The sequence below is a fragment of the Clupea harengus genome, chromosome 15 (genome assembly GCF_900700415.2).
Source record: "Clupea harengus chromosome 15, Ch_v2.0.2, whole genome shotgun sequence".
Taxonomy (NCBI): Eukaryota; Metazoa; Chordata; class Actinopteri; order Clupeiformes; family Clupeidae; genus Clupea; species Clupea harengus.
In genome coordinates, this window is record NC_045166.1 from 24,548,579 (window position 1) to 24,620,667 (window position 72,089).

At 43.0% G+C, this 72,089-nt stretch overlaps 5 protein-coding genes and 1 pseudogene across 5 annotated transcripts; all 6 read left to right on the forward strand.

Annotated features, from left to right (window-relative positions):
- The first annotated feature begins 11,971 nt into the window (after positions 1 to 11,971).
- LOC105901114 (trace amine-associated receptor 1-like) lies at positions 11,972 to 13,003 on the forward strand. The gene has a single exon (XM_012828511.2). It carries the CDS (start codon positions 11,972 to 11,974, stop codon positions 13,001 to 13,003), a length of 1,032 nt encoding a protein of 343 aa, XP_012683965.2.
- Positions 13,004 to 18,045: 5,042 nt separating this feature from the next.
- LOC105901104 (trace amine-associated receptor 1-like) lies at positions 18,046 to 19,023 on the forward strand. The gene has a single exon (XM_012828500.2). The coding sequence runs from the start codon at positions 18,046 to 18,048 to the stop codon at positions 19,021 to 19,023; it is 978 nt and encodes a 325-aa protein (XP_012683954.2).
- Positions 19,024 to 22,934: 3,911 nt separating this feature from the next.
- On the forward strand, positions 22,935 to 24,243 carry LOC105901094 (trace amine-associated receptor 13c). Its single transcript, XM_012828491.3, has one exon. It carries the CDS (start codon positions 23,057 to 23,059, stop codon positions 24,068 to 24,070), a length of 1,014 nt encoding a protein of 337 aa, XP_012683945.2. The 5' UTR covers positions 22,935 to 23,056; the 3' UTR covers positions 24,071 to 24,243.
- A 900-nt stretch (positions 24,244 to 25,143) lies between these two features.
- stx7l (syntaxin 7-like) lies at positions 25,144 to 32,795 on the forward strand. Its single transcript, XM_012829372.3, has 10 exons — positions 25,144 to 25,249; positions 26,306 to 26,409; positions 26,538 to 26,607; positions 27,084 to 27,174; positions 29,513 to 29,650; positions 30,102 to 30,151; positions 30,992 to 31,088; positions 31,317 to 31,389; positions 31,891 to 31,973; positions 32,178 to 32,795. Exons 2-10 carry the CDS (start codon positions 26,325 to 26,327, stop codon positions 32,271 to 32,273), a joined length of 783 nt encoding a protein of 260 aa, XP_012684826.2. The 5' UTR covers positions 25,144 to 25,249; positions 26,306 to 26,324; the 3' UTR covers positions 32,274 to 32,795.
- Positions 32,796 to 32,919: 124 nt separating this feature from the next.
- On the forward strand, positions 32,920 to 35,766 carry LOC105901083 (trace amine-associated receptor 13c-like). Its single transcript, XM_031581715.2, has one exon. The coding sequence runs from the start codon at positions 33,559 to 33,561 to the stop codon at positions 34,549 to 34,551; it is 993 nt and encodes a 330-aa protein (XP_031437575.2). The 5' UTR covers positions 32,920 to 33,558; the 3' UTR covers positions 34,552 to 35,766.
- A 19,241-nt stretch (positions 35,767 to 55,007) lies between these two features.
- On the forward strand, positions 55,008 to 56,710 carry LOC116223696 (annotated as a pseudogene).
- Positions 56,711 to 72,089: the final 15,379 nt, after the last annotated feature.

The window sequence follows — 72,089 nt, forward strand, 5'->3', positions numbered from 1 at the left end:
TCAACTGGATATCACTCCGTCAACCCAAACATTTACAAGAATGCAGGATAATTTACGGTGGCCCTCAGTTGCCATAAAAATGCAAAAGGGCCCTCTCCAGAGCCAGTGTTGTGGTTTGTCCATTCTGGGCTACTGTAGAACCATGGTGGTGACACATGGCAGACTCCACGGAAGAGGACCCGCTCCCTAAGTAGATGCGAAGGGCTCATTCTCAGCTTACAGAAACACAACAATTCGTCATTACAGGTGTAGGTGAAACGGGGTTGTTATATCAGTTTCATTAAATCACTCATAACATTTTATAATCATTCATTTTAGTATTTAATATTTTATAATTAAATTACTAAAATAATGGGAGACTCTAATTGTGCTGTCATGGCAAAAAGTGACCGGGTGCCAAAAAGAGCCCGGGTGATGTAATATTGGCTTTCGAACGACTCTTGAGTGACAGTTGCCATACCAACGTTAGCATTACGTCACCCGGGCTCTTTTTGGAAGTCAGACAACCTCAATAACGCAATTTTCCCCAGAGCATCTCGCATTATACTTCGCTACCTGAGACCAGCTTGCCTGTATTTTACCTGCAATAAACCAAGCAAAACAACCATGTGCTTGATGTTTGACTGTGTTAGGAAAGTTGTTGACTCACAACTTTGTTATAGTGTCAAAGTAAGTACATTTCAACCGGTTTCGCCGCTAGCATCTCGTTAGCGATTACTCCGTTAGCTGGGGCACATTATTTTGCTTAGTGTTTAGCTAGCAAGCTAGTATGAACTCTCCCAAGTCTTTCTAAATAGGCCTATATCAACAAATAATGGTAGATCTTAAATTATTTAAGATTTTAGCAAATGAACTGGCTGGCTTGCTAAAAAGGTAGATGAACAAGCACCGTATATTATTTAAGATGTTAGCAAATGAACTGGCTGGCTTGCTAAAAAGGTAGATGAACAAGCACCGTATAGTATTTAAGATGTTAGCAAATTAACTTGCTGGCTTGCTTAAAAGGTAGATGAACAAGCACCATATATTATTTAAGATGTTATTAAATGAATTGGCTAGCTTGCTTAAAAGGTATATGAACAAGCACCGTACCGTATATTATTTAAGATGTGCGCAAATTAACTGGCTGGCCTGCTAAAAAGGTAGATGAACAAGCACCGTATATTATTTAAGATGTTAGCAAATTAACTGGCTGGCTTGCTAAAACGGTAGATAAACAAGCACCGTATATCAGTATATTTTCTCCTTGTTATAAAAACGAATTTCTACTCTAAACAATTTCAATTGAAATGCAAATGATGATGTAAACGGCTAAAATGGAACACTTTATTTACCGGGTACAAATTTGTTTAGCCACAATATATAGCGATTAAAAAAGTAGTATTGACTGCAAATGTTGATGTACAGGATACCGGCAGGTGTAGCTAAAACGGAATACTTAATAGTTTTAGGCACAATATTAAGTGACTAACAAGTAGCTGATGGCTTTCGAACGACTCTTGAGACTGACCAAAAAGTGCCCGGGTTACGTAGTGTCCGGGTTACGTAATGCAAGCGTTGGTATAGCAACTGTCACTCAAAAGTCGTTCGAAAGCCAATATTACATCACCCGGGCTCTTTTTGGCACCCGGTCACTTTTTGCCATGACAGTACCACCATGCTACAGTCTTAGTATGGTATCACATTACTAACGTATTACAATTTCATTACAAAGTCTATAACACAGCCAAGATGGCTTTCAGTGAAATATTGGAACAGTAACAGGCAAGACAATTGTTTATGTCTAAATAAACAATTTATTAAAAGTAACAAACAGTAATTATTGGCTAATACTAATCAAGTAAAATCACATAAAAAAATGAGTATAACTATGAACAAGGCATAAAGTGGAGTTGGGAAGTTGGGTAGTGAGAAGGGTGACCAGATTTGAGTTTGTGAAAAAGAGGACACTTCGTCGCGGGACCCCGCCCCCTCCCCCGCAACGAAGTTTTGACATCTTTTTCACATGCAGATGTCATGTACTATTGTAAACGATGCAACTAGTGGAGGCGGCAAGGTGCTCAGTGTTGCCAGATTGGAAATGGCATATCGTATCAAAGGCTCAAAATGATTTGGAGGATAATTATCATATCTGGCAACACTGGGAAGGCAGTCGACCAATGACAGTTCTCTCTAAAGTCAGAGCTCCAAGCTCGCGCAAGAAGGTGGAACGTTAGGGAGATACCCTTTCCAAAACTTGTAAGGACGTAATAACTCGTTTGTGAAAGACCCAGAGAAACACAAATATCCGACGAGGCAAAATCCCGGACGATTTTGGAATCCCTGCCGGACGCATTTTTTAGGTCTCGAAAAGAGAAAATGTCCGGGTAAAATAGGACGTCTGGTCACCCTAGTAGTGAGGTTGTGTGTGTAAGGCATACAGAGGAGGGTGCGTGGGAGCGTCCTCGTCTGTGTGTGTGTGTGTGTGTGTGTGTGTGTGTGTGTGAGCGAGTGCGTGTGTGTCCGTGCGTATGGGGGTGAGAGAGAGGCAATCGCACAGGCTAGAGATGGTATGTGCGTGAATGAAATAGTGCCCACGCGTCTGTGTTAGACGCCAACTAGAGATAGGGGATGGTCACCGGATGCGAGTGCGGGACAAAAGATGCCTCTTTTAGGCACCAGTTAAGTTGGGTGTTGTGCACAGGATGTATGAGTGTGGATACCAGACAGAGGATCTCTGGCTTGAGGGCTAGTCCAGGCTAGGCCTTTAACTCAATACAAGCTTATTCAAACAGCACTGAAATCGCGATGTGGACGTGTATACAGTATGTTCAGATGGTGATGGAAGGGAGTTAGAGAGATAGAGAGAATAAAACAAAGCAAGATAATCAACGGTCAAAGACTGTGAAGACTGTGAATTACAGATTGCGCATTTAAATCATAAATGAAATAAAATAACAATACTTTCTCACATTGATTAAACACACCTATAAGACTTATTTCTGCCCAGATGTCAGCCTTACTTGGATCGCCTTTGTTTAGCGATCAACAGTGTTTTTGCGGTCTTCCGATGAACAACGCGCTGTGTAGATTCGAGGAAGATTCCGTATCCTTCTCAGCTCGTCAGCTGAGAATCTCGGCGGCCTGGTGGTCGTCTGATGTGTCTCGAAGGATGCAAAGATGCAGATGCAGAGAATTGTGGGTAATGTAGTATATGGTGGGACTACACCTACACAGGTGATTGTACACTAATGAAAACATAATTATGAATACCATATTCCATTTCTGCTAATAGATCCCGCTAAATCCTACACACTGTACCTTTAAAGCAACATTATACAACAAGTAGCCACTTTTTGAGGTATGTTTTTTATTGGCAACTTGTTTTGGTATCGTCTCCAAATCCATTTCAAGGTATAGGATCATATGAAGGTCAGATAAACTGTGTTCTGCTTTATGATCAGGGCCGGCCCTTCCTACAGCGACATAGGACATAGGCGGCAGGCGACATAGGCGCCCAGCAAAACAAATTACGTTTTTTGCGCCCCCTTCTATATCTCCAACCAATATCTTGACATTAAACAAATAAATCTAACATAAGGGGAAAATGAGCCAAACATCGAAAGAGGAAGGGTAACGTACCTCCTTGGTGTTGTCAGAACATGCTAGCACATTGAGGGGTATGGTTTGAGTGTGTGTGTCCAAGCAACGGCGATGAAAGAAACTATGAAGAGGCAAAAGTCATCCGGGGCGCAATTCAAAAAGAAAAGAAAGGAAGAAGAAGAGAAACGTGCCAAGGAGAAAGGTAAATCCTTAAATCCTGTTCTTAGCCAAGAATGAATCCCAGATAAGAAAACTTTCATGAATGCCAGAATTGGGCACTTAGTGGAGTTAAGAAGAAAAGATGTACCTTATCATTGAAAGCTTTCCTATTCCCTGTCACATAGTTATTTAAGGATTTTACAGAGGCGGGTATATAAAAAATAATATGTCCATTTATTATACATTATTCATAAATTACACTAGGGACGCACAGATAAAGCCAATAGCTAGTGCAACAACACTACAAATATCTTACTCATTGCATAGCACACCCATTAGGGAAGACAAACACAGCAACTTGTCAACAAGTGAGGAATACTGGTGAAAATCCAAGTATTGTATTGTAACGTGCCGGCATAGTCAACCCATAATGCCGTGCGGCGGGCGAAGAACTGTTCTCTATGTGATGCACTAGCGCTCAACGATGTTCCCTAACAGTGTTCCTTACCGTTCTAATTACACGTCGTTGTTCTGTGTTGGGACAGAGTTTATGCAGGTGTGTGACGGTAGCACAGTCTGTTCGTAATAACTTGTACAAGGGCATAAAGCCCGTGCCATTTTGACATTGTGTTGTGTTTAGTGTTTAATAAAAAGCCATAACAAATATTCCACACTTCCGTGATTTGTTACATTGGTGTCAGAAGTGGGATTATGGCTACCCCTTCACTCACGGGAAAGCACCCTGATGAAGTTCAGAGGACCTTCATCCCAAGACGCCTCTTCAACGGCGAGTTGGTCCAGAGAACTAGCACTCAGGACCACTCGCTTGGGAGACCGGACGGAGCAAGCATGCCGCGCTTTCTAGGCGAAGAACAACGCCCCCGCCCCTAGAAGGACCACAAGCTGGAGAACCGGGAGCGTACAGCTGGCCGCTGCATCCGCTACGACCCACCCTCTCCAGGGACCCAGAGCAGCGACCCAAGATGGCAGAGGCACCCCGTCGGACCAACACCAAGCTGCCCTGCTATAATGGCGAGAACCCACTAGAGACATACCTAGTCCAAGTGTGGCTGGCGGCGAACTTGAACGGCTGGTCGGCGGAGGAAGCGGGAGTCCAGGTGGCGCTGGCACTGGAGGGGAAGGCCCTACAGGTATTGGTTGACCTGCCCCCCGAAGAACATGCAAGTTGGACCGCTATCGAAGCCGCCCTACAACGCAGATACAGACGGAGAGTGATGACGCTCGAGATCAACTCGCCTCCAGGCGCAGAGGTGACGTGGAAAGCCTGGGAGCGTTTGCGGCAGACCTCCGACTGTATGCACGGCGAGGTTACCCAACGTTCAACCAAAGCCAACAAGACGAGCTGGCGCTACAGGCGTTTGTGCGAGGTGTCCAGCCGGTGCGATTGAGGGAGCACATTCGCCTGAGCACTCCTCGTTCGCTGGTGTCGACCCTGGATGAGGCAGAGCGGGTTGAGCACATCTTATGTGCAACGGAAACCAGACACCGCATACGCCAGGTGGAGATGAGCGAGGATGAGAAAGAGTTGGAGCTGACACGACAAGCATCAGCTAACCCCCCTCAACGCAGCTGGCGAGGGCCACGAGGAACGAAGGCTGCTACAGGTGTGGAGAGCCTGGACACGTCTCCAGGAACTGCCCGGCTCCGGCGCCCCGTGCACATTTAAACTAGAGGAGGGTGACACGGCTGGAGGGATGTCACCTTCAATATTGACCACCTCCCTGGGGCGACTGGGTCAAACCAGAGGACTGTATGTGGACTGTGTGTTGGATGGAGCCCCGTGTCGCGCACTTATCGATACGGGCTCCACCATTTCACTAGTGCGACCTGGCATACTCCCCGGCACATTGACCGCGAGACCCCCAGGCTGGGAAGCGACGAAAATGCGCATCACCACCGTTACTGGTGAGCGTGCTGACCTGAACGGGAGGAAAGTGGTGCGTGTGAGGATTAACCAGGGGACAACCCACCACCAGTTCTGGTTGGTGAACATTCAGGACGAGTGTATCCTGGGTTTGGATTTGCTGGAGAAATGGGGGGCCATGGTGGATGTTTCCCAGGCACAGCTTCACCTGGGAGCGGACACTGTGTCTTTACAGGCAACGGAGAATTCTTGTCAGGCTCGGCAAGGATTCGCGACATCGCCAACATAAGCCGCGCTTCTAGTTCAGGAGCACAGAGCGAGTACTCCTGCACGGAGGCGCCGTCGAAGACGAAGACAGAAACAAACATCACCTCACGTCCAGCGTGTTCTCCCGGACACTCAAACCACACCCCCAGCGCCCCCGACCTCCAGCCCACATCACAGCCAGCCGCCACCGAGTCGAAGCACGCCACCCTCCGCCGAGACGAAACAAGCCCTACAGGAGATGTGTTTGCGCAGCTGTGAAGGGCTGGATGAACGTCAGTGCAGCCAGGTACGAGACCTACTCGACAGGTATGCCGACATTTTCGCTGCTAGGGATGAGGATTGTATCCGCACGAGTTTGGTGCAACATAAAATCAACACCGGAGATGCCAGCCCAATTCGACTTCGTCCCCGCCGACTGCCGTTCGCCAAGAGAGCGGTAGCAGAACAGAAGGTCAAGGAAATGGCAGAGGCGGGGGTGATTGAACCCAGCAACAGCCCATGGGCAGCACCGGCAGTCCTCGTCACAAAAAAAGACTCTTCATGGCGGTTCTTCGTGGACTACAGGCGCCTCTATCAGGTAATGAGAAAAGACTCATACCCCCTCCCCCGTATTGATGATGCGCTTGATAGCATCTCTGGCTCCAGCTGGTTTAGTTCGCTGGATTTACGTAGCGGGTACTGGCAAATAGAACTAGTCCCTGAAGCCCGACCAAAGACTGCATTAACTATCAGGCAGGGGTTGTGGCAATTCAAAGTGCTACCATTTGGACTGTGTAATGGACCCGCAACTTTTGAACGCTTCATGGAAAGAGTTCTGGCGGGCATGCCACGTAGTTGCTGCATAGTGTATCTGGACGACTTTTTATGTCATGCAACCAGCTTTTCAGGGGCTCTGGAGAGTTTGGGGAAAGTGTTCAATGCTATCCGCGGGGCTGGATTGAAATTGCACCCAAAGAAATGCAACCTGTTGACGAGACAGACTGGGTTTCTGGGCCATGTCGTGGGGGCAGCGGGAGTGGCCACTGACCCAGCTAAAGTGGACACGTTGAAAAGCTGGCCTGCTCCTCGTGATGTGGCAGAACTCAGGAGTTTTCTGGGTCTGGCATCTTATTATCAACGGTTTATCCACGATTTCGCTACGGTTGCCAGCCCAATGCACCAGCTGACACACAAGGGCCAGCCGTTTCTGTGGACACAGAGCTGCAATGACGCGTTCCACCAACTTCGGAAAGCACTGTCCGAGGCCCCAGTCCTGGCGTTTCCCAACCCCCAGCTACCGTTCGTTCTGGATACGGATGCCAGTGACGTTGGGATCGGCGCGGTCCTGTCCCAGGATGGAGAACAGGGGGAACAGGTAATAGCATACTTCAGCCGTTCACTCAGTCGGGCAGAGCGAAATTACTGTGTCACCCGACGCGAACTGTTAGCAGTGGTGCTGGGCACCCGCCACTTCCGTACTTATCTGTACGGCAAGCGGTTCCTACTCAGAACAGATCACGCCTCACTTACCTGGCTGCTGAGTTTCAAGGAGCCTTGTCCAGGCGCCCCTGTGTAGCAGAGCAGTGTCGCTACTGTCAGCGCACCGAGGCAAGGAGTCCAGCTGCCGCCATGCCAGAGCCTCACATGGTCTGTCGGCTCCAAGTTGGTCCATTCAGCAGCACACATCAGCCCAGCAGCGCACCTCAGCCCGGCCGGTCGACGGAGAGGCGGCAGAGAGCAGCACACATCAGCCCAGCAGCACACATCAGCCCAGCCCGGTCGTCGGAGAGGCGGCAGAGATCAGCCCACCCCAGCCCGTCAGCACACCTCAGCCCAGCAGCACACATCAGCCCAGCAGCGCACATCAGCCCAGCCCGGTCGACGGAGAGGCGGCAGAGATCAGCGCACCCCAGCCCGTCAGCACACCTCAGCCCAGCAGCACACATCAGCCCAGCAGCGCACATCAGCCCAGCCCGGTCGACGGAGAGGCGGCAGAGATCAGCGCACCGCAGCGCACCCCAGCCCGGCCGGGTCGACGGAGGGGATGTGGATGCCGCGACGCAGGTCTGCAGAGTCACGGCCAAAGGCTCAGCCGCGCAGGCTGCGTCACCGGGGGACAGCCAGAGGGACACGTTTGCAGCGGAGGAGCTGCAGGAAGCACAATCCAAAGACCCGGTCCTCGCCAGAGTGTTGTCATGGGTAAGTGCGGGGCAACGCCCACCATGGACTGACGTCTCTGCACTTTACCCTGAGACCAAGGCTTTGTACTCGCAGTGGCCTTGCTTTGCCTCACACAACGGGCTGTTGCACCGACGCTGGCGGGCTCCTGACAGGCGTCATGATGTCCTCCAGCTGGTGGTCCCAGTTTGCTTACGAGCCCGCGTGTTGGAGCTTGTGCACGGTGCAGTGGGGGCTGCCCACTTTGGCATATCAAAAACACTTCACCGCTTACGAGGTTGTTTTTACTGGCCTGGATGCCGACGGGATGTGCAGCTCTTTGTTCACTGCTGCGACGCCTGCACAGCCAAGAAAGGACCGACACAACGTTCCCATGCCCCGCTACAGCAGTATGCAGTGGGAGCACCCATGGAGTGGGTAGCAGTGGACGTGCTCGGTCCATTTCCTCTCACCGACCTCGGAAACCGTTATGTGATCGTGGCCATGGATTACTTCACAAAGTGGCCCGAGGCATACGCGGTACCTGATCAGACTGCCTCTACAACAGCAGGGAAATTAGTGACTGAGATGTTCAGCCGTTTCGGGGCACCGAAAGAGCTCCACAGTGACCAGGGGTCTGCAAACGGCTGGGTATCAAGAAGACCCGGACGACGCCGCTCCAACCACAGTTGTGTGAGAGGATGCGAGAAGTGCATGAAATGGCCAGGCAGGCAATGTGCGCTGCCGGAGTTCGACAGAAGCGGGCTTACAACACGCTGCTGTGGGCAAGAGTTCCACGCCGGTGACAAGGTGTGGGTATTCTGCCCTGAAAGGAAAAAAGGTATTTCACCTAAACTTTCTAATCAGTGGGTAGGACCGTGTACTGTACTGGAAAGGCTGTCTGATGTGGTGTACCGGGTTCGGGTGTTAGGGCGGCGGAAGGTTGTGACCCTCCATCGCGACCGGCTGGCCCCGTACCGGCCGTTGGCACCGGCTGGAGCTGAGATAGACTGTGAAACAGCGGGCCCCGTGCCAACACTGGTGCCAGCCCCATCGGCAGCTCCGAAGGCTGCGCTGGCTGCTGTGCCGACTGTCGCGCCCACAGGGCGCACACCTCGACAGCACAGATTGCCGGCACATTTGAAGGACTTTGTTGTAAGGACTTGGGTTGATGAGGACACCAACCAGTCTTAGTGGGGGCTGTGTAACGTGCCGGCATAGTCGCCCCATAATTCCGTGCGGCGGGCGAAGAACTGTTCTCTATGTGATGCACTAGCGCTCAACGATGTTCCCTAACAGTGTTCCTTACCGTTCTAATTACATGTCGTTGTTCTGTGTTGGGACAGAGTTTATACAGGTGTGTGACGGTAGCACAGTCTGTTCGTAATAACTTGTACCAGGGCATAAAGCCCGTGCCATTTTGACATTGTGTTGTGTTTAGTGTTTAATAAAAAGCCATAACAAATATTCCACACTTCCGTGATTTGTTACAGTATTGTCAACTTTAGCGAATGGATTGTATGTAATCTTGCTAGTTAGCTAACGCTAGCTAGCCAGTGACGTGTGACGTGTGAATTTAGGGGGGACGCCAGGAGTGAAGCTTGCCTAGGGCGCCAAATGTGCTAAGGCCGGCCCTGTTTATGATATGGTGTTCACTGACAAAGTATTTTGACAATTTCAGACAAAATTGTAAACGTGTGACATTAGAATCCAACTTCTCTAAGGTAAGGTAGGCCAGCTATGTATGCCTGTTAGAATCCCCCAACATTGTTATAGCTAGGTTTGTTGTTCTGGTTATGCTAGATTTAGCCTGCTACCAGTTCTGAGTTTAGTAGCATAGACAGAAACCTTGACCTATGTTGCCAAAATTTTTCAAAATTATGATATATGACAAAATGAGACACAAGAAAGACCAAACAGTTAAGAGCATCAGACCAGTCTTACAGTGCATGCTACATGCCCGCTATCATGTGTTGTGCACTGAAACAGAGATAGCAGGTGCTGTAATTGGGTGCGATGTCAATGGTCCGAAAGCCCAGTATTCCAAAAACTCGGTATTCCGAAAATATGCTAATTTGTCCAGATACCTTAAAGTTATGGTAGCCCTATACCCCGACAACACAAAACTCATTAGTCCGTCAGCCCGCTGTTCCGAAATTGTGAGCACAGCAACGTGAACCACTATAGCCCACATGCACATCCCAATGAATTGATTACACAATAATAAACATATAAATGCATTTATTTCACAACCATGAACTTTAATTCAGAATATTATTATACACACAAGGCATTTGTATCGCGATGATAAAAAAATACTTTTATGATAGCCAACTTTCAGAGCAAAAAACATGTATCATTCTAAATAGCCTAGGTTAATAATAATAATAATAATAATAATAATAATAATAATAGACCTGTCAGTGCTTGACAAGATCTGCGTAATGTACTGCGACAATCTGCCGGTGAATTCCTTCGCACAAGTGGTACCCTATATTTAAAAGTTAACAAATATTGCCTAGGAAAAGTTATATGCGTGAAAGCTGCTCAAACTAAATGCTGTGTTAAAATGCTGCCACTTAAAGTGGCATTATGTAGTAATTGTCCTTCAGGGTTAGGGTTGGATAAGCAGTTTTACCCTAAAATAACAGCTTAAAAAAAATTGGGGCGCTACAATGACTTTTAATATGAAGAATCGCCTCCGTGCCATTGCCATACCAGGGTCCGTAGGCATATTACTGCGTTCTGTAGGTTTGCCTGAAGCCGCCCGGTTTCTACTGTCTGCCGAACTAGTAAGTAGCTTATTTGCCGTTTTACTTTGTCTTGTGTTGAACTTGCTTGATGTTTGACTGTGTTAGGACAGTTGTTGACTAACTAGTTTGTCATAGTGTCAAAGTAAGCACATTTCAAGAGGTTCCGCTAGTTTTAGCTGCTAGCATCTCGTTAGCGATTAGGGGATGCCAGGGATGCAATGCCTGAACCCCCCCTCCGAAAAAAAAACACTGCGCATGCATAGGCCTACATTTTGGTATATCATTAAACAGTCATTAAACTCGTGAGCCTGCACTTCCAGCATCCCTGTATAGGCCTAAGTGTAAAACATGAAAAGTCCTCTCACGAACTGCAGCAAACACGCCAGTGAGCTGGCCTTGTGCATTCTTCACCTTGCACACGCACTTTTTGCCACCCCACCACAGACATGAATCCGGCACCACTGGTCGGAACAATGGCATTTCGGAACAGAGGGTTTAATTTTGTTGGAGTAAAGATATTTCGGACAATTTATCGGGAATATTGAGATTTCGGAATATCGGGCTTTCGGAACACTGGGCAGTCCCCCTGTAATTGCTCCTCACAGTCCTCCATTCCATGTTAGCTCTACAAAGACACTCCTGTGTTCGTACACAGCCCTGGCTCTGTAAATGGGAAACAAAGATAGAGGCTTGGAAAACATTGTCCCAACTCATTTTAAATTATTTTCATTTTTATTGTGAACTTTTATCATTTTATTGAATCAATGCATCTATTCTACCATGCTGTTAATTTTACTTTTATATCTTTTAATTTATATCTCTTTTCATTGAAGTGTCCCAATGGAGCTGGAGTTTGGGAGGGAGCAGGGCATAGTTCTGGGTGTTTCCTTGTCTAAGATGATTATAAATACCTGCACCATCCAGCCCCCGTTGCTTTTTCCGGCTGTTGCTTGACTGAGGTAAGGTGGGCCCGTGCACTCTTAGTGGTCTTTTAGTAATGTCCTCATTATGATATAGCTTGTGAGCACATAGACAAACTTTAAATAATCAATGTGACCATTTATTTGTTACAAATAGTGTGCTTAGGCACCATGGAAATAGCTTGATGCTGTAAATTGTCTAAGCTTATTCTGATAGCAGCTGCTTGTGTCATTTACTTTGTTCTTGTAGGTGAAAACAGTCTTGGCAGATGGACCTGAGGAGCACCAGCCATGCTGGTGTGGAAGAGATCATTCCACTTTGCCATGAATCACTAAATGGCTCTTGCCCCAAATTCTCCTATCCAGATGTTATTCGGGTTCCTTTATATGTTTTCTTTGGGACATCAGTGGTGATAACAGTGGTTGGTAACCTGCTTGTCATCATCACTGTGGCTCATTTCAAACAGCTCCACACACCCACAAACTACCTCATTCTGTCTCTAGCTGTGGCAGACCTGTTGCTGGGTGGCTTTGTGATGCCCCCTAGTGTGATGCGATCTATAGAATCATGTTGGTATTTTGGGGAGTGGTTCTGCAAAATTCACACCAGTACTGATGTAATGTGTTGTACTGCCTCAATTCTGAATCTGTCACTGATTTCTATCGATCGATACTATGCCATAGGACAACCTCTCCAGTATAACTCTAAGATCACTGGCTCTGCCATAGCAATTGTGATTTCTATAAGCTGGGGTATATCTGCAGTTGTTGGTTTTGGAATGGTGTTCCTAGAGCTCAACATTTGGGGCATTGAGGAGTTTTATTATAGCGTCAGCTGTATGGGTGGCTGTATTTTGTTACAAAGTGTTGCATCAAGCACGGTTTCATCTTTGATGTCCTTTTACATCCCTGGCGTGATCATGCTTGGCATCTACCTGAAAATCTATCTCATTGCACAGCAACAAGCAAGGTCAATTCACCACAAACACATGCAAGGTCGGAAACAAGCAGTTGTGAGTAAAATGGAGAGGAAGGCCACCAAAACGCTTGCAATCATCATGGGAGTATTCCTGTCTTTCTGGCTGCCGTTTTTTATTTGTAACATCATCGATCCTCTTATTGGTTACTCCATTCCCCCTTTTTGGTTTGACACGGTTGTGTGGATTGGTTATTTTAATTCAACATGTAATCCTCTTGTGTATGCGTTGTTTTACAGCTGGTTTAGGAAAGCATTCAGAATCATTGTACTCGGCAAAGTATTTCAGAGTGACTCATCAAAAACCAATTTGTTTACAGAGTGAAATGACTCACTTGTACTTTTTAATTATTTACATAAATAGGAGATACACATTACATTGTTGTTGAATATTATACATATGTTTCTAAAAGACTGTGGATACAATTACATTAAAATACTGTTTTTACTAAACATATTTGTGAAATGTACTGTAATGCAATAGGTCAGTTGTGGTTATTACAACAACTACAACAGCACCTCTCTAGACATAGGGTTTAGGGATAGCAAATGAACCCTTTTAAAAACCAAATAGAAAAAATAAACTGCATAAAACAAACCATTGAGAAGACATTCTAATGGCTTCATGAAATTAAATCAAATTTGTGACACATAAAATCATCGCAAATTTGCTGAAAAATACTACACCACGCTGAAAAGTCAGTCCACACTATGAGAGATAACATTTACTTCATGGGTCCTCATTTGGACGACAGGAAAACATTTTAATAGGCTAACTGGATGGCCACCATATGTAAACCCCTTCAGTGTATAAGATGTTTTAACAGCCCCAGGCCTCACCATTTATTGAAGACCAGAAATAGAATATAGAACAAGAACCGAAAAATACAGACCATGGTTGTGTTTATCCTTAGCACTTGATCAGTAACCCCAGGCCTGTTGATGCCTTAAGGTGATTCACAGAAAGCTGCAGATTTGGTTTCATATTGTGATAGCACACAAAAATAGGCTGCCGTTTTTTACAATTAATATATGTAATAATGCTAAAGTTGAACACATACCAACTCATAGATATGTACTATAATAATTGTCAGGTTTTAATGGCACACACGACACACTGTAACACACACGTGCATATATGGAGGCGACACAGGACACACACACACACACACACACACGCACACGCAGGCCTGAGGTCGCGGTGATTTTTTTCTCTGCTTTTCTCCCATCCTGGACCGTCCTTCCTCCAGGACCCCCCAGGAGCAGTGGGCAGCTTGTAAGCACCCGGGGACCAAGTGAAGTGAACTGTCCATCTTCGGTCAGGGATGGACATGTGTTCTGTTCTTTTGCATGTTTTTCTGTGCGGGTTCTTAGTGGAGGAAACCCCTTGTGAACACGGGGAGAACATGCAAACTCCACATAGAAAGGCCTAATATGAGTACTAATACTAGTAATAATAATAATAATAATAATAATATTTAGGAATAATATTACTAATATGAGTATTTATACAAATAGGAAATCTGCACTGGTGTGCAGTGATTTAAGAACAGTTACATAAAAGCCAGTAGGCCTGTTGTGGTTTACCATAATTCTATGCTGCTGTGCCTCCTCTTATAATAGAACTATTTTTCATTGCCCTTAATCGGTGTTTTGGTAAATAAATCAGAAGGGCTGTGTTCAGCTCCAGACCAACTAAGGTGTCCCATGAACACCCACTACAGCAACGTTTGTTTCCTGATTTCTCTCCTACAAATGTGCTGTGCATGTGTTCATCAATTCAAATGAACGCAGAGTCTAAGACAAAGTTATACTTTACTGTAGTCGTTTTGGCAACATGTAAAGTGAGGCAAGCACAGAAAGATAGTCACTGAGAGGGGGAGGTATTGAAATACGGTAACTGAGCTTTTGTGACCTGCTCATAATTCATAGTCTAATGACAGGAAACAATGTATAGCAACAATAGAGTAGAATTACTGAGGAATTGAACTACATTTTACAACTCTAAACAACAAATTCTGGTGGCGGCAGCAATGCTGTTAGCCCAATTTTCTTGGCCAGAAACTGTGATGGTATCATGGAATGAATGTGAGGAGGATCTGTTTGAGACCAAAAAAGTAAAAAGCAGTCTCACTGGCGATGTGTTTGAAAACAGACAACTGAAAGCAGCTCACTTAGAAGATACAACATTCATTCAGAAAAAGCCCTTTCCACAGGCCCAACACAAGCCTCAAATCAAGTCAGAACTAAAGTAATAAACAGTCCACTACAAAGATAGTAAAGTACATAGTCCACAATACAGATTCAACAGTGACCATGTCTGAGCACACAGCAGTTAGCCCCTGCATTCTTTACAGCCATCCCTCTCTGGCTCCCTTCAGATTGAGAGCTACAAGTGATTCAGCTGTGAATTAGCCCTACAAGTGCACCCTCTGGTGGTGGCTAGACCAAATAGGTAGAAATTTGTAACAGTGATATTCACCTATTTGAAGTAACTCTAGGAGATATAAATCAGTATAACTATACCACCGCAGATAAGGGGCTAATACCGCAGCAGGTTGTCAGAAAGTGAACACATGAAAGTGAAGTGATGGAGGCACATACACATCAGACTGCCCTGACTGCTGTCACTACTAGAATGGTGATTGCGTAACATCATGGCCTAAAAGCAGACGGGACATGTTTCAACATACAGGGTCACTGGTACAGTAACTGTCTAGAAAGTGTTGTCTGTGCTTCATGGAGAACAAAAATAATCGCAGAGATACAGAAATGTATAGTCAAATGTCAAAAGTGACCACTATAGTGGTATACCACCAAACATTACTATTGTAACCCTTGGTATGAGGGGAAATAATGAACTATTGTTAACCAAATTGCCACAAACTGACTCAATGAAGTTATTGATTGCTAATGTTGTCTTACAAACATTGCTCAACATGTTTTAACATTCCTATTCATTTCAGAAGCTGGCAAACGTTTCCTGACTCGAATGATTATTATGTAAGCAATTTTCTCAATTTGTATCCTTGACAAGCATTTCAATCTTTCACTTAATTTGGTCTTTAATTCTATTTCACACTAAACCTTCTAACTGTTCATCTCAGCTAGGCATTGAGGGCCTCATTTACTAACATTGCGACCGTAGCGCAATCAGCGCCTTTGCCAAACCGCATATAGCGCACGGTATTTTGCATCCTATTTATCAAACAAGAACCCTCGTTGCGTCATCTGCGCCTAACACCGCCCATTAGTGTTATTTAGCGCTCCGCTAAAATAGGGAAGAAAGAGCCTGCGTGTTCCACCATGGATGATGAGCTAAAATAGCTAGAATTAGAGCTTTTGGTTCACGAGGTTACAGCAAACTAACCCAGGTAAATATAGAAACTCATAAATATTTCTCTGTTTAGCCCTTCCGTCCACATTAAAAGTTGTGATCACTTTGAATTCAAGACTGTCTTTTATTGGTGAGCTGAGTTTGGGAAATTAAACTTTTCAGCGAACATTGAGTTTCTGGGTTGCTATGGTTACCCCTCAGGGTGCCTGTGCAGCTTCATATTAAAGCGTTTATGTTCTCACGTTCATATTCACACATATTAACATGAGTTAATCACACACAGGCAACTGCAAACTGTTAATATGGTTCTCTAAGCTAGAGATAGCTAGGATAGTTATTAGCCAGGTTAACTGCTCCATAGCATCCGTTAAATAGTCTGGTAGGAATACACGACACCCATTACTTTAAAACGGCGCATTCCAAAACTGAAAACCATGCTTTTCAAAAATGCTGCCCTAGGCAGATACATTTGAAAACTGGAGTTGTAGCGTGGACAGGGCAGGGACAACTGAAATTTTCAGACGTTCGGTTTGCTTGAACTATGGGTGAAAATACGGTTTAAAGTAAACCATACAATAAGCAGCGATTCTGGGCAAAGCGTGGCCGAACAGCTAGCTGGTAGGACAATTTTGTACATGCCTATATTAAATGATATATCAAATATAAACATTTGAAAAAAAAAAAAACATTTCTGATGTTCGTATTTTTCAAATTTCTCGCAGGCACATAGTTTTCATTTAGCAGCTGGTATGTCATGCTGAAACACCTCTTGTTTCGTAACTAATACATAATTAGGCGCACTTTACGCATCTCCTCCCATCTCTTTGCGACGAACACCCACTTTCCCTTATACCCTCCCAGCAGTGGTAATCTAAAGTGCGCCACCTTTGTAAATACGGTTTTAGGTTTTTACCCGCTATTTTACGCCTGAAACGGGCGCAATCCTGTTAGTTAATGAGGCCCTGAATGTCTTATTAGTTACTTTCACTTGAAAACGTGAGAAAGAATTATAACCAACTTGGGTCTACGTTTTCTTTTTTTTTTAGCAACTGGAGTGATTATGACTATTTTTGCACTGACAATATACTGAATCATATATAATGATTATGTTTACACTGACAGTATACTGAAACATACATAATGATTATTTTTACACTGACAGTATACTGCACTACTTAATATGGAACAGGGGATTCAGGGTCAGTCATCCCAGTCATCTTATACTTCTTACATGAAAATCTTATATGCAAGTTATATACTTCCTGCTTTTCCAAGTGGATAGTGTTTAGACTCTGTGAAGCAGAATCAGCAGAATCCTGGCTCAGGAACTGCCATTTCCTAATTATGTTTATATTTAGTTTTTATGTTTATTTCCTAATGATGTTTATATTTAGTTTATTTGTTTTTTTTAGTCAGTAATATTCCATACCTATGTTTACTTCTACATAATTTGTCATACTTAAATCTGGCATTAACAAACAATTTGAACTAAAGATCCATACATAACACTAGCATTAGGAAATGTGGAAAAAATGTTTTAATGTATTAAGTTAATGTCATGAATATTAGTCAATGGGGAGCTAAAGTCAGACAGAAAATACTGCTGTTTGATTGGTCTAAAATGGAGTTTTGAGGATGGAGTTTTGAATTGCTTGAATATAAATATGGGCCCTGGCACGGGAAATCCCACACTTCCAAACCTCCACACTGCTTTCAAAGGTAAGGTATAATATATATATATATATATTCTCTCTACCAAAAACATCACAGATGAAGCATGTGATGCGTAATGATCAAAAAAGAATTACTGTTCATTATCATTGATGGATTTTTAGTTCATTCATTTCTGTGTTGTTCATTCAAAAAAAAATAACTTTTCTATTCCTTTCAGATTGTTTCTCCCTCCCCCAATCAAAATGATTTGTCTTACATTCCAGAATGTGCTTTTAAAACTGTCCATCTTTACTGTCAAAATACTGCTGAACTGAAATATTAAAAAACAAATTTTCTCTCAGAACAGGTTGATGAAAATGAACATCTCTGTGCCTCAGGGTGTGCAGTTCTGCTATGAAGAACTAAATGGCTCTTGCACCCGGATAACTTACCCTTTATCCATTCGTATACCGCTATACCTTTTTTTTACCTCAACAGTCATTGTCATAGTGGGGGGAAATATTCTTGTTATGATTACTATTTTAAATTTTGAACAGTTGCAAACTCCTACCAACTACCTTGTTTTCTCCATGTCTGTGGCTGACCTGCTGTTGGGTATGGTTGTAATGCCTCCAAACATGATTGAGTCTTTGGAAAAATGCTGGTACTTTGGTGACTTCTTGTGTAAATTCCATGCCAGTGTTGACATAACCCTTTGCAATGCCTCAGTTTTACATCTCACATGTATATCCATTGACCGTTTCTGTGCAGTGACTAAGCCCCTACAGTACCAAAACAAAATGACAACATGTGTGGTGCTCACTATGATCTCTGTCAGTTGGATTTTCTCTGCCATCTTTGGGTTTGCAGTGATATTTTCCCCTAGTGACAGTGACCCGTCTGCTGAAAGTGTTGATGTTGATTGCATAGGGGGATGCTCGGGCTTACATGAAAAAGAAATAGGAGTGTCGTATTTCTTTGTGTTCTATTTCATCCCATTGACTATAATGTCAACCATTTACCTTAAGATTTTTGTCATCGCAATAAAACAAGCAAACACCATCCACGAGATCAACAAGCAAGTCAGATTGGACAAAAACAATCTGACTAAAATGGACTTTAAGGCCACAAAGACACTTGGAATTATCATTGGTGTGTTTCTCTGCTGCTGGACTCCTTTTTTTATATGCAATATCATAGATCCAATCATAGGGCACTCCATACCTGCACTTTTATATGAGATTTTAATGTGGGTCGCCTACTTAAACTCTATGTTTAATCCCATTATATATGCCTTCTTCCATACTTGGTTTAGAAAACGGTTTCAAATCCTACTTAAAAAATGTTTTAAGTAGGGTGTATTTACTTGTTTTATTGTTCTATTAATGAAATGGCTTGGTGATTTACATTTAAAGTGCTGAAAACCGCCTGTATGCTGTTACATATATATTCATGTTCCCTCAGCTATGTGTCTTGCCTTGTGCTAATGTCAGTGTGTAAGGACTCCCTATGATCTGAAATTTGATTATGGCCATTTAACAGTCATAGATTACCAGAAATATTGGATAAGAAAAGAACAGAAGGTGACTATTTACTGCATGGTTATACGCTACGGTTATTCTTATTCATACTGCTGAATTCATATTCCAATATGTCAGCGGACAAGAAAATCTTATTTTAATTACACTGCATTTCTTTTGTAAAGGCTAATATTTTTGCCCCCAGTGTAAAGTTCTGTTTTTCTGCTGCTCCCTTTCTCCCTATATGACATATATACATACGTATCTCCCTATATGACTTATATATATATACACATACACATATGCATCTCCCTACTTTAAGGTCAAAAGCACTTTACAAAATAAACCAAAGACGAAAAATATTAAACCGACTCTAGTCAGTTCATTCTCTTTACAGCTTTTAATGAGCAATGTCATTTTCCTTGTAATTCATTACAACTTTTGTGCTTTTAATGATAGATTACATCATGGCCCCTAGCCTCTTCCCTCTCACAGCAGTATATTCTTTTCTAGAGTCACTTCAACAAATCAGTCTGTGCTGACATCCATTTTGACCAACTTATTAGTTTATCCTTCATATACACACATATTTTCGGTCCAATACACATGGTCTGTTTCATGTAATCGTGATAGGGCTCTATGATGTCCTCCAGTGAGGATCTGAAGAAAAGGGAATTCCATTGGCTTTTATCTGTTAAGTGTATGTCTGTGCCAACATCATCTATAGTTATATCATATTTTTGTTTTAAAACATGAATATCGGAGATTATCCACTAGAATAGACTAATGCCAACATGGCGCACAACCCAAACTCGTGCTCATGACAGGCCATAAAAACGAGTGATGAAATGTCAAGTAAATTAAACTTCTGACACAGATGTATGAAAGGGGTATATGGAAATGTCTTCCCTCAAAATATTCTAAATTGTTCTTGGATTTCTGATTGACTACAATAAAATATAATAAAGGAAGAGTACATACCATTACAATAACATCGATAAATTAATTGTTATTTGTAATTTTGCGTTGGTGACTCCAGTGAGAAGCCTGTTAAGAAGCTCTTAGCGATCTAGTTTGCTCCTGCTTCCCTGCTAATATGTTGGGGCATAATGTACAACTCCAATAAACTCCAATAAAGGCAACATGATATTACATAAATCAATAAATCAATCAACTCACAATGTGAGTTGTGCAATTTTTCATATATTGCCGGAGTTGAAGAAAACCTGCCTAGGCAAAATAGGCTGTTTTCACCAAGTTTCTGCTGCCAAACTGTGTTTTAAGGCCTAGCCTTAGGTGTTGGCCTTTGGATGAGGTAAATTTTACTTGCCATCTCCACAATACACACTAGTGTGTTTCTGTTGGCCATACAATCACCATACCAACAAGTGTGTGCACTGTATATCTCCTCATATTTGGAAAAACATTGTTTCTTTTATACTGTTTAGTTGGTTAAGTGTGCCTTGTGCATTGTTTTAGGACAGTACAAGCCCACAACTGATTCAGGAAGAAATATAATCATAGCAAAGAACAGGAATTCTAACTATATAATAATAATTTTGTCTTGTGTCTCAGAAATGCATTATTAACTACACAAAGAGATTACATCAGCAGCAGTGAATGAGCCTCATTAAATTGGATCAAAACAGCCATGCTAAAGTCACAGCTCATGACTGAGGTATAGAAAGCCATCCTTTAGAGTGTCTGTGTTTACCAACACCTTTAATTAGCAGGATACCTGAAGGACAGCAGAGCCCAACATAGTCCAGACCCAATTACATGTGTGAAAAAGTGGAGCCTCTCCTAAGACTAATTAGCTGAGACACCTGGGGACACCTTTAGATGCACAGGGTTACTCTCCTTAATCTGAAAGGTTTAACATTGAGTGACCACTGAATTATATTATATAGTATTAATAGTATCTCCATGAGCTTTAAGTTTATAAGAATACAATTCATTTCACGCTCATTTTCACATCAGCTATGACTTATGAATTACTTTAACATGTGTTATAGTGTTAGAGTTCATAACATATAGGAGGCAATGAGGATCCTTTAGTGTCACAGGCCTCACAAGCTGATGTGTTGTTTGAAGACCAGCCAGGCGTTACGGCCAGTCAGCTGTGACAGACGTGTGGGAGGGAGACTCTGCAGCAGCCACCTGCAGCATTCTGTAACATGAGGCCAAACCTTAGAACCAAAAACGTACATTTCCACAGGGGCCACACTTCAGCATAAACACCTTCCACCACTACTTATTGTAATTATATATAATTTCGGTTCATGACCAAACACTTTCAGTAACTGTGAATTTAGTTTGTTTCCAGGGACTACACTGACTGTAAATCGCTTCATCATGGTTAAGGCCTATTATTTTGTAATGGGGTCCTATGGGGCTCTAGGTTGTCTTTTTATGAATTCATGGTTGAGTTGGGAGGGGTACACAAAATTACAAACTACCAGATACATCCACTGGACACAAGGTCAAAAGGTCAAAGACGAGGCCAAAAGTAGGCAACATTAGCTGTTGGCTGGTACTGATTACTAGCTATGCTAGATAGCTCATTGACAAGCGGGTTGTTATTTCACACGTCACTTTGAATTTAACGTTACAAAAGCAGAACATCAGATGGAATGTCGGCTGTAAGCAGTGTTGGTGGTTTTTTCATTTAGTTAGAAAATACAGCTAAATGAGTGTCCATGAGGTTGGTTAAAATACTATTATTAATGGCATAGTTTAAATGGTTCAGGAAAAGCTTTGATAACCAGCCAGATGCCAGTGGTTCAGGAAAATGCTGTTCTGCCATGCTGTGTGCTTGAGCAGAAGATCAAAAGTGCTCACGCAATGATTGAGCAATCACACTAATAAACAGGCTTCATAAATAGCCTAGATAAAACTTAAGAAGAGCCATAGTGTAATTGCTTACGCATTGAGAAATCACACTAATAAAAAAAAAGCAATAAATGCATTAATTAATGATTGAAAAAAACAAAATTGGAATTAAATGTGTTTATGGCCTAAACAGTCTTATTTTAAGTGTAGTGATATGGCATTACTGTGATTGAACCTGCCATCCCTTCGCATCTTCACAAGGCTATAGCAGGCCACTAGCTGTTTCATTTTAAGTCATTGCCAAGTATAACCTTGACTGCTTTGTCCACTTTTGCTCTAGCCACTCAAGGCTATGCTGGCAGTGTAAAAGAAACCTGCTCGTCACCATCTCTGCCTGACTTTGATTGGTACACTGCCATATTGCAAAAGTAAGATCTGAAATGTACATCCCATATTTTGAACAATCAGTGTCAAAAAATATAGTAGTACAGTTTTGCTGTGTAAACATGACATGTTTATGTTGTAAATTAAACCCTGTCAATTTGCTGTCTAAAAAGACTACCACTGGTCATTAGACAACAATCAACAATCAGAAATCAAATGAAACTATGGGAGAAACTGAAATTTGCTTTTCAGTTCTTTTCAGTCAACTATTTTACCAGCTTGTTTACGTTTCACACTATTGTCGACGTATTATTGTTTCAGAAATACATATCTGCATGCAAGATAGTTGGTTGAAACTGAATTTTAGTTATACACAGGAAAATATGTTACATGCGCTGTCTGTAGCCCACAACAAGTGTCAAACACAACACCATGACTGCCCAACCATAGAACCTAAGCAACAGAATACAACAACAACAACAACAACAAAGCTGCCTTCCTGAGCATTTCACTGCAGAACTAAACCCCCTGGGAACCTCCCACAAAGGATAGAAAAAGTATATATAAGCCCATGTACAGAAAACAAGACATAGGGTAGGGGGGCAAATGACCACAGGGCGTCTCTTGCTTCTACGACAGAAAAGAAAGGAAAATGGACACAGAGATTTCTTCGGATCAATATTGCTTTCCATCAGTGAATGGCTCCTGCATGAAAGGCACCTACAATCAGGGAACACAAGTAGTTTTATACATCATGTTTTGGACCAGCATGGTGATTACTATTTTGGGCAACTTGGTTGTTATTATCTCTATAATGCATTTCAAACAGCTGCACACGCCGACAAACCTGCTTGTAATGTCCCTGGCACTCGCGGACCTGCTGCTGGGATTGACTGTGATGCCGTTCAGCATAGTCAGATCTGTGGATGGGTGCTGGTATTACGGCAATGCTTTTTGTTTACTGCATTCCAGCTTTGACATGTTTCTCACCTCTGCCTCAATTTTTCACCTGATATCCATAGCCATTGATCGACACCAGGCTGTCTGTTACCCTCTGCTGTATCCTACAAGCATAACAATACCTGTGGCTTGGCTTATGATAGCTGTGAGTTGGGCCATTGCTGCTGCCTACTCGTTTGGCCTCCTTTATTCCAGGGCAAATGTTGCAGGGCTTGATGACTTCCTTAAGTCTATATACTGTATTGGTAGTTGTAACCTTCTGTTCAATGCACTATGGGGGGCACTGGATACCTTGATAGCATTTTTCTTACCTTGTACTATTATGGTAGGTCTGTATGCAAAAATATTCTCCGTGGCCAAAGGTCACATAAAAAAGATTGAAGATGTCAACCGAGAGCTTAATTTGAAAAATGAACATGTGCAAAGCTCAGAGCGTAAAGCAGCAAAAACTCTTGGGATTGTTGTTGGTGCTTTCATTTTTTGCTGGATGCCTTTCTTTGTCAATTCAATTGTTGATCCGTACACCAATTTTTCTACCCCAGCTATTCTTTTTGAGATTTTTACCTGGCTGGGTTATTTTAATTCGACTTTGAATCCAATAATATATGGGCTCTTCTACCCTTGGTTCAGAAAATCCCTTTATTTAATTGTCACCCTTAAAATATTTAGTCCACATTCATCTGACATAAATATATTCCCTTCTTAGAGCTATGTTCCAGGATCGGTGAATTAAGACTCCATGTATCCCAGTACTTCTGAAATACTGAATACTAAGGAAACTGTTGCTGCCCTTTACAGTGGAATGGGAAAAGTGCCTTCTTTGTAATTGTTAATATATATCTTATAATTCTCGTACAGTTCTGTGTGACAGTGTTTCAGCAGCCAATGTAAAGTATGTAAGGACAGATGAATGAACTGTGTTTTTGGAGCCTTTTGTATTACACTACCTATCAGGGAGTTCAATGTGACAAATAGCAATCTGGTCTTTACAGAAAGCTCAATCAATATGTCCCTCAAATAAGACATTTGAACATCTGGTGCACGGTCACTTGTAAATTAACATATTGTATTGCCAGATAACTTTGTTGAAGCAGACATAGTGCATGTGTGCCATAGCACAGCTTGTAAATACAAATGAGTGTTTTGAAGTTGAGGAGAGGCCTAATGGATTGTGCACAACTGTTTCATTCAACTTTTCCATTTCCTTTGCATTTACAGTGATCCCTAACTGAATTCAGCTTGTAATATTACTGATAAATCATCTGAGTTTTTTTCCTAGTTGAACCAGAGCCATATCCATGAACATGTATTGATATGAACAAATGATGTATACTGTTGGCTTTTATAGGCTACTGAGGTAGGCTGATGTTTGACACATTTATCTGCTTCTTAGTTGTATGTCCGAATAGCCTATGCTTTCTAACTTATCTTGCATAGTTTCAAATAAACGTTTCTCACAGGATTCTGACTGCGTTGAAATGTCAAGTGTTCAAATACATGAAACGTTCTCTGTCAAATTTGAGCTACAAAGGCCCAACCCTCAAGATACCTTTCACCGCACCACCATGGCACAGATTAGAAAACTCTGCAGGATCTAATGAAATAAATCGTTCATTAACAATGTGAGACTAAAATGCCACGTTATATTTCTTTAGAAAGTAAAAAAGAGTGGAAAGTTATACACTTCTCCTCGTGGGCTACTACATGCTTATGTAGCGTCTACTTCCACAAAGTGCAGCCTTCCCGCTGTTAGCTGTGTTCGAGTATTTTTAAGACAGAGGAAATGTGCTGAAAGCGCACGCACCCAAATGATCATGTGACACAGAACTGACTCAAAGGATCAGGAAGCCAGCGCAGAAACTGACTTTGGTTTAAACGTAATAAGGTAAACACATGCGAGTTTAATTTGTTCACGCACTATTATTGGGACGGTTTCTAGATTATTGGGACGGTTTCTTCTACATAGACGGATCGACCCGTAAATCAAAAGTAGCCTATTTTAGGCGTTCTCCATTTTCCGAAAAAAAAAACAGCTGTGTCAACTGTAGGTAGCCTAATAACAATTTACAGTTTCGACAAACCATGAAGCTAAGTGTTTGTTTGTTTTCTGTCAGTCTAACATATAATCTGCGTTGTTTTTTGAATAGACATCCTTTAATGAAGGCCCAACTAAATATTTGATTATGGGAAAGGTTGGGAATGGATTTCCGCATAGGCTACCTCGAACCAAGGACATCTCACACACACCTTTCAGAGCAGGTGTTGAGATTATTGTTTAATGCTATTGTATTTAATTTAACGGATTTCTGTCATTGAGATCTGGACAGAAAAGAAATAGAAGACAAAGCTGCTTGACCGACTACTTACCGAACACGGTAGAATAGTGTAAACCCGAACAGCATTTAGTGGGCTGTTGAAACGCAGCAATAAGGCGTTTGAACATGCCATGTGTAGTTATCCTTTCGACAAACAAAGATGTTTAAACACTTACAATAATACTGATGTTCTGGGCACTCCATCGTGTTTGTTTGGTTTAGGCTTGTTGTTGAATTTCTAAATTTTTCTAAAATAAATTAGTAAAACATGACACAGAAAGATAATGGGCATATGGTAATTTACCCTGTTTCTTCATTATAGCATAATGGAGGTGGGTCTTGGGGGGGGGGGGAAAGAACATTTGTGCAACAAATTACATTACAGATGTACAACAACATGGTTCTCCCTTTTAGGCCTGTTCATGCATTTTACTAGTTTGTGAACAAATAACAACCTGACACAGAGAATCAAAATGCAGAGTGTCCTTCAGAACTAGAGCATTCTAGTATGGCTATAAACATCTCAATTTCCTTTTACAGAAAAAAAAGTGTAGTTCCGTAATGGTTCTCTCTATTGGTTGTGTTATTGCAAGATTTTATATTTTATTGCTGTCATTTTTGCTCAGAGTTGCTCAATGCTTTGCCATGGATTATCAGCGTGGAGTGCTCAAGGACCCAAACCAGCTTGCACAGACAATCAGTTCCAACATACAAAAGATCACACAGCAAAGTAAGTGCACACGGCATTCAGACTTGATAGTTCTCATCTAAACACAATTCCTTTTCACACTGAGGCTGCTAGGATTGCAACATTTTAGATGTGTGTGTGTGTCTCATTTTTGTCTGTGTTTGTACCAGCATCTGAAATCCAGAGGGTTGTCAATCAGCTAGGGACTCCACAGGACACCACTGAGCTGAGACAAACGCTGTGAGTGTAAAATGTACACAAAACATTTGCCTTGTCACTTTGGTTTTAACTGTTGATAGTTCCCTAGGAAATAAGATTTGTTTCAAGCTTGACTTCTTTTAACTTACCTCTTGTGACATGGCACCATGGTGTACTCCTTGTCTAGGAGGCCCCCATGTCCGATAGGGCTGGCTGATGTTCAGGGCCCTCTGTCACCTGCATTATGATTCAGTTAATCGTATGAGCAAAGTAAATGTTCAGGAAACTATGTTGAGTATTGTTATTTAAATGTGTTGTTCTAAGTGTTTAACCAGTTATGTCTAAAGGTTAATTTAGACTTAAACCTACATATTAGGCAGAGTTTGCTTTTCTGTAATTTTGTTGTTGACTTACATGATAAAGGGTAATCCTGTGCCATTGAAACTGGATGAGCGTGTAGGTTTATTAACAAAGAGGGTTGTGTCACACCTTGACTTTACATTGTATTTGCACTGCAGACAACAGAAGCAGCAAAATGTCAACAATCTCGCCAAAGAAACGGATAAGTTGATGAAAGAGTTTGGTTCCTTACCAGTAACAACAGAGCAGGTAAGGCACTTACTTTATCTTGACATTAACAGTGTCAAGGTCATTTTCTCAAACAGTATTTGCATTATATTTCCTACTGAATGTGATGGACTTTAGTTGTGTTTCGTTGTATTATTTACATTCATCTGGCAATGATTTGACAAAGATTAAGGGAACTGAAAACTCAATTTACTTTGTGTGCATCAAGTTTGTGCATCATGCATTTGTAATGTGTGCAACTGAACTGAGCCACTGTGTCCAAATGCTATTTTGTCCCCCCAGTGGCAACTTGATAGAATCTCATGACTCTTTTTACAGTGTGTTCCAAAGCTTCATGTCATGTAAGCTAAGGTTGGTGTTTATTGTTTGAAGCACAATGTCCTGAAATACCAAGGAATTGTTTTTGGCTTCAAGTGTGCATTTATTAATTTGTGTACTGTTATAAAGCAACTGTGCCTTTAATTGGCCATGAGCCCAGGCTTTAAGTAAAAGAGGAACTGCTGCTGATGGATTTGATCACAGCGTTATAGCTGACTTCAACCTAGAAAGGCATGGCTGAGACAACTACCCTGTTTTAACTGTATCTGACTGCAGAATGGTTAAACTGTCCTCACTGCAATGATTATTTGAAACCGAAAAAATATTATTTGTTTAAAAAAAATTATAATCAGAAGTACTCTTGTGATGGAAGAACTTGCCTTTCTGGAAATGGAAGTGTATTGAGCCTTATGTGTGAAGGCATTGCTATGCAGTTTTCTGTCACGTGCATGCACAAGAAGTATTTCTCCATTTTCTCCAAATAGCAACATACTGAAACAATACATACATACTCACTTATAAGCTGAAATGGGGGCAGGTGAATTGTGCTGTGTTTTAAGCCAATTTGAAACTTTTGGGAGGAGTATTGCCCACTCACCCAGATCAGGAAAGCACCCCCTTAGTCAGTAGAAACAAATATACCTGGCCCACTCACACTGTTACTGCTGGCAAACGAAGGCCCATACTACTTAATTATATTACACGTTTCTCAAGGTAGGACTGGAGAAACAGAAAGAATAGGGAAGGAAGTGGTGAGGTGATTAGGAGTATTTGTTATGCCATTACCTGGGTTTCCATCCAATTTGTTTGCATATTTGAATGGCATTCATGAAAATTCGGCAGAAGGAAATGCAAGTCTGCGCACCTTTCTATCTGGTGTGTTATGTGAATTAATCATGGACATTTTCCTAATCAAGCGAGGTGTAAACAGGTGTGGGTTGCAAATCTGCGGTTGTCAGGGCAACTTTAAAGGAAACCTGTAATAAAAACGCAACAAATGCAATTTGATCTGAATAAATCCTTTTCCATAAACCCACCTCCTACAAATCAATTTCCTTTTTGACTTAGAAGACTTTTTGCGAATTTTAAGGATACCAGTGTGAATTTCATATCGGAATATTCAAAATTCACATTAAGAACTAAATGGTTAGCAAGTCATCTCCATCTAGTATTCAACTGCAGTATCAAACATAACACTTGATTTTAGCAAGCTACTACTCATTTGGAATTGTTTGCACTCCTGTCTTGATTTTACAGTTACATTGATGCCATTTGAAAACAAGAATGTGGGATCTATATTGAGGTTGTTGTTGCATATAGCAGAAATCCAGAGATCATGGGACATGGTAGGGGTATTGAAATATATGTAAACAAATATAGGCACAGAAGTTAGGGTGAGAAACCACATCGCAACTGAAGTACCTGTATTGCATCATGGAATAGGAAACATCACATTTAGGCCAGGTATAAAGTATTGGCTTTAAAGAAGCATAATGGAGTTTTGGTATAAAACTAGCTAGCTACACCTACATAAAATGCATGTAAGAACCTTGCAAACACCTCCAACAGCCCAGTTGGCATAGCTTGTTAACATGCTAACTGGCGACTTTTTGTGATCTTGCTGGTGATGTCGTGCTGTGAAGGCTTCTCTTACTTTTCCGGGGTTACGACCAGAACCATAGAACTCCATACTGTATTGCCTGGACAGCTAGTGGGAACGACTGGTGTGTTCATCTGTCCTTCATATGACCATATTCATAAAAATTCTCAAGAAGTTGCTCATAAACATAAAAATACCTCAATGTCAATTGTTGCATTAAGAGACATGTGATATACTTGATATTCCATACGTTCGCATGGATGAGTGCATTATTACACTCAATAACAACTATCCCATTTTTAAATGGGCACATACATTTGTAGATTCAAACTGATCTTTTTTTTTTTGCAGTAACAGGAACATCAAAATTATTGTTCAACAAACCAATAAACCGCCTGAAGACAACCCAAAATAACTTACCTGTATATCTCATCATCTTAGCGCCAAAGAAAGATCCAGAAGGACCGCCTCATCAATGATTTCTCCAATTCCCTGGCCATTGTCCAAAGGACTCAGAGACAGGCTGCACAGAAAGAGAAGGAGTTTGTTGCCAGAGTTCGTGCCAGCTCCAGAGTATCTGTAAGTGTAAAGTATATTCTTATAACATAAACATTTTAATGTTTTTATATTAATTCTTGGGGAGTTTTATTTCCCAGTATATTTGGTTTAGTTGCCATACCATGCTGTTAAGTTTGAAGTCACCTAACATCTGGCTCACATCGGGCAAGCTGAGTGCACTACGACCTACGACCTGTACTGAGCGCATGGAACTACTGCACGCTCAGTTTTGCACAAGCGCAGTCAATACGGATGTGTCCGTATGGACACAACATTTTGCTGCAGCACTGACAGTCTGTACGGACTGTGCGGATGACTAAATTTGCGTCATCCGCACCACGACGCAGACCGTGTGCAGACTGTGTCCGCAGAAGTATACCAAACGCTTTCCTCTTACAGTACAGAATGACAGCATGAAATGTATGTGTAGGTGTATGTAAAATCTTTTAAAAAATGTATTGTTTGGCTTCAGGGTGGTGCCCCGGACAATGACTTTGGAGGAAATACTAATCCATTTGGAAGGTTAGAAGTTAATACATTTACACTGTTTTGTTGGCTTTATTTCAAAGGATGATAACCATTTGACCAGTGACAAGGGAAATAGTGTAGGCCTCCAAATGCAAAGATAGCGGCAGATGCAGCTTTTGTGTCATTAGGTTAAATCCTATCAATTTCTTGACATTAGGGAGGAATGGCATCCACTGATCACAAATTGTTATCCGTACTTCGGTTTATTCATACAAATGTGCATGCAAATGTTGTGTGTGTTATAGTTCCCCCCATAATGCTGTGTGTGTGTGTGTGTGTGTGTGTGAGTGTGTGAGTGTGTGAGTGAGTGAGTGAGTGAGTGAGTGAGTGAGTGAGGTGAGTGAGGTGAGTGAGGTGAGTGAGTGAGAATGGTTAATGTTTAATTCTGTGTTTTAATATTCAAATTTAGAATGTAGATCGTGCCTTCCTTGTTGTGTTAATGTTACCATGTCATTCTGTTATCATTTTGGGCCCGTAATTGTGATTTTGCGTAATTTCCGGTGTATAATTCCCTGTGCATTAGCGTATTTGTCCTCCTTTATCTAGTGTGTCATATAAAGATTAGACCCTTCTAGCGATTCTACTCCTCTGTCTGACTTAATGTTGTTTCGTCATTAAACGGCAAGACGCAAAAGAGGGCCGGCGCCTGCTGCATTCGCTACAATACCATTGCAGAACAGTAGCAGCTGACATTTAGGCCTATTTCAGTTACATTAAACTAACACCAAAAGGTGTTTTGATTTTAAATTAAAGATAAAAGAGGGTCTTGTTTGTTTCATTCCAGTATTTTGTTACCATTCGTGTGTCTTTGCCAACTCTTTGCTCTGCCATCAGTGAAAGTCAGGCACAGATCCAGGCAGAGGAGGACACCATTACTGAGGAGGACTTGTATCTCATCCAGGAGAGAGAACAGGGCATACAGCAGCTAGAGGTGATAAATCTGACATGGTCGTAGAGTAAACCCCATCAGAATAACTTGTGAATGATGGTGGCCTGAGTTCATGGTTGTAGTGCATACCCTCCTCCCATGCTTGTCATCGGTGGGCCAAGATCCTGTGTTTTCACATGTATAGTGTGTTCTAACTTTTATTTGAACTTAGAGGATTTGTTTTCTATACTATGCAGGAGTAAAGCTGACTGGAATATGTTTTTATCTCAGTCTGACATTACAGATATCAATGAAATCTTTAAAGACTTGGGAATGATGGTCCATGAGCAGGGAGACATGATAGGTAAGAGTTTTTGCTCCATCTCCACAGGCCCCTTATAGATATGCGCATCTACAGATAATCCATCCTATCGAGTTTTCCTAAACACTTTTCCTTGACCTCGATGGAAAACCTCAGGAAAGATGTGAAATAATATTCATAAGGACTTAGGAAAAGACAACTGCGGTGCTAAGAGAATCCGACTGCACTTACACTGGGCGATATTATCTTCTTTCATAAAGGAAGGTCCAGTATACCTTATGCTAAAGTGGATACGAAAGGAAGCACTGAAGCACCTTACCTAAGCGTTTAGAGAATTTGACCTGCCACTAAGATACTTCTACTTCCTTCCTAAGCAAAAAAGACTCCAAATGGGGCCCCAAGTCTCACTTAGGCCCAACCACTTGTGGCTGGATCCCGTGTCAGAGGCTGCTGCTTGGTGGGTCGGATTTAATTGCATCTCTTGTACAACAATAGCAGACTGATCATACTGGTTCTTCCACTTCCTCCTTTGTGCTTTCTCAGACAGCATAGAGGCCAATGTTGAGAGTGCTGACATCAACGTCCATTCCGCAACTCAGCAGTTAGCACAAGCAGCAGACTATCAGGTAAGAGTGCTAATAGTTTTGGAAGTTTCTTTGTTGATTTATTCAGTTACAAAATAGAAGTATAAAGTAACGATAAGTATATTGTTGCAAATAAGACTAAATAAAATAAAAAAATAGTCACAATGCTTTAGTCTACACCTTTACTTTTATATGAATGTATTAAGTTTGCATGTACTCCAGAGCCATTTATTAATTTCTTTGCAGCGTAAGTCAAGGAAGAAGATCTGCATTCTGATAGTCCTTTTGGTGATCGTGGCAGTAGTCATTGGTTTGATCATCTGGGGCGCTTTAAAGGGATGAGGCCTTTTCCAGTCGGCTGTTGCTGCTGGCTGTGCGCTGAATCAGGGCCAAACCCCTTTAGGGACGGCTGCTACCAGGCATATGTCATGATTCTGTCAATCTTTGATTTTCATCTTGAATGACACTTCATACCCTGTTATGCTGTAAATGGTTTCAAAGATCCAAACAAAGGGATGCTCATTTTAATAATGTGCTTTTTTATTTTTGGACTATAATGACCTCTGAGGTGAAATTTCCAATTTTTAGATATTTTATATATTTTAAATGTGTATAGTTATATTTCTTCAGATGCCAAATGCATTAACAAATGACCTAACTATGCAGAAACTTTAATAAAAGCATTCCCTTTTTTCTATTACACCTGTTAACCTGAACTTTATAGTAATAAAAAAGAGCATCACTCTTCAAGATGCATGCCATTCATCACTAGTGAACTCACACTGAGAAAATGTTTTCTTTATATGTAATGTCTTGGATGTTCACTGTGCAATATTGTAAATTAAACATTGTATAAGAGATTCATTCAAATGTATTGCGTGTTCACTTGGAAGTCTAAGCCCTTTATCCACTTTAGAAAAGTAGAATTTGACAAATAAGAATGTAGATTATTAGAGTGATGTCATGCAGCAGCAGCAGCAGCAGCAGCAGCAGCAGCAGCAGAAGTAGAAGTGTCCTGCATGGCACAAAGGCTTGCGTGCCCTGTTTGAATTCATACAGTTTCAATAGATTTTCAATATTCAGTTGTACTAACATCAATAACTAAAAGAGGTAGAAGGAGAGGAAGATGGTACAGCACCGTGACTAACCCGTCTTGGCAACTAGAGCATTTTTATGTGCATCTGTACGTCGGCATAGTAACTGTGTGTCATGCATGAATGTGACAATGTGTAAGGTGTACACTTGAACATGTGTTTCTTGTTCACCCATTTTCTAATTAAGTCTTTCTGCCCATCTCAATTTATTTGTAAAACAGCTATATGTGTTGCAAATTTTGGTGCGTCAAATATATATAATATATAATCTATGATAGTGCCCCTTTCAGTAACCATAATTGTAAATAAAGCAAATCATAGTCAAAGTTATATCACAGTCCGTCCCCCCCCCAACCTCACACCAATGAAACATTTCCATGGGGTTTGAGGTCATATGATGGGAGGGCAAGCCTGAACTAAATCATATAAATGTTCACTCAGTGCTCATCAGTAGAATGATCTACCAGCCAGTGAACCACGTGTGACACTGGATTCATTGTTGAAGACATCTTTATGGAGAAAGACCTCTTGACATGATCACTACAGGATATAATTTTACAGTTCACTGTCCGGCTTCCACGGCTCCTCCCTGTTCAGTCAGGGCCTTACACCCTGCAGTGCGTGTGATGCTGTACATGGCCTCGACTGCTGTTATCCTTTTTACCGTGTGCGGGAACCTGCTGGTTATAATCTCTGTTTGCCTTTTCAAGCAGCTGCACAAACCAACGAACATCCTCATCCTCTCTTTGGCATTTTCTGATATTTTTGTAGGGCTGTTTGTCATGTCACTACATTCAGTTTGGATGATAGAATCATGCTGGATATTTGGAGCAGCTGTGTGTGTGTTTCAGAACTTTGTTTCTTTCCAACTAACTTGTGTGTCTGTTCAAAATGTTGCTCTTCTTGCTTTAGATAGATACTTGGCTTTGAACAATCCTTTTTTCTATATAGAAAAAGTCACATTAAATGTAAGTTTCGTTGTAGCATCACTGTCCTGGCTGTTTTCCCTACTTTATAACTTTGGTCTTCTTTATTCTAACGGATTTTTGACTGTAACACCGCCTAGTGCAGAGGAAGACTTTATTACTTTAAATGAAATATGGTCCATCGCTGACATTATAATAGTTTTTGTTATCCCATGTGGTATAATGATAGCTTTGTATTTCAGAATATTCGCCATTGCCAAAAGACATGCCAGTGAAATAAGAAAGGTTAACAGGGTTATGAGACCTGAAGCCAAAAACCAGAATCGGAAATCTGAAAGAAAAGCAGCTAAAGCGATCGGAATTTTGGTGTTTGTCTTTCTTTTGTGCCTGCTGCCGTACTATATCTCTTCTTTCTTGCCAGGTGATAATGCTGAAACACTGAAGTTGTTGTTCGACTGCACATCGCCACTCTTTTATCTGAATTCTTTTTTTAATCCAATCATTTATGCTTTATTTTATCCATGGTTTCAGAAGAGCATGAAGCTCATAATTACATTCCGTGTGTGTAGCATGGGCTCATCATTGTCAATAGTGTTATGAATTCTCAGTGTTGTGTCAAATAATATGAACACCTTTGTAGGTGTATGTGTAAGCTTAATTAAATGCTTACTGTACGGTGGTGATTGTGGCCAATGCTATGGCCAACACTTGTATTCGAAATGATGCGTATTGCAAATGTCATTGTGCAAAGCATGCCATGGGTATCGATACCGCAGAGCCCTCTGTTCAAGGTATGTGTGATCTGGTACCCCGTTGTGAATGGACAAATTACAGCATTATTATATGCCTATATTAAATTATATATCAAATATAAACCTTTAAACAAATATAATTTTCACCTGTATCCCATTCCAAAACCCTGTTGTTCATATTTATTTATTTTTTAAATGAATTGCGTCAAATTTGTCGCACGCAGATAGTTGATATGTCATGCTAAAACACCTCTTGTTTCGTAACAAATGGAACAGACCTGGTTTAGACCTGCTTTTATGAGGCTTAGTGTAACGGTGGTGATTGTGGCCAATGCTATGGTCAACACTTGTATTCGAAATGATGCGTATTGCAAATGTATTTGTGCAAAGCATGCCATGTCAAATATTAAGAAGGACTGGGGTGGTTGTTTTTGTGCTTGAGAACATTGTGTGCTGATACCCCCTGTTTTTCTTATCTCTGTAATACTGTTAAATAGACACTGACTGTGAGAATTCATCCGACTGTCACAGACTGCTCACTCTGTGTCACTCTCTGGCCCAGATTTCAAAACGTGGTTATTTCTAATAGTAAAGTAAACAGAACACTCAGCTCAAAAAATATTCTGTGGTAAAGTTATCTTAACAATGAATATCACATTGGGTAAATCGCAAATTTGCTCAACATATCACATCACGATAGATACGGAAGTCTTTTGACCCTTTCCACAGACAAACACCATGTACCCTGATGCTAAGGAATGGGAATAAACCATACGAAAAGAAATCTAGAGAAAATGAATTCATGAAAACAGTAGATTTACATGTAAAAACTATTCCGTACCGATAATAATCAAACCACTGGTATCTACTAATCCAATCTAATTCTGTAGTTCCAGTTCCTTAGCCATAGTTGTTACCTTTCAAAGAACGGCCCAGTACACTGACAACTTTGCTCTCTGAAATATCCCACAATCATGCATCATAACATCATGCAGCAGTTGAGAACATAGTGTGCTGATACTCCCTGTTTTTCTTATCTCTGTAATACTGTTAAATAGACACTGCCTGTGAGAGAATTCATCCGACTCTCACAGACTGCTCACTCTGTGTGTTTCTGATTCTTCTGCAAAAGACTAATGAACACATTTCTAATAAATAATTAAAAGACTGATGTTGCATTAGACTAATAAACGTATTACTAATAACTAATTAAAAGACTGATCTTGCATTAGACTAATAAACGCATTACTAATAACTGCACTGGTTTACTGATCTTGCATTAAACTGGTTATCATCAGATTTCCACCAGTTTGCTGCTGCTAGTTCTTCAGGTAATTTGAGTTGCTGAGCTCATATCACTTTAAGTATGCATGCTTGAGAAAAAGGTCAGCACTGAATAAGTGGAAACTCCTCTGATCATCTGGTGGGTGGCTGCTCTCTTCACTTAATCTCAGTGGGAGGACGGCATGAGTACATCAGGAGCACACCCGGTGTATAACACTGTGCAAGTGAGCTCCAGGATAGGGTGAGCCCTCTGTGAGGTGCACTGTAAAAAGAAATGCCATTTAAAAAACTGGCAGCTGAGTTGCCAGAACAATCCTGTAAAAAACACATCCACCTGTAAACCTCTTTACAGAGCAGCATGTCAATTTAACATTTTAAACCTGTATTCAACATTGGATTTGAGCAATATTTAAATCACTGTTATGTTATATTGTAAAAAAAATCCTGTTGTTTTTACTGGAAAAAACTGGCAGCTGTGGTTGCCAGAATAATTCTGTAAAAAATACGGCCAATCCGTAACCATCTTCACAGAACAATATGTACCTTAAACAGTTTATAATGTATAATATTACATTGTAAACCAGTACATTTAACATTGGATTTATGCTGATTTTGCATGACCATTATGCTATAAAACCAATTATTTCAGTAAAATGTATATCCAATTGTTGTCTATTGTACAGCAAATCCCATTCAATTTCACAGAGAAATACCAAGCAAACAACATTATGCTTAAGTCTCATTATATTTTTCATGTAGATTCCCCTTAAAAGTTCTTTATAATATAATGTATTTTAATGTATTAATAACAGTTTGGACCAGGGCCGTAACTATAGGGGGGGCAACAGGTGCAGTCGCACCTGGGCCCGTAGTTCTTGGGGGCCCGTAGCCAGGGCCAATAGACATAATTATGTCTAAATTCATGCCCCCCCCCCCTCCTTAAAATGCATCTGACAGAAGTCTATGAATCCAATTTCCACAGCTCAAACACAGATGTGTTCAGAGAAGAACTGGTAATACGTTTCAGAGAGTTTATAATGCTATCTATCCACTTGAAAAGGTAAACTTATCTCTATCATGGTAGATAATATTTGTGGGGAAAATAGTAACAATCTATAACAAAATGATATGCTTATCTTACACACACTATAGAAACTATTAAAAAACGATTTAATGAAATGAATAAGTTCTTATTTTCTTTGGTATTTTTGTCATATTCAGATTTGCAATGATTGCTGGGTAATATGTATGTTGTTGTCCAATGTCAAGGCTCTATTCGATCATGTGACGAGATGATACGATATAGCTAGTTTAGGCGCAAAATCTGAACGTCAAGACCGACAAGCTGACTGAGCACAGCCAGAGGCACTCATTACATTGGGTAAATCGCAAATTTGCTCAACATATCACATCACGATGGATACTGAATAATCAGAAAGAAATCTACAGAAAATTAATTCATGACAACAGTAGATTTACATGGAAAAACTATTCCGTACCGATAATAATCAAACCACTGGTATCTGGAATCAAATCTAATTCTGTAGTTCCAGTTCCGTAGCCATAGTTGTTACCTTTCAAAGAACGGCCCAGTACACTGAAAACTTTACTCTCTGAAATATCCCACAATCATGCATCATAACATCATGCAACAGTTGAGCAAGTTTATCAAGATGAACAGTTAGGGGTGGGTTAACTTGGAGAAGAGCCAACATGCCCTATGATCTGTCTAAACATGTCAAGTGTAGTCACTAGGGAATCAAGGTTGTCAAGAAAAGTGTAGATTGCCAGCAACAGTGAAAGCATTTTGTGTCACCACATGTAAACACTGCTGTTATAACTTATTCCAAATTCAAAACATTGGAATGTTGTCTTCCCCCTCCTCCCCAGCTCGAAACAGTTTGAGAACACTGAACCTACACAAACCAGCGCAGGACGAGCTCAACATTCAACTTTGACAATGGCAAACGACGACGAGTCCTACACTATCAGCTAATGTATACGTTTGCAGTGTTTGTATTGTTTACAAATTATAAACCAGCTCATATGAATTTTTTATAATCTGTCAGTGCTCACTAGATGCATGGCTGGCTATGTACGTTAGCCAAAGCTAAGCCTGTTATCCCCAAAACAAGCCCACTGATCCAAAAATAGGCCACACACTGGAGTTGGAGTTCCTTCTTTCCAGGCCCCAATAATGATAACATATTTCTCAATTTAACAGATGACGTAGAAATCATTTCAATTTTTTTTGGAAGTAGTAGCCTACTGTTCTTCCTCGTTGCAGCCTAATGCAGATCTCAGTTATGAAGTGCCTTAACCAGTGTCAAGTGAGGGCTGGTCAGGTGCTGCTGATACGAGAGGATGAACTAAAGAGAGGAGCAGGGAGGAGGAGGAACAGGATGAGAAGAGAGTGCAGGTCCTAGTGGAACACGAGGCAGAGGATCTAGAGAAAGAGGAACAGAGAAGAGAGTGTGCAGGTCCTGCATACCTGTTAAGTTAACATGACTGAAATCCGTAAGCCATCCCCACACATACACACTAAAAACAACATGCACAAGCATATTGTTACATCTGCGTGGCATTTCGTAAACAGGTCTAGTTCGCCTCGAGATAAGTTGTTCAGTGATGCTGAATATTGAAACTTTGTTGACTAAAGTAGCCTAAAACTGCTACACAAACATAGTGAGCCGCACAGTGCGGATATGGCACTGCACAGCAGTCTAATGGACTTGATGATTATTATTCTATGCTATTGGGAGTGAAAATCAATGAGCTTTAGTAAGAGTTTCAGGGTCATGTACGTGAGACACGAGAAATGTGAGTCTCACGGATAAAACTTGAAAACTAGACTTGACAGGTATGGTCCTGGAGCCGGAGGAAGAAAAACAGAGAGAGGAGAGAGTGTCTAACACTGGTGAAATTTGACCACATCCATTGATTTTCATAAAACTGAATGAAGTTTTCTAAAACAGGTAAACTGGTTTCTATCCCAAAAGATAGATAGATAGTAGATAGGGATAGCGTAACAGACTGGACTAGCGAGCTAGTTAGCAAGCTAGCCATCTAGTAGGCTATCTAGTCACTTGTCTTTATATCAGAACTGTCATTCTGTTAAAGTGAGCACAGGATTAAATATCTAACATACCAGGAACAACAAGAACCCCTTACAAGGCCCTCCAAGCTTTTCTTTTTAGCAAATTAAACGACCGAACGACACCATAGTCCTGTTATTTTCAAAACATCAGAGACAACACCAAACAAACTGATTGGCCGTTGCTGGCGAAATCCGCTCCTCATTTGCATAAGATTAAACTTTCCCCAACTTTTTTCAGCCAATTCGTTTGTCTACATCACAATCGCCTGCCTCCAACAGAAAATAATGGGATATAATTTTGCTTCGCTGGCATGTATTATGGCCCGTTTTACGGCAAATAATCCCTAAGATTCCGCGCTAGCCGGGAACGCACCGTTTCCTCTGGCCGCGATGGCAGGCGAAATTCGCGTCTCTCTCATTAGGATTGATTGGGAGGCAAAATTTTGCCCGTTTGTGCAAAATTCGCCTCTGCAGAATCCAATTTGGCGAATATTTAACTTTATGCAAATGAGAACCACCCAGAGCCAATCTTTTTGGCGTTTGTATGATTTGGAAGCCTACGTTGTTCACAGTGGCGGGCGTAACGACTGATTCACACTTTTGCGTTGCAATGCATTGATCCAACGGATGACGAGTCTGGCGCATGGGGTTGTGTTGATAACGGAGACGTTTATAGTGAGATTGACAGGTCAACAAACCAATCACGCCACTAGCGAGTTGTTTACCTTGTGGGTAGTAGCATGCTAACATTAGATAGCTGGCTCAGACACCTTGCAAATCCCCTCAGACGTATTTTTCAGTTACAATAACGGGGTTCTTACATTGTACAGTGTCTATTTCTCTGTAACTTAAAAAAAATCGAAGCAAAAAAAAGTCAAACAAACAACTTTTAGGTACAAATACGACCATCTACGGAGTTATGTCCGCCATCTTTTTTTTTTAGCTTCGCAGTCTTTAGACGTGAGCATAAACACGATTTGACTGGCTAGCGCATGTGCTGTCGTATTTGCATGAAATGCGATTTGATTGGCTGACCCATGCGATGCGTTTCGCCGCAAGCACTGCAACGGAACCCAACAGAGCCACAATTCAGTTTGGCAACAGATGACGGCACCCCATTCAAAGTGAATGGGGATCCGTCAACGATAATGGATCCACGCATTCCAACGCAACCATGTGAGCCTAGCATTATCAAAAAAATCAAAACAAGATGGCGGAGTCTCGATAGTCTGTTACTGGGAAATATTGTATGTGAATAAAGGTGTCTACACGACTTTTTACATTTATATGCCAACAGAATATTGTAGGTTTTAACTGAAACTCTCGACCATTATTGTTAGCTTGCTGCTAACACTTTTACTGAAAATCCATTAGAACACATAGCTAGCTAGCTGCTAATAAGTTACATATAACATTAGCATGCTGATATGGTGCTGATATTATATGGTGTTTCTGTAGAACATGAGTTGTTGTCAACATAAACAATTGATTGTTGTTTACTTTGCATATTTGGGGCAAATAACCCACTCTTGGCCTGATTTACGTACATTTGCGAGTGCAGCGTAATCAGTGCCTTCGCCCCCAAAACGCATAAACTGCACGCTGCGTTTCCTCATTTTACCTGGTATTTATCAAACGAGAACTTCGTTGGGTAATCAGCGCCTTACTCCGCCCTCTAGTGTAATTAGCGCACCGCTAAAAGACGGGAGAATGGGCCTGCGTGTTCCTGCCACAATGGATGATGAGTTAGAATTCGAATAAGAATTCGAATCGAGCTTTTGGTTCACGAAGTTACAGCAAACTTGAACACAGTACAAGGCAGAAATACACTGCCTTCGGAGAAAAATGGCAGACTATTACAAATAAAATCAATGCATTGTTATCTACGCGGCGGGAGGTGGAGGAAGTGAAAAAAGGAAGAGACGGACAAAAGAAAAAGTGGCATTCGACCGAGCTCAGACAAGGATGACCGGCTCAGGCCCCCCACAATCCGAATAATTAACCATCTTATAAGATGTCGTCCAACAAACACTGGTTTCTGAACAGGTGGAGGTTGTGGAGGGGGGTATCTACAATATGAGTAACCTTCTCTATTTGGACGTCAGTTCAATGTATAGATTAATTGCACTGGTAAATAAATTGAGTCAATGTATAGTCAAACTTCATATATAAACTTCATATATTTCTGTCACACTGGTGGTTGCCGAGGTAGTAATCACCTCTTGCCAAGTTCTAGTCATCAACCAATGCATGATATTTGACATCAACTTAAATTTCAATTACATTCTAGTATTTATGGAATGACCATTGTTACGACCCTGGCGGGTCTAGGCCCGCCCCATGATATTTGCATGCCTGTTCTGTCTCCAAAGCAGGTGATTGGAAACAGGTGTAGCAGTGACTGGATGGCAGTCGGGAGAGCTTTGGAATTCCGGCATTTGGTTATCGTTGGTTTTTGGATAGTGATTGGATTGTGAATACTCGTTGGATTTTGGATCGTCGTCGTCGTTGTTTGTTTCATATTACCCTTAAACTGACTGTACATTACATTTTTGGTTTATAATCACAACACTGACTTTCACCACACGTTTGCTATAATTATTATATAAACTATAACCTTGTAACTATTAATAAATACCTTATTATTATATTATTATTATAAATTCTGCGTGGCCTCCCCTTTATGTTTAATGCATTGAGCCTCGCACGTTACACCATATCAAAACTTGTGAAATCAGAGAACATATTTAAAACTAGATTTGCATTCCCCAAAGGAAATACCAGTGCATGCAAAGCAAACAATTCAAAATAAATATAAAGTGAAAGATTAGAACATTTAACACAATTCAATGCATGCAGAGAGAGGTAGAAAAGAAGAAAAAGAACGCAAAAACATAATTATATACTTTGGTAAAGGAGTATGCAGCAAAAAAGTCTGAAACTGACTTTTTCCTACACCTGTAAGGTCTTTGCTCCATGGAAAATGCAATAACAATGAACTGTAGGGTGTATCAGAGCACTTTTCACACGCACACTGCATGGGATCAGGACAGAGGTCTCAGACTTGGAGCGGCGTTGATATCTCTAACCCGCTAGGAGGAAAGGGGTGCCAAAAACCGTGTGAAATTAATGTTGCACGGTGTACCGGTACTAGAAAGGTACCACGGTACCATTACGTTAAAAACGATACGATTTTGCATATTTTTAGTAACGATACTTTGTTAAAAAAGCACGCAATCAGAGCGCACTCACTGTTCCCCTCCCTGACAGGCTGCCTCCACGCATTGACTGCAAGGGCGGGGCTGCCCAGCTCTCACACATGCAACAGGCAGCCCTCTCACTCACAGCAAGTGATCTCAGGGAAGACATGGCCTCATGTACAGGAGCTGTTGCCAACCATCCTCAGCTTGTAGAAAGAAAATATGCCAGAAGTGAGATCTGGAAATACTTCGGGTACGAAGCAGACACCGAAGGAAAACCCATCGACATACACAGACACGTCTGTAAAACCTGCTTCAAATCCAATTAGGCAAAGGGAGGGAACACGTCGAATATGGCTAAGTACTTTTTGAGAGTTAAAAGAATGACAGGTTAGCAAATGTGATTATAACCATGAACACCCCCAAGCTCACCCATATACAGCCTAACACGAGTAGCCTTCTAGGGTGACCAGACGTCCTCTTTTACCCGGACGCAATTTAGGTCTCGAAAAGAGGACATGTCTGGGTAAAAGAGGACGTCTGCTTTGTCTTGTGTTGTACTTGCTTGATGTTTGACTGTAAAAGTTGTAAACAAAGTAAGGAGGTTTCAACAGGTTTGGCGAAGTTTAGCCGCTAGCAAGACATCTCGTTAGCGATGTTAGCAAGCTTGTTATAACACGCTTGGACATTGATGCTAGTATTAAGAATTTTTTTCTTTTCTCTCTGATGCTAGTATTAAGTGCTCTCGCGCTGGCTTCTTGTTATTGTGATAGCTATGTTGGCTAGGTTGCCAAAAACGTTCCTAACACAGTTGTCAAGCTAGCCACCATAGCTATCACAATAACTTTACAAAGAGGCCGACGCAAGAGCACTTAATACTAGCGTCAATGTCCAAGCGTGTTATAACAAGCTTGCTAACATTGCTAACGAGATGTCTTGCTAGCGGCTAAACTTAGCGAAACCTGTCGAAATGTGCTTACTTAGTTTATGACAAACTAGCAAGTCAACAACTTTACTAACAGTCAAACATCACGCAAGTGCAACACAATTTATTGAGTTAGTGTTTCTGTTCGTGTGTAAATAGTTTGTAAAGTGTGTAAATAGTTCAGTTGTATTCAGTTGTAAAGTGCATAAACAAGTGCAATAGTTGCAAGTTGTGTGAATATTCAGAATTCAAAATTCTACCAGACAGACAGGCTGTCTCATTGTTCGCCATAGTGTAATGGCATGTGTGTATTGGTGCAAAGGTATGTGGTGGCATGTTTTTCAATAAAGGGGAGAAATTGCCCTTTAATTATGTGTCTATCTTTAATGTACCCAACCCTCATAGCTTTAGTTTTTTTTTCACCTCAAACAAACATCTGTACAATTATGTAATTCATACTTATGGAAATAACTATGTAGTCATATAGTCAGATACGGACTAAAGGCCTACATAGCCATGTATAATCAATGCTATGCGGTCACCATGTAGTTTTCATTAATTATTTGCTGTGGGCTAATACTTATATAAATGCCATTTGTAAAGTGTTCAAAAAGCTGGGCAGGAACAAGCTGGTAAAAAGGGAACCTTACAGATGTTATTTATTACTATCATAGATAAATATACCAGTATCTTATCGTATTTGTGGTATCGTATGGTATTTGTAGTATTGTATCGTATTTGTGGTATCGTATCGTAAGTATCGGGAATCAGGATATTTTGGCAGGTATAGTATCAAAGTCATAATTTTGGTATCGTGACAACCCTACTAGAGATCCGCAAGAAAATGTGAGAGTTATTGCAGTGCATCAGCAGTTGGCTGTTTCATATACTGCAGCCTATGCAATTACGCGGATGTTCACACTTCACCCCAACAAAAAGAATCCCCTAGTACCATTTGATCGATGAGAGGTGTTAGATTTAGGTGAATTCCATATACTGGAGCTTCATAATGTTATTTCATATACACCAAGTATTACCAAACAGGCCCCTACTCTCAGTTTGAATATACACCAAGGGTCCACAGACCGTCAGACACCATCAGACCTGGCTCTTGAACTTTAGGTGTCTTGAAGCCAGAACCATCAAGCCCGATTCCTGGTCTTAGTCCGAAGCCAGCTAGAAACATCAAGCTTGATTGTTGGCCCATGTCTACATTGGGAGCCTGAGCTGTTAGAATCGAGGGCTGACCTTTTGTCTATGAGATGTCTCGGAGCCCGGCATACTTAGCATTTAAACCAGGGGTCTCAAACTCCGGCCCGCCAAACGATTTCATCCGGCCTGCCGGCTCCTCACAATGTTGCAAAATGATTGATTGATTTGAATGGGCCACCCCAACGTTTATAAATCTAGCTGTGTGTCAAAGGCAAATGTTTCAGTGAGTATTCTGTGGCTCTGGACGGGAGTACTGATATAAATGATAATGCTCAGCTCGCGATTTATTTCCGTGGTGTTAAGGAGTTTGAAGTGACAGGAATTACTTTGTGTAAAAAAAAAGCACAGCTAAGGATGTATTTGAACAGGGGCGGCTCGTCCATAAGGGCGATTGGGGCGACGCACTGCAAACGGGAAAAGGAGATATTTTTTTCTGTCGGATTCTACCACTAGATCGTCTGATCTGCCTCTGAATGTCACTGTCCAATCAGGCAACAGTCAGGCAAAAGTCGTGCTTCAAATGGCCCGCCCCTTTTTGGGGTGAAATGGAAATCGCCCCAGACCTCTCTCATTGACTCTCATGTTAAATCCATTTTTTTTCGCTGTCACTACCCGATCCAAGTCGCATCCCGATCCCAGTCGCGCACGCTCAGACACAAACGGTTTACGGCATAAGGCTCAACATCAACATATGGGGCTTGTCTTAACGCATAATTTGGGTATATTTAACATAATATTTAACCCTCTAATCCCCATAGCGGCGCGCTGCCGACTTTTAAAGACAAAGTTTTTATACTACAACATTAATTCATGAAATAATACTCCGCTAGTGGATACATGAACATCTTACTTTTATTTTGAAACCGGAAAATGGGTATGCTGTCATTGACTTTTCTGAAGTATTTGTTAACTAAACTTCGCTACTGACATGTCCTGAGGATTACAGTCTCTCTTGACTGTAAAAACGTATTAAAAATAGTAATATTAGTATCCTCCTGTTTTTTTCTGACTAGCTAACTCTCCAGTAACGTCTTCGTATGGCGGTCACTGAGAATTGTTGGTTTACAACTAGCATCAGCATCATCGTTTTCCAAATTGATAAGACATAGCTAGATCAATGAAATTTGAATGGATTGTAAACCCATGACACTTTTATTTGCAGATATATGTAACATTTAATTATTGGTCGTTGAGGGACGTTCAATAAAGCTAATTTTCACGTTACCTCACTTGTGGAAATGACGGTCAATTTGTGACTTTCGCAACCTACGAAGCAAGCACCTGCGTCTGTGGGTGAGAGCTATTTTGTGCACAAATTACGACGACATGGGTAATCGGCTGTGTTTTCTGTTTGTCAGAAGAAATTGTATTTTTAAATTTGGATCGTCATCTCAATTTTCATGATTAGTTTTCCAGCTATTTTGCTAGCTATACATTGACTGAGGTAACGTAAGTCTGAGGAGTTCGAGCCAGTCAGGAGTTGGTTGATAGCTAGCTAGTGACTGCATCAGCCTCATTACTTACTAAACTGATCAGATTTAGATAAATAACATGTATAGTAAAAAAGAAAACTGTGAAAATGGGTCACTTTTTTTTATTCTCACTTCTAATTATTCTTCGTTCGTCTCTACTAGTTATTCAAATCCCTCCATTCTTTTTTGAGCTGTAAGCTCATGGTAACAACAGTAGCTAAAGACAATCAATAGCAAGATAACCATTTATAATATATTTAAAATCTCATATTGGAAAGGCATTCAGCAGATTATTCGACAACCAGCTAGTAATATGTTGTGATGTTAAATTTTAAGCTGGTACAGCTTTTAAGCTGTAGAAAGCCAATCACAATGAAATCAGTGCTCATATAGGACCATAGTTTATAGGACATCAATACTACATAAAATGTATAGTAGATGTGCAATAGCTAGTCCGTATGTAGGTCACACTGGGATATTGAGCCGATGATGTGACAACAATTGACAGAAAAATGGAGGAAACACGAATGGCTTCCACTGTGATGGCTTACAATAATGAGATAGTTTTTTCTTTTATGCGTCAGGATGCCGGGTGTTCCAGCTCATCTGAGAGTAGAGAAGTGAGTGAGGGTGCTGTGGCAGCAGAGAGGAGTGAGGACATGGGGGAGAGGAACAGCGAGAGGAATGATGAGCGTACGGAAGCTTCAGTAGGACAGAGTAGGTTTCTCACCAAAGGAATTGAAGGACAAAAGTTGTCCGCATACAAGTGGTGGCGTTTGTATAGGTTGTCTGACATAAGATCCATTACTACCCTCTATCCCAAACCAAATATCATCTGCCACACACCCCTCTTTGCCTGTTTATACATTGAATGCTAAACAGTATCCTTTCAGGGAGTCACAGAGACACCAGATCTTAATACCCCATCTGACATGTTTCTTAGGCATATACTGTTTCCAAAGTAACATGCCGTCAAATTTAATCATGGCCTCACCTACTGAGAGATTTTTCCATGGTCGAAGAAGTTTTAGGACGTTCTCCTGGAGGACACACATTACAGTTTTTTCCGATCACTTTTAAACTTGTGTCAATACCATGTACACTTTTTCCAAAACTCTTCACACAGTGGGCTTAACAGACACACACCTCAGCATATCCGTTAACCTTTGGTGCAAAATGCACTACAACCACCAAAACACTTCATACTTCACCCAAAAGTGAGTCATGCTGCCGTAACTTTAGCAAATGTTCTCTCTCAGAGTACAATGACCTAAAAAACACTAACAACTTGAAGCATTGCCAATTGCATATATAACATGTTGCTGTATCCTCTAGATTGGCATAGATTACTGTAGGTTTGCATTGCAAAAAGGAGAAAAAACACACAAAGGCAAACACTTCTTTGGACTACAGTAAATATTGTTACATTACAGTGAACAAACAATTCTAAAATGCTGCAATATGTGTCTTTACAGTCATATGCTAAAATTGCACGTGTTACTGCACTATATAGGCTTACTACAGGACAACAAAAAGGTATAAATATGCTACGTATCTACTGCAGTATTTCCAATATTTACATACATCAACAAGATACAGTCTACCAAAGTACTGTAATACCACTAGAATTCTACTGTAGCCCTAATGCTGATCCATTCTGTCCTCTGTATTTGGTGTCAAACTTTTACATGTTTGAACTTCACATTTACGGTAACATTCTGCTTTGCATTGCATCTTGGAAAAACGTCAATCCAAGCTAACTATCTGAAGACAGTGTTCATATGTTAGTTTGCTTCTCACAATAGATGTCACTATTGAGTGGGTACATTTACTGTAATTGCATTCTTCAATCACTGTCTTTCACTGATAGCCTATGACTTACATATAGAGCAGTACTGTAATAGTGGAAACAACTCTTCAGGAACAGCTACATCTATGCTTGCCTTCTGTAGAGATAGTAAGAAGTCTGCAAGCCAAAACAACGAAATAATCTAAATAAACTTTCTGCTAAAATTGTCTTATTCAAGCATATACCTTAATTTGTCTGTCCAAATACAGCATCTTTCCATGTACAGTAATCTAAATTACTGTAAGTTACGTTTTTACAACTAAAAGTTAACTGTTTTGAACAGAGTATCTAAACATTGGCAAAAAATGCTGTAGTTGCACATTGATTGCATTTGTATATAAGCATAGGGGCAAGTATCCATAGTTTGGTTCACATAGTCTACTGGTATACTCGATGTGTTAAGTGTTTTGGGAATGTGTACATGGTATTGAGACGAGTAAAAATTATTAGAAAAACTGTAAGAATTAACTTTTCTGTTGGTTTGTAGATACCAGTTTTGTGTGGCAAGATTGGCAGGTGTGATAAGTGGTACAGTGGTTAGTGTTGGCTAACAAGTAGCTGACCTGGGTTCAATTCCTGGGCAATGAAAAATTATATTGTAAGTCACTTTGGATATACATGTTTGTTGTAGTTCCCTTTTGGGGTCACTTTGTCTCGTTGATGGCCCATGAATTTCATATGCAGCAGTAATAGTGGGAAAATGTCTTCAGTGACACTTACATCTATATTTTATATACATGTACATTTCAACACAAATGCTGTACTGCAGTATAGTTGGCAGTAAGGCTGCAAACAAACAAAACAAAGATGGAAACTAAATACATTTATGAATATTAGTAAAAAACAAAATCTGTCTCATTTCAAGTGTATAATTTCATTTGTCTGTGAAAATACAGCATCTTTCCATCTACAGTGACATTGTGTCTGGTTTTGAACTGAAAGTTAACTGTTTGGAACAGAGTATCTAAATATCTGAAAAAAATGCTGTAGTTGCACAGTGGTGAACATTGACTGAGACAGGTATCCATGAATTTTGGAAGAAGTGGTCTTTGACTGCATTTTGTATCAAAGCAATGGAAAAGTATCCCATTTAGTTCACATAGTCTACTGATATGCTGGATGTGTTAAGTGTTTTGAGAAAGTGTGCATGAGTTGCCATACTCACAGAATCAAAGTCTCTGCTAGCTATGTTGCTCTCCTAGATACGTGAGATTTATATGGGATGTGAGGGAATGATAAAGGTCTCTGATTCGACGAATAGTCCAGTCGCGTTGAAATAAGAAACGATGTCATTGGCTAGGGCGCAAAATTTTGCGCCCCAGGATCGAACTTTCATCCGCCAATGAGAAGCTGTCTTTGCTCAAATGTATAAGAAAAGTATGAGAGCTCCCATTGACTTCCATTTGGCCGGCGCCCCTCCACGGAGGAGTGGCTTATCTCAGTGATAACGAATGGCAATATATTATATTTGGTCACATTTAAGTGGTTGTTGACAGGGGCTTACGGTCTCCCACACACATTTAACGCGTTAACACAGTACATTTCTTATTTTAATTGTTTGGTATATAATGTTTTTTTATTTTTTATTTTTTATTGAACCAAGTGTGAAAATGATTGGAAAAAACTGTAGTGGTCTCACTTTCTGAAGCTTGTCACCTGAGTCTGCTATCCCTGGGTTTGAACAGGGTAGGTATCTGCATAACTCCTCATACTTATTTCGTGGCATGGTGTCTGCCACATAGGACACTTGTAAGGCTGGATCAGATGAACAGTAGTCAAGATAAGAGGGTAAATGATGGATACCCATGAAGATGTTTATTCCCACAAACACCTTCACCTCCTCCACAAATGTATTGCACCAGGATGCATTTGAAGAGGCATAGAGGTTGGTGTTTTCCACCAAATTAGCAAAAATGTTGGTTATCTATATGGTTTAGTAGTGTTAATATTTAAATATTTAGTTTATTTATTTACAAAATATAAAACAAATACTAATTAAATACATTAAGCTGATATTAAATGTAATAAATAGGTCTGCAGTATGGTTCAAAGCTTATGAATTTGAACTTTAGGGTGTATGTAAAGCTATGTATTTTACAGTGGCGGCTGGTGAATTTTTTTCTGGGGGGGGGCGCAGTTGGGCGGCGCGGTTCAAATAGCACTCCACAATGAGAAGAAAAGAGTTTGAGTAGAATATTTAAAAAAAAACAAAGCTTTATTTCAACAACACACAGTGCTCAACACTATCCAATAACAACCATCAACAAACTGTAACTTTGGGCATGAGAGGTTCAGAGCAGAATGGTTTCAGAGGTTTACAGAATAAAACAGGTGCCCACACCCTCATTTACATATAGTCATTTAGCAGACGCTAAACCCTCACATGAAAGAGGTTTAGAGCACAAGAGATTCAGAAAGAGATATCACATTTTACATTGGGTGTTTGACAAGAGTAGGCCCCACTACTTATAAAGAAATTTAGCCCTCCTCTCTTTCAAGTTGGCAAATCTCTCAATAACTTTTCCCTCACAACAGCCAGCATACAGTCAAGTTCATTCTGGACTGTTTTGGATGTTCCCTTAAACACAGATGAGGCAACGACGTCCACCAAGCCACGGAATATCCCTGGGTTATCCGAGTTCTTGCTCTCATCATGACCACGCAGGGCCAACTCAAATGCACCACAGAACTTCACACAGTCTATTATTCTTGAGAGAATGTGTCTGTTTTTCCTTACTTCTTCATTGTGTTTTCGAATGCCAATTCGGTACCCTGCGTCGAGCTGCTTTGCTATACTCAGTCTTCCAAAGAGGCTTAGCTTCAGGCTGTTAGTTAGATGGCTGCGGCAAGATTCGTGCTTCTTACATTTATCGTTGAACTGCTTTAGATCCTTCATCCCCGTTGCAGTCCAGATTGTTTCAGTCCCAGGACTTTGGAACAACAGGCAGGGAAAACAAAAAAACGCATTACTCAATGAACAACCAGCTACGGTTAGCATACAGGCTTGAGGAGAAGCTACGGGTGTGTACGTCCTCCCGCGGTCGATACTCTGCTGCTGCATTTTTAAATCCGGACGTTCGGGTCCCATGTCTTTCAGTCTCTTCTTATCGACATCTGATCGTCGATTGAAAGGTGTTTCACGAAGAGATACCACAGAGTTTTCAGTTGCCATACTCACAGAATCAAAGTCTCTGCTAGCTATGTTGCTCTCCTAGATACGTGAGATTTATATGGGATGTGAGGGAATGATAAAGGTCTCTGATTCGACGAATAGTCCAGTCGCGTTGAAATAAGAAACGATGTCATTGGCTAGGGCGCAAAATTTTGCGCCCCAGGATCGAACTTTCATCCGCCAATGAGAAGCTGTCTTTGCTCAAATGTATAAGAAAAGTATGAGAGCTCCCATTGACTTCCATTTGGCCGGCGCCCCTCCACGGAGGAGTGGCTTATCTCAGTGATAACGAATGGCAATATATTATATTTGGTCACATTTAAGTGGTTGTTGACAGGGGCTTACGGTCTCCCACACACATTTAACGCGTTAACACAGTACATTTCTTATTTTAATTGTTTGGTATATAATGTTTTTTTATTTTTTATTTTTTTTTCATCTCAAAATTTTAGGAGGGGCGGCGCCCTTGCGCCCTGTATTGACGCACCGCCACTGGTATTTTAATATTTGTAGATGTCACTAATACATATTTGATATAATATTAACAAACAATTTATGCCCTTTCAAACAAAACAAACTTGTAATTGTAATTTTTCTTTTGTTTTCTAACTGTAACTGTTCGTTTACAGAATAACAAAAAATACAGGAATTCTCTGGTTTTCGCAGGGATTTGCTGCAGTGTTCTAGAATTCTATTGGGGTATAGAGGGTTAATAATGTTGTAAACGGTTTACAGCATAAGGCTCAGCGTCAACATATGGGGCGTGTCTTAACGCATAGTGTGGGTATATTTAACGTAATATTTAATAATGTTGTAAACGGTTTACAGCATAAGGCTCAACGTCAACATATGGGGGTTCTCTTAACGCATAATGTGGGTATATTTAATGTAATATTTAATTATGTTCCCTTTACCATGATTGCCGGAGAGCAGAACAGTGCAGTGACTTCTACCACTTGAACAGTTCTGGTTTCGGTCCAAGCAGTATAAGTGTGATCTTTATTATTGTTTGTCTGGGCTATTACTCTGATCATGATATTCCCAAGAATATTTGTTAATGAACAGTGTTCTTCCAAAAAATATTTTGTATTACTGTTAGTAGTAATGAATGCACTGTTTCAATAATAATTAAATAATCATGAAGCTTTGCTGTCGACAGTGTCGGAAAGTGACGCATGCGCGACTTGGATCGGGTAGCGACTTGGATCGGGTTGTGACACTCTCAATGCATTCTCTACGGCTTCCGGGAGGGCTCGCCCCTCCATGCTTTCGTCATACGTAATAGGACGTACGTATAAGCGTATAAGACCGTCATACGGCTTCAGTCAAGGCATATTCTGTCAAGATGGTGCAACAACTTGATTCGCTCTTTGAAAGAAACTCCTTTTAGTCAGCGTACTAATGAAGATAAAATTGACAACAAAACAACTAGGATTTCCTAGACCAAATGTATCCATTCAACAGGTTTTCTTCAAAGGGGGAGAAATCCAACATCCAAGAATTGGTACGAAAGAAAATCGTGGATAGCAGGCTGTGAAGTGGCTAACGCTGTCTGTATTTCTATACACCACTGTCACTTTTCATAGGTTTCACAGTGTGAATGTTCGCTTCTTGCATTCACACTGAGTTATTTTCTATGTGATCATTTTTTTTGCTTTTGTAAGCCAATACTTTCAAGATCAGTCAATAAATATGGTTGGTTCCTTATCGCAGTTCACTGCGATATAACAGTATGGTACATGACGTCAGTCATGGGGTACAAATCGAAGCATTTATCTATTCACGCCTGAAAGGCCGCGAGATCTGTCAGCGCGCGCTCCTGGCCCCGCCTGCCAGGAGTACTATAATATCATTACGCGCCCTCAGATCTGCCTCTTTTGAAACTTCGCAAGACGGAGTGAACATCTCCGAGCATATCTCAAACGCTCTACCACAGTCAAAAGAGTTTTGTGTGCTTTCGCTCTCTACGGGTTGGTGAGTTATCCGGGTTCCTTAACCCTCACTAGCTCAGGGTGCTACGAAATTCATTGGCTTAATTTCATTTTGAAAGTAGTGGCTGCTATCCTGGCTGCCTGGCTGGCTAAGTCTCTGACTAGCCTGCTAGCTTGCTAACAACGTGTTCGTTGCAGATAGTGTGCTTGTGTTTTAACATTCTTCTCTTCTTTCAGATTGATAAAAGATGGCCAGACACTACCCCGACTGCGGTCACGTCCGTCCCAAGGGCGACCGCCACCGTCGGTGCGTGACCTGCCTAGGCAGGGACCACGCGGAGGGCGCGCTTTCGGGCAAAGCCCCTGTCTGTTCCATCTGTGCTAGCCTCCCGCTAGCTAAGGCTACCAGGCGCCTTGCGTTCTGGAAGCGCAAGGACGCCGAGGAGACTGCACTAGTTCCATCCGGGGCTGACGCCCCCGTAGGAATGAGTGCGTCTTCAGCCTTGGACTTGGTGAGCGTGAGCAGTCGCCTTGCAGCGGCAGCTCCGCTCCCGGGTCTCTCCCCGTCTCCGCCGCCTGTCAGCCCTGGGGCTGCGGGCAGCGAGGCTGAGGAGCTTCAACCAAGCGGTGTCCAGCCTGAACTCGAGCTGGACATCAGCCTGGATGATGATAGTCTGCTAGACTTCTCCGATGAGCACAGCTCAATCGCTGAAGCAATGCAGACGAGCCATGACGTCAGGATGCGGGTTGAGACACCTGCTACCTCGTCTCGGCTCCTGGGCCAGCAACTCCACGAGGTTGCGCTGAGAGCAGCCAGCTGCCTCGGGCTCCCTCTCCCTCCCCCTCCCAGTGTGTGGTCCTCTCTGCTGGACGGGGAGTTCTATGCTGGCTCCGCCGCGTCAGTTCCCAGCTGCATCCCCTTTTTCGAGGAGGTGCACGAGGAACTGCAGGCGACATGGGCGATACCCTACTCGGGCGAGCCCCGGTGCCGGGGTTCGCGCCCTACATGCAGCTCCACATGGCTAAGGAGAGGGGCTACCTCTCCTTTCCTCAGGTGGAGGATGCAGTAGCGGGCTACCTCTCGCCCGCATCCCCCACGATGCGTCTCGGCCAGAAGCCTCTCCTGCCCACGCGGGTGGGCAGACACCAGGCTCAGCTGGCAGAGAAGTCCTACTTGGCTGCAGGGCAGGCTGCCTGCACGACCAATACGGCTGCATTGCTACAGCACTACCAGGCAAAGCTCCTGACTGAGCTTGCCTTGTCGCTGGGGGAAGATCACCCGTCTGTGGCAGAACTCCGTCGCGCGACGGATCTGTCGCTCAGACTAACTCGGTGCACGGCACAGGCACTGGGGAGGGTGATGGGTGCCGCGGTGGCTACCCAGAGGTCTCTGTGGCTATCACTGGCTAGGCTGTCAGACAGAGAAAAAGCACCACTCCTCGACGCCCCGGTCTCTGTCCAGGGCGCCTTCGGGGAAGCAGTGGTCACAATGGCTGCCAAGTTCGAAGAACAGCAGAAGAGCAGAGAGGTATTCCAGGCTTGGATGCCTCGCTCTAGTGGCACGGGTGAGACGTCCTCCTCAGGACACACCACACCCGCACCGGGCCAGAAGAGAAGCGGGTTCCGCTCGCCAGCGCCTCCAGCAAAGGTGTCCACCGGGCGAGGCTGGCAGGACACCCCTTCCGCCCTCCAGCGCAGCCTGCAGCACAGCGACCAGCTGCGCGCCCTGCCCAGGACGCAGCCCAGGCTCCGCGGCAGAGGGAGACCTCAGGCTTCCTGACCGTGACAGTCAGCCACTCGTCACGCAGGGGGGAGCGGTGGAGTCCACACCGCCTCCACAGAAACCAGCCCGTCGCTCACATGTGGAAATCATGTCCAGCACGGTAAGCAGGTTTTCACAAGCACCACAATCATATGTCCTAACTCCTGTCCCAGATGGCGCAGTGCCCAGGCATGCTTGTGTAACTCCCCCCGCGATGCACACAGTGCAATCGCACCCCCACATTTTTTTCAAAAACATGAGGGGGCAACCCCAGATCACGTCTCCCTCCCTAGGCGGAGTGGGTGTAGATCTAGGCTTAGACTCATTGACCATGAGCGGGTTAGTCCCCGACAAATTCAACTCAGAGCACAACCTCCCTGGTTGTGCGGAGAGTTGGCGCGCATGCGCAGTGTCACCATGGGTGCTAAAGACGATCGCAAAGGGTTACGTGCTGCAATTCGCCCGTTCCCCTCCGCCATTCAGCAGAGTAATACAGTCTGTGGTGCAGCGAGAACAGTCTCACTTCCTACGGGAAGAAATAATCTCCCTGCTCAGAAAGAAGGCTATAAGCAGAGTCCCTCCCAAGGAGAGAAATGCAGGCTTCTACAAGCCGTTACTTCCTCGTACCCAAAAGAGACGGGAATTATCGGCCAATATTAGATCTACGTGTGTTAAACAAAGCACTCATGCCGCTACGGTTCAGAATGTTGACCCCACGCAGGCTTGTGCAGTTTATAATGCCAAACGATTTGGTTTATCACGATAGACTTAAAAGACGCTTATTTCCACATTCCGATCCACCACAGACATCGGAGATATCTGAGGTTTGCGTTCGGAGGAATAGCGTACCAATTCAACGCACTCCCATTCGGCCTGTCCCTAGCGCCGAGGGGTATTTACAAAGTGCGTAGAGGCAGCTATCGCCCCATTACGTCTACGCGGCTTACGCGTTTACAATTATTTGGACGACTGGTTAATTGCTTCTCATTCAAAGGCTGCAGCAGTGCAGGATGGCCATCTAGTGGTGGCGCACCTGTATCGACTGGGCTTTGTTGTAAACAGAGAAAAAAGCGTTCTCTGCCCCAGGCAAGTTACGCATTTTCTGGGTATGATCTTAGACTCCACCTCCATGGAGGTCAGGCTGTCTCAAGAACGGATAAATGCCATCAAAACATGCGTGCGCCAGTTCCGACGGGGACAGTCAGTCTCGTCGCTGCGCTGCCAACACATGTTAGTGATGATGGCGTCGGCCGCTATGGCGCTCCCGTTGGGGATGTTGCGTATGCGGCCATTCCAAATATGGTACCTGTCTATGAAGCTCAACGCAGTCACAGACAGGCATCGCAGAGTAGTGGTGTCCTCCAGATGCAGGAAAGCCCTGGCGATCTGGAGAACCCCCTGGTTTCTCGCCGCGTCGGGCACTGGTCTGTGACAGAGGCCGCGTCTCACATAAATGTGTTAGAGCTGCGAACAGTAGTCCTAGCTCTACAACACTTTCTGCCCAGGCTGAGTGGTCAGCATGTACTAGTGAGGACGGACAACACTGCGACCTTGGCACATATAAATCGCCAGGGCGGAGTGCGCTCCCCGTCATTACACCATTGGGCGACTCGCCTGCTCCTGTGGGCAGCGAGGCACGTCCTGTCCCTCAGGGCAGTTCATATACCAGGTCACCTCAACTACGGTGCGGACCTGTTATCGAGGGGCGATCCTCGAGCAGCAGACTGGTGCCTTCACCCACAAGTGATAGGTCAGATCTGGGTGCGTTTTTTCAAGGCGCAGGTGGACCTGTTCGCGAACAGGCAGAACACCTGCTGCCCGCTCTGGTTCTCGCTAGGGGGCGACGATCCCCCACTAGGCATAGACGCGCTGGGCCACAAGTGGCCAGCTCTACCCCTATATGCTTTTCCCCCGATCCCGCTCCTCCAGCAGGTGCTGTGCAGGATTGCGGACGAGGGCAGGGAATTGATATTGATAGCCCCCCACTGGCCCAACCAGCCGTGGGCGGCAGATCTGGTCAATATGTCAATGCAGCAGCCTTGGGAGCTGCCTCTACGGAGAGACCTCCTAACGCAGGCGCACAGGACAGTGTGGCACCCCCATCCGGAGTGGTGGCGTCTCAGAGCCTGGCACCTGAAAGGTGCAGGCTCATAGCGTCAGGCTTGTCGGACGCGGTGGTGGCTACAATACAGAGTGCCCAAGCTGTATCAACACGGGCTCTGTATACGCTGAAGTGGCACAGTTTTGAGCGGTGGTGTGCTGCGCGTCAGCACGACCCCATTAACTGCGCGCTGGGCGTTATTGTAGAATTCCTACAGCAGTTGTTTGATGAGGGGAAAGCGGCTTCTACTCTCAAAGTGTACATGGCTGCCATTTCAGCCTGCCACGCAGGCATTAATGGCAGTTCTCCTGGCAGTCACCCGCTAGCGTCACGCTTTATGGCGGGGGTGAGACGGCTCAGGGTGCCAGAGAGACACCTCATACCCTCTTGGGATCTGCTAGTGGTGTTACGTGCTCTCACAGGGCCTCCGTGGAGACAGTGGACATAAAGTTTGTCTCTTTAAAGACCGCGCTGCTGCTGGCGTTAACGTCAGCAAAACGCGTTGGTGACATGCAAGCCCTGTCAGTCAGTCCATCGTGCCTTCAGTTCTCGATCGCTGGTGACAGAGTGGTTATGCGACCTAATGCTGCTTACACACCTAAAGTGGTGGTAACCCCATTCCGCAATCAGGTGATTTGAATTAGCAGTTTTCTCGCCTCCTCCTTTTGCGTCAGCAGAGGAGGAACGTTTGAATAAACTCTGTCCAGTGCGCGCTCTCCGCTGTTACGCAGAGTGCACTAGAGCTTTCAGACAGTCAGATCAGCTATTCGTGTGCTTCGGTGCACGCGCAAAAGGCAGACCTCTATCAAAACCGAGCCTCTCCCGTTGGATAGTAGAGGCTATCGTGTTGTCTTATAAGAGCTTGTCTTTAGATCCCCCGGAGAAGTTGCATGCGCACTCTACGCGGGGGGTCTCGTCTTCCTGGGCCTTACTAAAGGGCGTCTCAGTGGAAGATATTTGCAAAGCTGCAAGCTGGAGTTCTCGCCACACTTTCATTAGATTCTATATGTTAGATGTGGCTGAACCTAGTTTTCTTCATAGCGTTCTGCGGGCAAGCGATCTCTGAATCCCTTGTCCTGAGAACGATATATATGATAAGTGTGTTCATTAGTGTCTACATGTTATGTTGCACATGAAACATCCCAGGGTTTTCTTACGGGCGCAGGATCACGGATCCCTGTCGCCTATGATAAAGGTGGCCCTGTTAAATTCATGGTGTTCTGCAGGCAAGCGATCTCTGAATCCCCTGACCTGAGAACGATGTATATGATAAGTGTGTTCATCGGTGCCTACATGTTTGTTGCACATGAAACACTCCAGGGTGGTTTCCTACAGGCGCAGGATCGCGATCCTTGCCGCCTATGACAAAGGTTGCCCTGTTAATATGTTCACCGCCAGCGGCCGTATGAACCTCTATGAGGGCAAAGGCTTCAGTAAAGCTGGTGTGTGTAATTGGCTGCCACTGTATTATCTCGCGGGAATGTATAGGGTCCCATACTGTTATATCGCAGTGAACTGCGATAAGGAACGTCTCGGTTACTTATGTAACCTCGGTTCCTTAAGCAGGAACCAGATATAACAAAGTTGGCGTGTACAGTGTTACCTTGGATTGATTGTCTTGGTCAGTTTCTTTCCAAGGCAGATCTGAGGGCGCGTAATGATATTATAGTACTCCTGGCAGGCGGGGCCAGGAGTGCGCGCTGACAGATCTCGCGGCCTTTCAGGCGTGAATAGATAAATGCTTCGATTTGTAACCCATGACTGACGTCATGTACCATACTGTTATATCTGGTTCCTGCTTAAGGAACCGAGGTTACGTAAGTAACCGAGACGTTTTGACTTATATGTTGCCCCCTTCTTTATGTTGTTACTGGACATATCACGTGTCCTGTTAAGCTATGTTACATCATACAACATTTGAGACTGATGTGAATAATGAAAAAGTGGGATAATTTATTGTGAAGCCACATCATTTTTGCTTATGAAAGCATCTGGATGCAACTTTCTTCCATAGCTTTCCACCTGCAACTAGCTACTCTTATGTAGCTAGAGGGTACATCTTTCTGTTGTGTTCTGCCATCTAGTGGACAAAAAGGTATTGCTGTATGAGTTAATCAGCTAACAACAAATTGATACAATCGTCTTGCTTAATGTACCTACTGAATGGGTTGCCTTAATCATTATCAAAAAATTGCACCCCCTGAGAATTTTTTCAGGAGCCGCCACTGTATTTGAGCAACTGTGTGACGCAATTGAGCATGCTGGTTTGTCATGGAAGTCGCTCCGAGGAATAACAAAAGACGGGGCACCATCAATGATCAGCATATCAGTAAACTATTACTTTGTAATTACTATAGATAGAAAGAAGCTGTATATAGGCAAACAAATGAAATTGTATACTTGAAATATATTTGTTATAAATACATTTATTTTATAAAATAATTCAGATTTTTGCTGAAACTTTATTCAGTTTTCTGCTTTGTTTTGTTTGTTTGCAGCCTTGTTACCAACTATACAAAGTGGTGCAGTACAGTATTTGCTTTGAAATGTGCATGTATGAAGGAAAAATATAGATGTAGTTGTCAATGAAGATATTATCCCACTTTTACTGCTGTGTATGTAAGTCATGGGCTATCAATGAGACAAAGTCATCCAAAAATGCAACTATAACAAACACCTTTATTCAAAGAGCATCTTGCATTGCCCAGGAATTGAAACTCAGGTCAGCTACTTGTTATTCAACAACACTTACCATTGTACCACTGATCACACATGGTAAATTTGCCACACTCAAAAGTGGTATCTACAGTATTGTGATAGGCAAGCCAACAGATACAAAAAATCCTGCCCCCCACTGACCAGACTGGACGCTCTTCGGCCCCCTGGTAATTTGAGTTTGAGACCCCTGATTTAGACCGTCTTTAATTAAGTTAGAGTTAACTTCATCTAAGTTAACTAGCAGTCACACCCCCTCATGTTGATACCTCCTACTTTGACCCAAAGACAAACACTTCCCCTCCCCATACCTCATGTCAATTCTACACTATAAGAGTTGTAACTTTCTGTAAGAACAGTGAAAGAATTCTCTCGTGTACCGTAATATGCACGTTTTTATTGTGTGACGCGCTGGAATAAACGTATTCTTACGCTAAACTACTTTCCTGAGTTCCTGACTCTCTGCAATCTAACTTTGGACTACGGACGCAAGGACAGCATCATCTTTCAGAGGTAAATAGCATCTGACAAGGTGCTGTTACACTCATGATAGCTTTTCTATTTGCATAAACCATCTATTAATTTATCATAAAAGTGACAGTGAGCAATCATTCTGTTGGAGTCAAAAGGAGCAGCACAACTCTGTGTATATGGCTCTGCCAGAACCCTATGCTGATTGGCCACACACCGGCATGATTGAAACCAGCTGATACTAAACACATTTCTTGCCACCAAAAAAGCCAATGCTAACTGGCTGAAGCCAATGCCCTAAGAGACCTTTCACACGAACGCGTTGGAATGCGTTGATCCGTCAGGGTTGACGGATCCCCATTCACTTTGAATGGGGTGACGTCAACCTTTTGACGAACTGAACGGAGCCACAATTCAGTTCGGCAAAGGATGACGACACCCCATTCAAAGTGAATGGGGATCCGTCGCCCTTAACGGATCAACGCATTCCAACGCAAAGGTGTGAATGCTCTGTCAAGCCTAAACCCCTAGGGTGAATTATCAAAATTGTCCTACTACATGCCCTCTGGATGGGCTTAGGTCACCCACTGCTCCAAAATATTTTCTCAAGTACAAAATTATAGACCAGCCTCGACACACCAGAGCTGAACATTAACTTTCAAGAGCTAACAGTCATGAGCTTTTGGTTGCCAAAGCTGATTAAATTGTTGTCATTAACAGCCTTTGTCCTGAGGTGTGGGTGTGTACACCACAATAATGATTAAACCAGTTGCCCTTTGAACACAGGTAAGATTGCTCACATAACAAGTAATAGCATCAAAGAAGAAGCTTAACATAACTCGGATGATTGCATTTGAATTTAAGTATTAAGTATTTTATTAATGCAAACATGTGAGGCAGCGATATCTATAAAAGGCCATATCCAGAGTATTAACGTAAGTTATGTACATAACTATGGATCTATGAGACCGAACGATGACCGCCACCACGGCCTTACTACGAATGATGCCATCCTGGCACCTGCCTCGAGACTATTATATCAACAAAGTCATGTGACTGACCAGAGGCTGGACCCACCCCATATAGCGTATCCGGGAACATGCCTCTTCCTCTTGCCATGAACGCCTCGGTCTGTTCCGAGCGACAAGAGATGGTGAAGGTCATCGTTCGGTCTCATAGATCCATAGTTATGTACATAACCGCCGACATGAGTACAGCGGAACTGACCAAGGCGGACGTCACATTGACTATAAAACCTGGCAAAAGTACATGGAGTACTCCAGGATTCTGCATTTGCCACTAAGAGCAACCCCCTTTAGTGCTGCCCATGATGTGGCCATACTACGTGTGAAACGAGCGACCAAGTCCTCTGGGATCGTAAACCCCTGTTCTGAGTATGCTTGTGTAGCCCAGCTAGAAATTCGCCATGAGCACTGCGCATGCGCAAGGAATTCTCTCCTTTCCCAGAACCGTTTGAAGTTCAGCTGCGAAAGCAAGTAGCGCGAACTTGATAACTTTGTAAGATAACGATATATTTTCCTTTCCTTTCCGTTTTCATCTCACCCTGCTATTTTATAAGCAGAGAGTAAGTTAAATTCGTTTTTTGATCAAGAAAGAGCTTCAGTAAGTTTAAGTTTTCATACTGTAAGTATCTCATAGTGTACAGACAAGTTCAAACTCATAGAGCATTTAAAAACCAGTCGAAGCATTTATTTAATATTACAACATTTTATTTCTCAACTGTACATAGTATTTTCATGTTTTGTATTTGTATTGTAATATAACTTGGTTGAAAACGGGTATTGAAGCCTAATAGCTAACGTGGTTATGGTTGAAGGTTAGCTATTCATGTAATTTCGTTAGATAATGTCACTTCGACAGAAAATCTACAGCAATGTGTATTTTATATGTTGTTATGCATTTTATGTGTTGTTATACAAATGAAAATGGGTTTATTACCGAATTATATGTATATACTGTCCATACGGGTTTTGTTGGCCATGCAGGCTAATTGCATTTGGGTTTAACTTAACGGCTGCGCGGCAGCAGAAAGATAACCACCTTTTAGGGCAGTTCGGTTTTCCACCTGTAGATTTGAATATTGTAGTAAAGCTTTACGTAGATTTTAGATACAGAATATTAACCCTCAAATCTATTACACTGTTGTGTAGATTGGTTTTAAGTTTGGATTTAAGAAGACTCAGAAAAGATGGCGAGCTTCCCACGGAGATCATTGCATCCTGCGCATGGAGCATCAAACCTGCGGTAGCCTGGCCAGCTACCATAAGGTTTCTTCAACCACAGTTTGAAGACGAACTTGCATCATTGCGCTTGGACAGATAAGTGCAATCCTTTTCACACTGAGAAGGGAATTCTTTGCATACACGAACACAGGACTGTTGTGACTGATTTTTCCATATTGGTTATTATACTGATTTGTTGTATTGTATGTGATTGAGCATACTGAATTGGTGTACTTTTTGTTATAGTGATTCATATAGAGTGCATTTCATTTTGCTACTTTATTTCATATTGAATGTACATTTTGGTGCATATTTACATGTTTTTGTTATTTTATTTTATTTAATTATACATTTACACACACTCATTCATACACTGACTGCAACATATTCAAATGTCTACATTTACATATCAAGGAAACTGTACAAAATAAAGTGTTTACTATTTGCAAGCTTTTAGTTTTAATTGTAATTTCAACTGTAGTTTCTAGAATCTTTTTTTTTTTTTTTTTTTTCAAATTAGTTTTTATTGTTTTCTTGAAGTAACAACACTTGAAAACATAAAATGAAACGGATTCAAGTTTTACAAGGAATTCTCCCTCCCCCCCTCCCACCTCCCACGACCCAGACAGCAACCCTAAAATAAAGACCAAATCATAGTCTGTATGTATATACATTGAAGAAAATTAAAACAAATAAAAAAAAGAAGAGAAAAAATAAATAAAATTAAAAAAAGGGGGGGGGGGGCACAGAATGAGTCAGACTTAGGAAACTAGTAGGGGAGTAAGTTCAGTAGAGCTAAGAGAGGAGAAGAGGGATATAAAAGGACCTCAGGTGAATTGGAATTGCTCTGTCTTATTCCGTCTTGTATATCTAATTTTCTCCAGGTGAATGCAGTTCATTAGATCCCTCATCCAGTGAACATGAGAGGGTGGCTGTGGAGATTTCCATGCCATAAGAATGGACCTTTTGGCAATTAAAGTGGCAAAGGCTAGGGCATCTTTCTGGCGTTTTGAAAGAGGGATATTTGTAGGTGGGAGGTTAAGGAGGGCAACAGAGGGAGAGGGGTCAATGGGAGGGATTATGTTTAAGGCTTTAGAAATAGAGCTAAATATGGACTTCCAAAAAGTTATTAATTTGGGGCAAAGCCAGAACATGTGCATCAATGTAGCTGGAGCCTGCCTGCATCTATCACATATAGGGTCAATGTCAGGATTGATCTTAGAAAGTCTGGCTTTGGTCCAATATACTCGGTGGATAAACTTAAGTTGAATAAGACTGTGGCGAGCACAGATGGAAGAGGAGTGAATTCTGTTTAGGACTTCAGTCCAGTCCTCATCATCAAACTTATAGCCCATATCTATCTCCCATTGTTGTCGCACTGACAGATCGTCAGGTGGTGCAGAGTCTATGATGCGGGCATATAAGGAGGAGATGACTCCTTTATTGTGGGAGTTGGTTTGCAGTATCCTATCTAGAAGTGTCTCAGTAGGGGCAGCTGGAAAGCCTTTAAAATTCTTTTGCACAAAATCCCGAATCTGGAAGTATCTGAAAAGGTGAGTTTTAGGGAGCTGAAAATGTAGGGATAGTTGAGCGAAGGGCGAGTGTAGCTTTTATACTAGTCCAGACAACACAGGTGCTACACTTGGGAGATGGTGTCCACCAGCCAATGGGATAATCTCTGTTTGGACACTAGGAGGCCCGATTGTTTATCCCCTTAGCACACGAATAGCTGAGTGTGGGCTCGCCTCAGTTGTTGTGTTCGATCTAGATAAGCCCTCAATGCTCTGACTGGGCACAGCGCATGATGGTCCACCTCTGTCTGGCAAGAAGGCTCTGGGTGAAATGCCTCTAGCTTAATGGCGGAGTTAACCGACTGAGAGTTCAGCACTTTGGGGAGGAAGAATGGGTTGGGCCAAAGTTATACCCCTGTATCCTCAGGTTTCCCTCTCATGCGATCAGCACTTACAGAGAGTGCCTGTAGCTCACTTACTGTCTTAGTAGAGCACATGAGGAACGCAGGTTTGTGTGTGAGGAACTTAAGATCAGATTGCTCCAATGGTTCATACAGGGCTTTGGTTAAAGACCTCAGCACCAGAGGTAGATCCCAAGATGGGGCTCTCAAACATCTGCCTGGGCGCAGACGGTTAGCGCCCTTAAGAAACTGTGACACAACTGGGTGTTTCCCAACAGAAATACCCCCTACTGGGTTATGAAAAGCAGAGATGGCTGCAGTGTAGCCCCTTAAGCTGCTGGAAGCCCTTAAGCTGCTGGAAGCCCTTCCTGCGTCCAGAAGAGACTGCACCACAGCCACAGGGCACGTTTTGGGATCTTGCATCCTGTCTTGACACCATGACAAGACACTCCTTCCACCTCTGTTGGTAATTTCTTGAGTGAAGGGCGCCCTAGCATTACTGATGGTCTCCAGGACAGCCTAATTTAGCTCTTTTAGCAGCAGCCAGGCCCAAAGCTGCAATACAGCTCAAATGGGACCCTTCGTTTTCGAGAGAAGGTCCGCCCTGAGTGGCAGAGGCCAAGGCTGGCCGTGATAAAGGCGTAGGAGAATCGGAAACCAGTGTCTCGCTGGCCACCGTGGCGCAACCAACAGAACTTTGTAGCGTCCCTGAGCAACTCTGTTTCGCATGTGGAGAATCAGAGGTAGTGGGGGGAAGGCATATAGTAATCCTTCCGGCCACTCGTGAGACAGTGCGTCCAGGCCTAGTGGGCCATTGGGATGATTCAGGGAAAACCACCTCTGACAGTGGACTGTTTTCCTCAATGCGAAGAAGTCTGCCTGGGCTACACTGAAGTGTGCCTACAAGCTGCTCAACACATCTTGGTGCAGCCTCCACTCTCCTGGGTGAGGCCCAGAGCCTCTGGGCCATCTTTAGGCAACGCAGAGATCTTGTTTCTCCCTGATGATTGACAGCCACATAGTAGACAGCCACAGAACCGTCTGTCTGGACGAATGAAGGGAAGGAGGGCTCTGAGAGCGAGATATATTGCTCTGAGCTCCAGGACATTTATGTGTTCTGTGTCCCAAGGAGGTTGCCAGAGACCTCTCACCATTCTGCCCTCCCAGACTGCTCCCCAACCTGCCTGGGAGGCATCTGTGGACACCAGTGTTCATCTGGATGGAATATGGCGTAGGGGAACTCCTTGTGCAAGCAGCCTCCTGCTGCGCCATGGGAGCAGGGCTCTCAAGCACGACTGTGTCACTCTGAGTTTCTTGAGCCTGTCCCTGTGCGGGTGTGGTCTGAACGCATTCAGCCACCGTTGGAGAGGGTGGGCCCTGAGAAGGCCCAATGGAACCAGCATGCCCTGCTGAGATCAACCCCAGTAACCTCTGGAAACACAGAAACTCTAAGCGCTTGCCCTGGCAAAAGGCACAGAGGGCCTTCAGAATCTTGGACATTATCTGTGGTGTGAGAGATGCTTTCATTGTGAGCGAGTCCAGACGGATCCCTAAAAAGACTGTTACCTGTCTCGGATTCAGGTCGCTCTTTTTCAAGTTGACCCTGAAGCCAAGGGACTGAATGTGGGCCAAGACCACTTCCGTGTCTTGCATGACCTGCTGGCGAGATGGGGCGCAGAGCAACCAGTCGAAGAGGTAAGGCATGATCTTTAGGCCTCTTTTTTGGAGTGGCGCCAAATTGGACGCCACAACCCTGGTAAAGACTCTTGGGGACAGGGAGATGCAAAACGGGAGGACTCTGATTCGTATGCCTGACCTCGAAAGGCGAACCGGAGGAACTTCCAGTGGTGCCAGCAAATTGGAACATGGAAGTAGGCATCCTTGAGATCGATGGTGGTGAACCACTCGCCTTGTTCTACCGACTCCAGAATGTGCTTTGTATGCAACATCTTGAACGGTAGGCTTTTGATGTATGCATTCAATTGGCGGAGGTCCAAGATGGGGCGCAACCCGCTGTCTTTCTTCGGGATGAGGAAATACATTGAATAAAAGCCAGCCTGCTGTTTGCTGGTACTTACCTTGGCAATGGCTCCATCAGAGTTGTTATTTCTTCAAGGCAGTCTGCCTGGACTGGGTCCTTGACCGTTGTCCTTCGGACACGGAATAAGGGTGGAGGCCGCTAACGAAACTTGATCCTGTATCCCCTGGCAATTGTTTCCAGCACCCAGGGTTTCCCTCTCCAAGCTGTCCAGGCGTAGCTGGGAGTGGACCTCGGCAGCTGCCCCACAAATCCTATGTAGGACCCCCTTGGGTCCTTGGACCCTTGGGGGAGGTCTGGCTTGGCCTGCCCTCCTTGTTGATGACCGTGGCTGACTGCGCCATGCCCTTCTGGCAGCAGGGTCAATGGCCTGAACGTTGACCTTCCCACATGTGTTACCCCGCCAGGGTTCTGGAGGCCCCGAGACAGTGGGGTACGGGTGCGGCCGGCCCCTTGTATTGAGTATGGGGCGCCTAAATGTTCTCTGCACACTTTCAGTGCACAGTGAGTGCTCAGCCCTTTCCAGGAAATGTATTGAGTCAGCATGAAACACATTGCCTGACTCCACGGGCATGTTAATAAGCTCCCTCTTGATACCATCAGGGAGGGTGGTCTGGGCTAACCAGATCTGTCTACGAGTTAGAATAGCTGACATGGCGGCCCCTACATCCCGGGTGAGCTGAGCATGGGCAGACAGAGCAACATCAACCAGATCTCTGGTGTCTTGGTCCCCTGCACTAGTGGTCTTCCTAATAGCTGCCAAGAGGACAGCCAGGGCGTTACCTGAGCGTGCTGCACGAGCAGCAGCGTTAAAGGTTCTGACTAAAGAGTCAATCTGATCACTCCCTGTTAGGCCAGTGTGGGTCAGTCATCACCCTGGTTGGACTCAAAGAAGTCAGGGCCGCCATCTCCTTCTCAACTGGCGGTATATCCCCCAATCCTGTCTCTGGTGGGTAGGTTGCCCTGGTAACTTCCTACATCCAGAGTTAAACTGAGGGGCTCTGCCTGGAGCAATCCAAGCCCGCCTCAGCATCTGGCAGTAGTCCTCCGCAGCAGGGAGAGAGGTTGTGGGACGTGACTGAGTAATGCTGGCCCAAACACCCTCGGCTGGGCTTGGGATGTCTGTTGGGATTGTGAGCCCCACAATTTTAGCAACAGACTGCACCCTAGATAAGCTGTCAGGATGATCAGAGGTAATATTACTGCACAATTCCACAGGGTCCTTTTCCAGAAGAGAGCCCTGCGCATGAAGCGAGATTGTATCTGGGTGCACAGCCCTCGGTTCCTGGTCGGATGGTAGACGAGGGAGGCCTCCGGTGGGCACCTGGTCTCCAATGGGGCTGCTGAACCTGTCTCTGTCTGAGAGGTCCCCCCGGATAGTCAGTGTGTCTGCCAGGCCGCGAATGGCTACCAAGAGCTGAGACTGGAGATCTACCCTGCTTGGACTGCCCGGTCGTGAACGCGTTCTGAGGCCCTCCTTTTCTTTGATTTGTGAGAGTGTTCTCGCTTTTGCTTGGGGGCCTTGCTTTCAGGGCTACGGGCATGCCCTCCCCCATGGGTGTGAAAGGATTCCGCTACTGGCCGAGGAGTTTCCTGCAGCCTCGCTCTCCGAACCCTCTCTTATAAGGGCAAATCAACCGCTGCCAGGCATGGACTCTCTACATCGTCTCAGAGATGAGCCATGTGGGGCACTCACGGTGACCATCACGTGGGTCCATGGTCTTCCCACAAAAGAAACAACCAGAACGGGAAGCCATAATGAGTGAGTCAACAAAATCTGGTAAACCTAGCCAGAGACCCAGTTGTTACAAATTTACATTACATTTACGTTTAGTCATTTAGCAGACGCTTTTGTCCAAAGCGACGTACAAGGCAGAGCACTGCAGGAGTAATGTAGTCCCCTGCAATAATGCAGGCTATCTGACTATTGGAAACCAATTGGAAAGAGCACACTACAGGCTGTACGTAACTGTAGCCCGACCCACTGTCACAAAAGGCAATGGGACAAGTCAGCAGGCATATACTGCAACAGTGGTAAATGTGATAAACAGCACAATGATCGACGGGAATGGTCTAAACACAGGCTTCAAGCTGATAAAAATAGGCCCCGTCTGCCACGGCCAGAAAGGCAAACACCTCTGGCTATTTGAGCCAACAGCTAGTTGTTGTTAACAGCAGTGGCATGCAGACAGTCAATTATTTCAGATTGACAGACTTAAAAGATAACAGGACCATTTGAAAATGCACTGAAATTTTGAACAAACTTTGCCAATGAAGTGGCTGTGCAATAGATAATAGCATAAACACAACAACAGCAGTGCCCCAGGGTTGTGATGAGTGGCCTAGTCGCAGATAAATCAACAGAATACAACCCAACAACACCTGCAACAATTTCCCAGATTCAAACTTACCGAGATCGAGGCGAGAAAGGCAAAGAGGAAGAGGCATGTTCCCGGATACGCTATATGTGGCGGGTCCAGCCCCGGTCAGTCACATGCAGGGCTGTAGTGGAGGGTAAACGCACGTAAACGCCGTTTACGCACGTATCGAATTTTGGAAATAGCGTTTACGCACCTCTAAATATCGTTTACGCACCTGTAAGTTGCGTTTACGCACGTCAAAGTTCCCTGGGCCTTGTATTCTGAGGTTGGAATAATCACAAATAAATTTGGTGTCAATTTTATACACCTAAATTTCAAATTGTTGAACATATAAACGCTGTAGTCTGAATCATTTTAATCTGCGCTGTATTATGGTCTGTGACCCTCCAATCAGTGCCTTGGCTGCGGCGGCAACACCAATCAGGATCCAGGAAGTATGTAAACACATACACGTTGTGTATTAGCCTGCCTGCCTGCCTACCTGTTCGGAATGGATTAATTAACCATGGATATCAGGCAATTTTTGAAGAAACCATCGAGTGCTCCCACTCCCACAGATGCCCGCAAAAGGTCTCAAGTACAAAGTAAGACTGAAGAAGATCAATTCAAGTTTTTAAACGTTGTTTTGGTTCGGACAGCATCACATTAAGACAGGGACAAACTCTATTAATAACGTGCTTGCAAATACGATGATGCAGGTAACAAGCCAGCCTTCCCAGTCCCATCTTAGGTTTTATAGGCCTAATAAAATGTAAATTCTTTCAGCAATTGAAGATGCATGAGTAATTATCCTCATGCATATCGCTGTAGATTAGGCTAATTCATTGAAAATTGTAGACAGATTCTTTGCAAGCCAGTTGGACAGAGGACTATTTTTCGGAATATTGAGATTTCCGGAATATCGGGCTTTCGGAACACTGGGCCGTCCCCACTGTGGTGACGGTCAGGGAGAGGTCGAAATAGATCTGCCGTTAACACATTGATTTTGTAATATTTCTGCAGCCATGCAGTTAATACTCAGGTGTGAAATGTACACGGGAATGCATTTTTTCGCATGGTGGATAGTAATGCGCATAGTAACTCTGCCAGGTAAAACGTGAATTGGTCTCTCTCGCTCTCTCCCTCTTTCATATATGAATCACATTAATGCAGTGGTTCTCAAACTTTTTCTGTCATTCCCCACTTTGAACAAGGTGGCCTTTTCAAGCCCCACCTGTCCCTCCTCGCTCCCATAAAATAGTAGGCCAAGCTTAAAATTGTCAATTATTGAAATAACCTCAAGTAATAACAATCTTATTTAGGTCAGCAAATGTATATTGCTTTGAGTGATTTCATGTTTCATGTTGTAGTGTATTGTTGTTATGGACACGGACACATGGACGGATTATGAAACCATGGGTCAGGACGTGTAACAAAATACACTGCTTCCAACCACAAATAAGAGATACATTGAAGCCACCTCTGATATTAACAAATACAAAGTCTAAAAACAATTGACAGCAAGCAAAGTTAATAACAGCTACTTCACGCAGAGGCTCTGGTTTAGCTAATCCATCCCTGCACGCACACAGTATTGTATTTCTTTCTGTTGACTGACTTTTACTTTGACATCATACTCATTTCGTGGGATAAGGAACAACTGTGACAGTTAGTAACGCACATATCTAGTAAGCCTCTATTAAATTATGCTTTTCCTTGCACCTTCGAAAACAATGACTAAGTTTTTTCGCTGTCTCACACTGTGATAAATATGTTTAAGTGACCTATGTTTAAATTCTATGAACTGTGTTAGTTTATTGAAACGTGAAATGTAATTATTATTCATTTAGATACGTTACGTTCTAATATGTGACCATTCATTCATAACTCCGTTGGTGGCTAACGTTAGCACTTATTAGCCAGCTGTGTAATCTGTTGTTGCTCTGATTCTTGGTGTAATGAATCTAATAGTAACTTGATGTGTTTAGTTAAGATACCTTCTAAGTATTTTCCGTTTCTTGTGTATTATTGTTTCACTCATGTTTTCACCTGACATCAATAAAGGAGCAAGACGCTCGCTACCTGGCTCGTGAAATCAAGTTTGGCTGACTGTTGAACTGACTGTCAACACACTGGACGTGTAAAACACGTAGCGAGAACAGTACACAGCCCTAACTAAACTAAACGTTTTTTTTTAATTGACATTAATCAAAATCTATTGTCTATAAAGGAAAGCATTGGCATAGATCAGGGGTAAAAAAAAAAAAATCTCCCCTTCATAACGTCCATTCGCGCCCCACCTGTCACGTCTCTGCACCCCACCAGCGCGCCCCACACTGAGAGAAACGCTGCATTATTGTATCAGGTAAAAAGATATAGGATAGATAACTAATTTTCATTCACACACAGTCTTCCATAACAAGTAATGGGTGCCGTGTATTCTCACCAGACTGTATGTACTGTCAAGTTAACAGGACGTTACTGAGCGTGAACCTCCTTGCCTACGCACAAAATTCCAGATTCCAGCGGTCTAAAAGAGGAGTTAATGGTGTCGCGGACAAGGGAGGCGGTCCTTTACAGAGACTCGAGGGACCCAAAGGTGTCAGCAGTGGGAATCAAAGTCAGAACGGGCAGGAAATGGAAATCAGACGAGGCACTTGAGGTGGCGGAGTCTCGGCTAAGGCAGAGAGAGCTTGTGGGGAATGTGGCCAGAGGTTGTGCTGTTCTCAGTTACTTCCCCAGTATCCAAGTTCGCAAAGCCATTGGCAAAGAGAGGCGTCTTCTTCTCCAGGAGGAGGTTCGAGCAGGCGTGGAAGAAGAAAGAGCAAGCAGGATGGTGGGTCTAAGACAGCAAGGGGCATGGACTGGCGGCATGATCAGGTGCTCAAGGGAGTTGCGGAGATAGTAGCTTCGGCTATAACGACCAGCAAACAACGCCGTCCAAAGACCATTAACTTTGTCACCCGACTGGCCTCCTTGCCTCAGCAGCCGACTGGCAGCTGAAAGTAGATCTGGGCAAGCAGCTGTGCTTTTAATCAGAATGGGAAAAAGGTGATGATCAAAATTGACAGGGAACCGAACAATGCCAGGAAGTAGGGGCGGGGCAACAAATACGTGGTAAACCAAAAAAACGAAAGCACATCAACGGCCAGCAGAGGGCCACAAGTAAACAGAGACGCAGAACAAGGATACTGACAGGTATCAATTTATCCAACGTAATGGTTAGATTGTTAGATGCAAATTGTTTTGATACGTTTGTTTCAACACTGGCACTTATGACAGGGGCAACCTGGTAAATACAGAACACAAATTCAAATATCTGCAGCGCAGTGGGTCTTTAAATGATGTTCGGATACCACTGAGGAATTTGTTATTTTATGTTGTTCATGAATATTATGAAAATACAGTGAAGTTGCGGTTACCACAGGGGGCAACCAGAGGTAATGAAATGGTTGCCACTTGTCTCAATTTGGTTGCCAATGGTCTACCGGACAACCATTAATGTCAAGCCCTGCATGCCATTTTCATCCAGGATTCACAAAAGGATGAACAATGTCTGGCATTGCCATCCCTTCGCTCCCTTCCAACTATAGGCCTTAATAGTGTAATTCTTTCCCTGTTTGGGTGTAAATATATATGCAT

Excerpts from the sequence above, each read along its gene's own strand:
- stx7l (XM_012829372.3), top strand. The coding sequence starts at position 26,325 with ATGGATTATCAGCGTGGAGTGCTCAAGGACCCAAACCAGCTTGCACAG. Across the intron at positions 30,152-30,991 it reads AATACTAATCCATTTGGAAG|TGAAAGTCAGGCACAGATCC; the intron begins GTTAGAAGTTAA and ends CTCTGCCATCAG. Across the intron at positions 31,089-31,316 it reads AGGGCATACAGCAGCTAGAG|TCTGACATTACAGATATCAA; the intron begins GTGATAAATCTG and ends TTTTTATCTCAG.
- LOC105901094 (XM_012828491.3), top strand. The coding sequence starts at position 23,057 with ATGGACACAGAGATTTCTTCGGATCAATATTGCTTTCCATCAGTGAAT.
- LOC105901104 (XM_012828500.2), top strand. The coding sequence starts at position 18,046 with ATGAACATCTCTGTGCCTCAGGGTGTGCAGTTCTGCTATGAAGAACTA.
- LOC105901083 (XM_031581715.2), top strand. The coding sequence starts at position 33,559 with ATGATCACTACAGGATATAATTTTACAGTTCACTGTCCGGCTTCCACG.
- LOC105901114 (XM_012828511.2), top strand. The coding sequence starts at position 11,972 with ATGGACCTGAGGAGCACCAGCCATGCTGGTGTGGAAGAGATCATTCCA.